The sequence below is a fragment of the Pteronotus mesoamericanus genome, unplaced genomic scaffold (assembly GCF_021234165.1).
Source record: "Pteronotus mesoamericanus isolate MK-2021 breed Mesoamerican mustached bat unplaced genomic scaffold, CSHL_Meso_final contig_20, whole genome shotgun sequence".
Taxonomy (NCBI): Eukaryota; Metazoa; Chordata; class Mammalia; order Chiroptera; family Mormoopidae; genus Pteronotus; species Pteronotus mesoamericanus.
The window spans coordinates 39942326-40014414 of NW_026555085.1; the positions used below are offsets into that span (position 1 = coordinate 39942326).

Here is a 72089-nt window from a genome sequence, read left to right on the forward strand (position 1 = left end):
TTGGTGATTGTAAACAATGCTGCAGTGAACATAGGAGCGCTTATGTTCTTTCGAACTAGTGTTTTGGGTTCCTCTGGATATATTCCCAGAAATGGGATTGCTGGGTCAAAAGGCAGATCCATTTTTAATTTTTTGAGGTATCTCCTTATTGCTTTCTACCGTGGTTGCACCAGTCTGCATTGCCACCAACGCTGCAGAAGGGTTGCTCTTTCTCCACATCCTCACCAGCACATGTTGTTTTTTTATTTATTAATGATAGCCATTCTGACAGGTGTGAGATGGTATCTCATTGTGGTTTTTATTTGCATTTCTCTGATGATTAGTGACGTTGAGCATCTTTTCATATGTCTATTGGTCATCTGTATATCCTCCTTGAAGAAGTGTCTATTCAGGTCCTTTGCCCATTTTTTAAATTGGGTTATTTGTTGGGATTGTTTTTTTTTTGTTTTTTTTTTTGGTGTTGAGTTTTATAAGTTCTTTATAAATTTTGGATATTAACAGCTTATCAGATATATCTGAGAATATGTTCTCCCATTCTGTGGGTTATCTTCTTATTTTGTTGATCTTTTCCTTTGTTGTGCAAAACCTTTTAGTTTGATATAGTCCCATTTGTTTATTTTTTCTTCTGTTTCCCTTGCCTGGGAGATATAGCTCATCAAATATTTCTATGAGCTATGTCCAAGATTTTGCTGCCTATGTTTTCTTGTAGGATTTTTATGGTTTTGAGTCTAACATTTAAGTCTTTAGTCCATTTTGAATTTATTTTTGTGTGTCGTGTAAGAAGGTGGTCTAGTTTCATTTTTCTGCATGTACCTGTCCAATTTTCCCAACACCATTTACTGAATAAACTATCTTTAGCCCATTGTATGTGCTTGCTTCCTCTGTCATATACTAATTTAGTATAAAGGTGTGGATTTACTTCTGGGCTTTCTATTCTGTTCTATTAATCTGTGTGTCAGTTTTTATCCTGGTACCAGGCTGTTTTGATTACTATGGACTTGTGGTATAGTTTGATATTAGGTAGCATGATTCCTCCAACTTTGTTCTTCTTTCTCAGGATCGCTGTTGCTATGAAGGGATCTATATAAATATTTGAAATATTTATTCTAGTTCTGTGAAACACATCATTGGAATCTTGATAGGACCTGAATTTATAGATTGCTTTAGACATTTTATATATTTATAGTGTGGACATTTTAATGGTCTTAATTCTTCCTATCCATCAACATGGTATGTGCTTCCACTTATTTGTATCTTCTTCAATTTCTTTCTTCAATGTCTTATAATTTTCTAAGTACTGGTTTTTTACATTCTTGGTCAGCTTTAGCCTGAGGTTTTATATTCGTTTTGAAGCAATTGCGAATGGGATTGTTTTCTTAATTTCCCTTTCTGTTAGTTCATCTTTGACATATGAAAATGCCACTGATTTATTGATATTAATTTTGTATCCAGCTTTTTTGCTGAATTCATTTATCAGTTCTAGTGGTTTCTTGGTGGAACATTTGGGGGTTCTCTCTGTAGAGTGTCATGCCATCTGCAAATAAAGACAGTTTTACTTCCTTTCAATTTGAATGTCTTTTATTTCCTTTTCTTGTCCAATTGCTCTGCCTAGGACTTCCAGTACTATACTGAATAAGAGAGGTGAAAACAGACATCCCTGTCTTGTTCCTGATCTTAAGGGGAGCACTTGTAGTTTTTGCCCATTGAGTATGGTGTTGTCAGTGGTTTGTAATATATGGCCTTTACTATCTTTAGGTATGTTCCCTCTGTTCCCATTTTGCTGAGAGTTTTTATTATTAATGGGTGCTGGATTTTACCAAAAGCTTTTTCTGCATCTATTGATATAATCATGTGTTTTTTATCCTTCATTTTGTTGATGTGGTGAGTCACATTTATTGATTTGTGAATGTTGTACTATCCTTGAACTCTTGGAATAAATCCCAGCAATCATGGTGTATGATCTTTTTGGTACATTGCTTTGTTCAGTTTGCTAATATTTTGTTGAGGATTTTAGCATTTATGTTCATCAGTGATATTGGCCTATGATTCTCTTTCTTTGTAGTATCTTCATCTAGTTTTGGAATTAGGATAATGCTGGCCTCGTAAAATGAATTTGGGAATCTTCAGTCCTCTTAAATTTTATGAAATAGTTTGAGAAAGAGGGGTGTTAGTTCTTCTCAGAATGTTTGGTAAAACTCACCTGTGAAGCCGTCTGGTCCAGAGCTTTTGTTTGTTGAGAGTTTTCTGATTACTGCTTCAATTTCATTACAGGTTGTAATTTATTCAGATTGTCTGATTCTTCCTGATTTATTTTTGGAAGATTGTATGTTTCTATGAATTTATCCATTTCACTCAGATTGTCCAGTTTGTTGGCATATAACTGTTAATCCTTTGTATTTCTTTGGTGTCAGTTGTTATTTCTCCTCTTTAATTTCTGATTTTATTTATTTGGGTCCTTTCTCTTTTTTTCTTAAAGAGTCTGGTTAAAAGTTTGTCAATCTTGTTTATCTTTTCAAAGACACAGCTCTTGGATTCATTGATCTTTTTTATCAATTTTTAAACTGTTTCATTTATTTCTGCTTTGATCTTTATTATTTCCTTCCTTTTAATCACTTTGGGTTTTGCATATTGTTCCTTTTCAAGTTCCTTTAAGTGTGAGGTTAGATTGTTTATTTGAGCTTTTTCTTTTTTTCTTTTATTTTTCTTCTTTCTTTTCTTTCCCCTTCCTCCCTCCCTCCTGCCCTCCCTCTTTCTTTCTTTCTTTCTTTCTTTCTTTCTTTCTTTCTTTCTTTCTTTCTTTCTTTCTTTCTTTCTTTCTTTCTTTCTTTCTCTCTCTCTTCCTTCCTTCCTTCCTTCCTTCCTTCCTTCCTTCCTTCCTTCCTTCCTTCCTTCCTTCCTTCCTTCCTTCCTTCCTTCCTTCCTTCCTTCCTTCCTTCCTTTCTTTCTTTCTTTCTTTCTTTCTTTCTTTCTTTCTTTCTTTCTTTCTTTCTTTCTTTCTTTCTTTCTTTCTTTCTTTCTTTCTTTCTTTCTTTCTTTCCTTCCTTCTTTCCTTCCTTCTTTCCTTCCTTCTTTCCTTCCTTCTTTCCTTCCTTCTTTCCTTCTTTCCTTCCTTCCTTCCTTCCTTCCTTCCTTCCTTCCTTCCTTCCTTCCTTCCTTCCTTCCTTCTCCTTCCTTCCTTCCTTCCTTCCTTCCTTCCTTCCTTCCTTCCTTCCTTCCTTCCTTCCTTTCTTTCTTTCTTTCTTTCTTTCTTTCTTTCTTTCTTTCTTTCTTTCTTTCTTTCTTTCTTTCTTTCTTCTTTCTTTTCTGATAAGCCTGTAGTGCTATGAATTTCCCTCTTAGGATTGCTTTCCTTGTGTCCCACAGATTTTTGGATTGTTGTGTCCTCATTGTCATTTATTTCAAGGTATCTTTTGATTTCTTCTTTGATCTTGTTGTTGATCCATTCATTGGTTAATAACATGTTATTTAGCTTCCATGTCTTTGTATGTTTTTCAGTGTTCTTCTTGTGATTGATTTCTAGTTTCATAGGATTATGGTCAGAGAAGATACTTGATATGATTTCAATCTTCTTAAATTTATTGAGACTCGTTTTGTGTCCTAGCATGTGGTCTATCCTAGAAAACAGTCCAAGTGCACTTGAAAAGTATGTATATTCTGCTGCTTTGGGGTGAAATGCTCTGAAGATATCAATTAAATACATTTGATCTAGTGTGTTGTTTAAGGTAACTGTCTCCTTGTTGATTTTCTGTCTGGAAGATCTATCCATTGGAGTCAATGGTATGTTAAAATCCCCAATTAAGACTGTGTTTCTGTTGATTACTCCTTTTATGTCTATCAAGATTTGCTTTATGTATTTAGGTCCTTCTATGTTGAGTGCATAAATGTTTACTATGGTTATATCCTCATGTTGGATTGTACCCTTAATCATTATGTAGTGACCTTCTTTGTCTCTTATTATAGTCTTAAAGTCTATTTTATCAGATAAAAGTACTGATACCCCAGCTTTTTTTTTCTTTTCTATTTGCATGAAATATCTTTTTCCAACCCTTTACTTTTAACCTATGTGTATCTTTTGATCTGACATGGGTCTCTTGAAGACAGCACATATATGGGTCTTGTTTTCTTATCCATTCAGCCATCTGCTGTCTTTTGACTGGAGCATTTCAGACATTTACATTGGCGGTGATTATTGATAGATACATATTTAGTGCCATTTTATTGTTAGAACATTTTCCTCTTTTTTTTCTTTCTCTTTTTCTTCTTCTTCTTAAAGCAACTCCTTTAAGATTTGTTGCAGTACTGGTTTGGTGTTAATAATCTCCTTAAGCTTTTTCTTGTCTGGGAAGCTCCTTATTTCTCCTTCAATTTTAGATAATAGCCTTGCTGGGTAAAGTAGCTTTGGTTGTAGGTCCTTGCTTTTCATCACCTTGAATATTTCATGCCACTCCCTTCTGGCCTGAAATGTTTCTGATGAGTAGTCAGATGACAGTCTAACTGATGATCTCTTGTAGGTAACTGCCCACTTTTCTCTTTTGACTATTAAGATTATCTCCTTATCTTTAGGCCTTATTATTTTAATTATGATGCTTCTTGGTGTAGGCCTCTTTGGGTCCAACTTGTTTGGGATTTTCTGAGCTTCCTGATCTTGTGTGCCTTTTTTTTTCTCACAGATTAGGGAAATTTTCAGTAATCATTTCTTCAAATAGGTTTTCAATCCCTTGATCACTCTCTTTTCCTTCTGGTATTCCCATGATGCAGATGTTGTTATACTTCATGTTATCCAAGATGTTTCTTAAGCTCTCCTCATTTTTTAAAATTCTTTTTTCTTTTTGCTGTTCTGTCTGATTGTTTTTTCTATCTTGTCTTCCAAAACACTGATTCGATCCTCTACTTTGTCTAACCTACTATTTATTCCTACCAGTGTATTATTTCTTTCAGATATTGCATTCTTTATTTATGACTGATCCTTTTTTATGGTTTCTATGTCTTTTTTCCATGCTGTTGAGTATCCTTATAATCATTACTCTAAACTCCCTGTCTGATAAATTGCTTACCTCCATTTCATCTAGTTCTTCTGGATAATTCTCTTGGTCTTTCATTTGGGTTCTGCTTCTTTGTCTTCCCATTTTGGCTGCTGCTTTGTATTTTTTGCCTTAGATATTAAACTAATCAGCCATTAACAACTGATCAGTTGCTAATCTAATCAATTTGTAATCAGTAGTCAGGCTTAAGCGCCCCTGCAAGAGTAATCCTTGCATGTAGGGCTATTTCTTCTCCTTAGGCTGATACCATTCAGAGAGGAATGCCTGAAAGAGATGGCTCCTGCTCTAAGGGAAATGACTCAGCACATGGATTCTGGTGGCTGTTCCCTCAGTTCTCTCCCCAGAGCCACCAATCCCAAACTCTCCTTAAGTGTCTCTCGTCCACTCTGCCTCCTCTTTTCCAGCACTCAGGGTAAGTAGCTGCAAGTGAAATTTTGTGCACTGGCCCTTTAAGAGGCTCTCTGTGTCTCCAGCCATCTCTCCCTGGCAGATAGAAACTCTTCTGTTTTTCACAGCTGGATGTTATCTGGATTCCTTTCCAGCTCTGGTGCTATAGGCTAGGGAGCCTGGCTTGGGGTTTAGGCCCCACAACTCTCAGGGGGATCACCCAGTCGCTGAAGTATCCCTCCAGCACTTCAGCTGATACTGTGGGAGCCCAGCAGCTCTCTCATGTCTCCTCCTCACTCTCTACCAGCCACGTTGTGATGAAGTGTTTTATTCTTTCTGTCTGTGGTTATAAGTCCCCTCTCCAGCTAGTGTTCAGTTGCTTATACAAGATGATTTCTCTATAACTTAGTTGTAATTCCAGATTGGTCCTGGGAAGAGGTTAGTGTAGCTTCCACTCACTCCTCCACCATCTTGGATCTTGAGTAAAATTCTTTTTTCTTTTCTCTGTTCACTTGGGTGTTTTCTTCTACATTGTCTACCACATCACTGATTCAAGCCCTACTTCTCTACTCTGCTGTTGATTCCTTCTAATGTGTCCTTCATTTCAGTTCTTGTATTTTTCAATTGTGACTGGTTCTTTTTTACAGTTTCCAGCTATTTGTTGAAGTTCTGAGTTATTTTTTTCCTAAGTTAATTAAAAACATTCTTTTAACCAGTGTTTTGAACTCTGTCTCTAGTAGACTGCTGTCTCCATTTCCTTTAGTCCTTTTTCTTGAGTTTTGTCCTGTTCTTTTATTTGGAGTGTTTGTCTCCTCATTTGGGCTGCCTTCATGTATTTGTTTCTATGTATTAGGTAGAAATGCTACATCTCCCAGATTTGGCAGAGTGGCCTTAAATAGTAGGTGTCCTCTAAGGCTCAGCGGTACAGTCTCTTTGTTGACTTGTTCACTTGAGCTAGGCACTCCAGGAGTATCCATCAGGTGAGTGGTGCTGTGTCCTTCTGCTCTAGTTGAGCCTTGAATGTTGTTGGCATATCAGTGGATGGGACTGACCTTCAGACTGACTGGCTTTGACTACAGTAGACAAGTTGTTGTGTGAGGGCTTACCTCACAGGGCAGGAATTACTTTAGTAGGGCTATGGTGCTAGTGCAGTCTGACCTTTGAATGTTTCATTTGTGGAGTTTTGATCTTAATCCATCTACTCGGTGTCTTGGTTCTGGAAGCTCTTGAGAGGAGCTCTGGTGTAGGCCAAGGTCAGCTGCCATTTGTTCCTGGCTGGAGAATGCCTAGTATGAGCTACAAAATTACCTATGGTTGGCTGCCTCTTGTGCTGGGCTTGAAGGCACTTGCAAGAGGCTATGTTGTGAACTGAAGCCAGCTGCCACTAATGCCATGCATGGGACTGTTGGTGGATACCACAATGTGAACTAAGGCCAGTTGCCTCATGTGCTGGGTTGGTGGCCGCTTAGTTGAAGCTACATACCAGAGCAACACTGGCCGCAGATATTGTTGGGTTTAGGGCCACTTGGAGTTATAATACAAGTTAAGGCTGGTTGCCCCTTGTGCTAGTGTTGGGGCAGTTTAGCAAAAGGTACAGAACACACCATAGTCAACTGCTCTTGTTTCAGGTATGTGAACCTTTGATTTTAACAAAGTCTATAGTGTGATCCAAGGTAAGGCTACTTGTGTGGAAAATCTGGTGGAAGTGATTTGTCAGGGCATGTAAGTTGGGTTGGGTCTCAAAGAATCACCAGGGTGAGGTGGTGTTAGCCAGGTTCATGGAGAGCTCAGAGATGGCACCCACCAGCACCTGCTGGTTGGGTGCAGGGAAGCCTCAAGAAAGAAGCAATGGCCCCTGATAGAGCCTCTGTCCCCCAAGAGAGCTGCTCTGGTCCCTGCCCTTTCAACCCTGAAGCCAGTCAGTTCAGTTCCTCCATGTCCCTGGCACTATTCAAGCTGCCAATGCCACACTGGAGCCCAGAGCGAATAAGGTTGTAACTAAATCTGTATGCAAGCCCTCAAAAGAAATGCCTGGGATTCCAGTAGCGCTTCATCTCACTTGGATGCAATCCCCACAGATTTTCATAGCCAGATGTTACGGGAACTATTCCTGGCACTGATGCTCTGAGCAGGGGAGGTGGGGGAATGGGAACCCTTGCTCCTCAGGCATCCGTTTGCAGCTGAGGTACCCCTCCTGTTTCTTAATCACAACAAGGGTGTGGGACCTGCCTATTCTGTGTCTCTGTCCCTCCTACTAGTCTCCATGTGGCTTCTTTATAACCTTATAGGACTTCAGATACTCTTGAGGTGGTTTTCAATGATGGTTGTATAATTTAGTGCTAAATTTTGATGTGATCATGGGAAGAGGCAAGCACAGCATTTACCTACTTGGACATCATGTCCAGAAGTCGGTCTATGCTCTATTTTTAAAATTATGTTCTAAAAGAAACTTGTAATTAGCTAATACTAAACCAGGCACCCAGCCAAATATTAACTTAAGTTCTTCATTTACTCTTCAGAACCACCTTAAGAAGTATTTTAAAAGACCAGTAACAGCTGAGGAACCCAAAGGCACTCAGAGAAGGTCCGGGGGTGCGTGGGCAGGGGTGGCTCACCTGTGTCCTGCATCCACTCTGTGAGGGTAGGAGACAGATTTGTCTTACTCTCCTGGCATCTAATACAGTGCAGTACACCCAGGAAGCACTCAATTAATGAATACATGCTCTTTACTAAAAGGAGAGCACTTTCAAATGATCTAATAGGTGACTTTCCTGTGAAAGAGGCGTTTATTGCAAAGAAAGGAAAAAGCTTTAAAGGTAGATCCTCTCAATATATGGTATCTTTTTTAATCCTAATAAGTCCATATTATTTCCCTAATACAAACTTCCCATCCCATATTTTCATCAGGCAGATACCCAACTAACACCCAGCAAGAGATACCAGAAGTTTAGTCTATCTGAATATGAGATGGAGGAGGATCAAAAAAACAGCAAGTCAGCCATAAAATAAGTTTATTTTATGAATCAATTTAATTCTCCTCACCCCCGCCTTTTTAAAATATTATGAGCAATATACGCCATTATGATAGCTATTAAGGGTGAAAGGATTAATTAAAACTATAATTATCTGATAAGACTAGCCTACTCTCTAATGAGATTTAGGGCAAATTCATCTACTTCAGCTAAAAATACTGGACAGAATAAAAATAGGTGAATAATGAAATGAAAATTAACCCTGCAGGCCCTTTTCCCACTATATTTTTCCCACTATATTTTTCCTAAGTGAAGTGACCTAAGATATCATTCAAAGAGTCATAGTGTGTTTTTAACTTTTATTAGTAAGATTTCTGAGTACAAATAACAAATTTAACTTGATATTTATGAAAAAAAGTACTCTCTAAGGTTTGTTCATAAAGAAAAACCTATTCTGTACATTTTAATCTCTAATTTTAATGCTTCACACCATAATGCTTCTTTAAGTCTATAACTTAATTTTAGATTTAAATTTAATAATTCTGTCTTGTTGCATCTGGTTAAAGAGCCTAGAAAACATCAGGTAGAGAAAACCAAGAGAGTAATTAAAATGACCTAAATATAAAACCTTACCAAAAAAGCTTTTTTAAAAGCCTGTAAGACAAAACAACCTAAGTATTTAAATATTTTTGGCAGAAAAATTAGCAGCTATGAACAAAATTAACATTACATAATATTTTATTAGTAACTGCATTACAATATTGTGGTTGACATATATTAGATTTACAACATACTAAATGCTTATTTATCTTAGACAAAAAAATCTATTTATTAAAACATTTTAAATATATAGTTTAGCACCTTGGGGAGATTCAATTCCCAATAAATGACAGGAACACAATTTAAAAGATGGCTGGTATATCTTTTAATTAGAGACCTAACCAGGGAAGTCTTGTTAAATAGCTATGAAATCATATTCAATAATAAGCATTTATAAGAATTCAAGATAAACAGTTAACACTTGTATCCCAATCAGTATGTATGCTTGGCATTAGAAATCATACCATGAATGAATGTACAGTAAACTCTTGAAATAAAAAAAGCTCATTTTAGAATAAGTGCCAATCTACATTTTTAAATTCTTCCCCTGACACACTATTTCTACCATTCTTCATTTTAACAATGTTAACAGAAAACTCTCTGTGGTTGGTAATGTATTATCACTTCTTAAAGATCAATCATACCTAGCATAATCCAAGATCATAAAGTCCTTTGCAGATGAAGTAAGCAAAAGACAAATGAAAATGCATTTCAACAGAAAAACATTCACCCTAGACTGTAAGCAGAATTCCCACTTCTAAAACACTTTTGATCCAGTTTGCTTTAAAAATAGTTCTAGAAATACAATAGTATTACACTATCATTTTCTCTTTGGTTTGAGAATAAGCTCAAATCTTAATAGTATATATTAAAATTTCCAAGTTAGATTACTTTGGAAACATAATTGAGTTTAAAATCTTTCTATACTGGAATAAAATTTATTCTATTTCATGTATTTGGTATGAGTCAATCTCAGATACAAATAGTGCAGGAGAACAAAAAGAGGAACTGCTGATTATGTACTACTGGGAGGCATGTCAGAACTGTGTGCAAACAAACATCTTCTAAATTCAACCTAATATGTGTTAACCCAGTTGTCGGTGATTTAATGAGGCTTTTAATTAGGAAGTGAGTAGCCCTTAACTCTGGTTCCTTCCAAAGGAATGAGAAATCCCAATGTTGTGGCTGCTTTCATTTAAAAGTAGCTTAGCCTTGCTATTTAAGTATGGGACCTTCACCCCTACCCACTAAGGACCTGGTTCTGAAGTAGTACTCGTTCTCCACCACCTGGAAGTTACACTTCCCAACACAGAGTCTCTCACACTTAATTTCCATCAGTAATCAGCAGGAAGCTTAGTTTTGGCCATATGCTCACTGGCCTAAATACAAATAAATAAATAGGGATTAAATATAGAAAATGAGTATGAACTCCAATGGAGCGAAACCTCCCATAAGAGCTGATTTAAGAGGTAAAACGTATTTGCAAATAAAGTAAAAACTAAGCAAGTGCTCTCTCTATTTTAGGTTTCATTCAAAAGAGGCTCCTTCATTCTTGGTGAATTAGCTGTGTGATGTGATATGATGTACTTATTTTTATTTGAACTGTATTTACCTACTAAAATCATTCCTTAAATGTTTATAATATATACTATAAAAATATTTTAATATTTACAATTGGAAAAATATATTCTACAGTCAGTCATCTCAGTGCTATGTCTTCTATTTCATCTTCTACAGAACCAACTGCTTTTGCTGCTGGTTTATTGTTTGCATTTCTTAATCTGTGTCTGCTTGGATTAAAACGTCTTCCTTCACTGAAGAAAAAGTCATCTTCATTATGTTCTCTACCCCTGCTGCTTTTGTCCCTAGAGAGAAAATCTAAAGGGTCAAAGTCTCCTTTGCTGGCAGCCAGAGAACTCTGGTCGCTGCTTTTAGAAGAAATGGTGCTGCTGCCACTTGTACCGAATAGCTGTTCCATCAGATTAGCTTTTTTCTCTTTTCTTGTAGTTAAATCTACATTGTCTTTACTAAGTTTCTCTATTCCGTTTCTTTGGAAATCCAAAAGGCCACTTTTTTGGCTAAAATTATTTGACTTCCCTGATGCTTTTGCAAATGAAGGCACATAGCTGCCAAATGCAAGCTCATTTGGAGAGACTGGGCTTCTGATACGTCCTGGGTTCTGATCATCTCCTTTTGAAGTAAAAAGACTGATGTCTTGCAAGTGATGGCCATTGAATAATCTCTCTGAGGATTCAGAGAACATGTATGTTTTGGGGCTTTTCTCTGGGGGGTGCAGTTCAGATTCTAAATCAGGTAGCAATGGCAAAAAAGGACCTTTTAGATTCTGAGAATCTTGGAGTTCTCTGTTGATTTCATTCATTTTAGCAAGTAGCAGTTCTCTTTTCAGTCTTTCTTCTTCCTCTTCTTCTAATTTATCAATATTTTTAATTTGGTACATTTTCACTTGGTATTTTCCAGTTTCCAAAGCTGGCTTAGCTTCTCTTTCCAGCATAGGTGTCTTGTCTTTTTGCTTTTTAGCAAGCTTTTCTCTTTCCCATTCTGTATAAAATGAAATTTTATAGCAGTCATTATTTTTAAACAGGAAACCCCAACTCTTTTACAATACAAGTCTTATTTAGTTTGGGTATTAACGCTACAGTGAAAATGAACACCATAAATTTCATTTCTATACTTGATATTCTGGGATTCAAAAAGAATATACTTAATGTGTATTGCATTTAAAATTCACATTCACATTTAAAGAAAAATTTTGTTCTTCAATTAAAGGGTGGGAAAGAAAGTTCTCTATGTTTTATACCTGCTATAGTGCTACACGCTGAGGGTGGTGGGATAGATGGAGAAAAAATTTTTAACTTAAAAATAAATTGACCCTATGGATGTCATACCCTTCGGAAGACAGATCACTTATGCAGTATTCTGACAGATGCATTATCCTGAATCTAATTATGAGAAAACTTCAGATAAACCTCTATTGAGGAACATTCTATTAAAAATCAAACAAGGTCTGTATTCATCAGTAATGTAAATCTCACAAAATATTTTTTTAAAGGTAAAAAAGCTATTCCAGATAAGAAAATACTATAATGGACAATACTGTGTCAGCTGACAAAACTAGTATAGATAGCCAATTAGAGAAGTGGGTTGTATCAAAGTTAAATTTCCTGAGATCAAAAACCATACTAGAATGACATAAGAGAAAGTCCTTATTTTGGAGAACTACACATGAAAATATTTTACAGTATGGGCATGGGGTATACAGCTTAAATAGTTCTTTGGCTATTATTGCTGCTTTGCTAAAATTTGGCATTATTTCCCAAGAAAAAATTTTAAGTATTAAAATATATAAGAACACCTGAACACCCTATATATTTGGTAATTTTAGTAAATGACATACATTCTTACTGATGTCAGAGATCATTCCATACAGACTCCAGAGTAAAAAAAAAAAAATCAGTCAAAAAGGACAAAGAAAAGTGAGAGTCTATTACTTTATTCCTTTTCCTGGTACCTAGACAGAATTGAACATAACACCTAATTTTCTGTTCTATAGATTAACATGTGAAAGTATCCCTTTGTGCATTAGCTAATAGTGATGTAAACATAGCTTCCATTCAACTGTTACACTGTTTTAAGTACACACACAAATGTACATATACTCATTTAAGTAACAATTAGTCATGACCTATGTTTCATTAACTATAAGAGGGAAAAGAGTGATTTTTCTGTAAGCATCTACTATATAACTAACAGAATACATTCAAGGCTAGGTCTCACCTGTGCCTTAAAGACATTTTATCCAGATGGAAATAAATTGATTCCTGAACTTCATTTCCAGTATCTGAAACTATGTGAGTTGGTTCACTAAACTTCTACAATAATGATTGAACACAGTAAAGATTTACTTTACAAATTAAAAACTAAAGAAAAATTATAGGAATATATTCAGGACCTCATAATTCATTGATTTTAATGCTTGGGCTAGTCTACACACTAGAGAGTTTCAAGGTAAAGCCAATAAAGACAGTTGTACTTCAGTTACATCTTTGTCAAGCTTTAGTTAATACACAAATAATTTTTTTCTTTGTCTGACTCTTCTCTAGGTAACTTTGTCCTTATTCCCTTACCAAAATTGCAATTGAAATACACTTTTCACTTTTTTCTTTCTTTAGTAACTTTATTCAAATGCTTGCAATTCCTGGTAGAACACCTGCTACCACTGTATCAACCTTGTCTTGCTCTGTATATCCAATTCATTCTTCAGCTGGAAGACATTAGGGGATGTTAACCCTCTCTTTCCCAATGGATGCTGACTCATCACATGCTTAAACTAACTCTTACCATCATCCAGTTTCTCAGCCTCTTGTTTTACAACACGGATTCCTTGATCTTTAACAAATTTTTCTTTTCTTTGTACAGCTGGGTTTAGAATCCCTGCTTCTTCATGCTCATTTCTCTCTTCATAGTTCAGGTTCTATTACATGTTTTTTTAAAAAAAATATGCAAGTTCACATGAAGAAAAATTAGAAGCTACTTAAATATTATAGATTTATCTCCCATTAAGCATGATATCAACTAAGTTAGAAATTAAAGCAAATTTTTAATTAATAAGTCAGTAAGTCAGAAGTTACCACCCTTTGAAAAATGCTTCAAAAGCACACAACTTTCTTTAGTTAAAATGTTAAAATTTTAAAGAAGCATTTCTAAGCTATATTAAAACCAATATAATACAAATAAAGTCAATACCCTACATAAAATCATAAAGAGAGAAGTTTCAGAAGTATTATTGCTTTGTGCATTTCACAATAAAATCTGATTAATTCAGTTAATCAGAAAGACTATTTAACCAACGGTAAGGGCCAACTGAGATGGTGCTAACTGTAACACAGGCAGAGACAAGTACATGGAATCTTTCAGTTTATACCAGGATATGAGTCTCAACTATCCCTTTAGGCCAAAAGCCTTCAATTAATAAATTTTGTATTATTTAAATCAAGTAAAAATATGAACTTAAATTCCTTGTTTCATATGGTCTCTTTCACATGTATAATTTTTCTTAATAAAAGTAAAATATCTATTATTAGTAGACTTGTGTAGTAGAGCATTGTCCCTTAGTATCCATCTTCCCCTTCTTCCTTTTAGTTACAAAATACCTTGGACTGCTCAACTGGAGACTATATTGCTAGCCTCCCTTGCAGCTAGATAGGACCAATAAGGTATGAGTAGAAGTGTGCTCACAATTATAAAAGCAAAAACTGCTTGCCCTTCATGTCCTAATCCCTCCTTCTCATAGGGGTTGTTAGGCAGTTCTAACCATAGAGAAGAGGACTACACTCTTTAAGGTGGAAGAGCAATAAGATAGAAGATAACTGCCATGAAATAATACTTTCTGCCTATTATGGACTACCCTTTGACCTTCAGACTATTACAAGAGAAAGAAACTTGTATTTTGCTTGAGCCATTGTATTCTAAGTCTCTTTCCAATAGCAGCTTAGCCTGTACTTTAACTAACACAGCTCCCATTTGTTGAGGCACTTTAAAGTGGCAAGATCAGTCTTAAGAACTTCATAATCTTCGTGATTATGAAGCACAACTCTAAATGATAACACTCCCATTTTATAAATTGGGAAATTGAAGCGCCAAGAAGTCACGCAACTAAAATGTCAGAACCAGAATTTAACAAAAGAGCAATGCTAATTCTAAGGTTATACTCTTTTTACTGTATCAAGCTGCTATTCCTCCTGCTGAAATTTATAAATACCAAATATTTTTATCATCTTAAAATTTACTAACTTTATACCACATCTTACTTTATTATTCCACATTTTACCCTTTCAAACAGACCAATTAACATGATCTCTAGTCTCCATGATGACAGTGCAAATACAGGAAGAAATACAGCAGATACAGTTAACTTGTCTAAATTAAAACAAAATTAAGAAACAAAAAACTAGAGTACACACAGGAACCAAATCAGATTATCCTTTCTCTCTTATACAAGAGATCATCTCAGGATCATGGGGAAACTACAAGGCACAAAAATATAGCATTATATAAGTACAATGGCTCTCTGGTACACATCACTTTGGATTTTAAACTAAACACTAAAGAGAAAAGTCTCAGAGAAAAGTACCCTCCAGTAGTCAGAATATAAATGAAGGTCTAACACAGACCCACTATATGCCACTCTAATTTGAATGGTATAGATTCCACTGCAATTACTTTGCTCAGCATTTAGCTAACTTGTAAAATTTTCCCCCAAAATAAATGTAGTCAAATTCTAAAAAATCATTTGAAAACTGCTATAATTTGCTCTTTAAAGACTATCTCAGCACATGCAAAGTAAGAAACTCAGTCAATTTTTCGTCCCTTCTACCTCCAACCCAGAAGGTACAAAAACCTTTCTGAAGCATCTGAAAGGTGCAATGTGAACTAAGAGTCAATCTAAAGAATTTAACAAATACATACAATGTTATCTCGCTCTTTGAAAGGCTAGTTGCATATTTACAGATACAGCATTAGTGTCACTGCTGAAATTTTAAAATGTTTGAAATTGTATTTTAAGAATAACTTCAAACCTAGAGTTTGGTACCTAATCATATTGCTAAACTCACCAAAGTAAGATGTTTGGGTTCCCATTTGTTTTCATAACACATAACTCTTTGTGGTGTAATAGGAAATTCTTCCAGCTTGAAGTCTTCACTGGTTTGTACTCCTTTTGTACACTGGTATGTAAAATCACATTGGCATGCAGCTACCATGAAAATTATAAAATAATTTTTCTAATTGTAGTAAACATTGCTAAGATATATGGAATTCAGCTGGTATATATATTTGCCATCTAAATGAGCCTAATGCATGTTTTGCTTAGCTCCATGACTACTCACGTTAGTTTTTGTTTCTAGGATTTACTGGCAGTTATGTAATTTGATGACAGTTCTGACCAGTAAATCCTATTAAGCTTTTATGAAGTTTATGTTTTTAAATTTTTGAAATTTACCAAAGAGGAAAATTATACTCTCGTTTAAAAAAATATAAAGATATGCATAACAATACCAAAGTATTTATGAGTGAAATGAAATATCTGGATTTTGCTTTATAATACTCTGAGGAAAAAAGTAAAAAAAAATAAGATTAGTAAAATGTATAACTAACTGTTAGAGCTAGGTGACATGTAAATAAAGGTTCATAATTCTATAATCTCTAGTTTGGAGTGTCCTTATGAAGAAAATTTTTTAGAAATTATGCAAAATATAACTTTTACAAACTTGGGAAAAACTTGAGAAAGCTGAAACGATTTCTGAAAACTAATGTTAAATATTAAACTAGTCAATAGTTTAAAGAAAACTTGAATTTATTTCAATGATGTTCTTTTCCCTTTGCCTTCCTTCTATTTCAGCATTTATTTTGTTGTTAGTAATAGCTACCATGTGTTTTTTAAAAAATAATAGCTACTATACCATTTTTTCTTGATATATTTCCTTTTTCTTTCTTTGGAGAAGACTTTGGTAGACGATTAGAATATATGTTTTTTATATCCAATTCTCTCTCCTTTTCCTGAAAACAAACCCAGTACAATGAAGGACACAAGAGTCTCAGTTTAAAACAAAACAGAAATCCTCACCTTGACAACTGGGATTATACTTACCAAACTGGAATATACCTAGTTCAGCTTCCCTTTGTAACTACCTAACTACAGAAAGGAATATCTCTAGGATATTTAGGTTTAGGTAGAGCAAGGATTTCTCCCTAAAGTCCAATATATACTGGTAATCAAAAAAAAAAAAAAAAAAAAAAAAGAGAGAGAGAGCATAAGGCAACATTCATTTTCTCCCCACTCCTACCTGGTAGCGCTAGCATTGTCCTAAACTGTCTTCCAGTTTAAGCAACAGAGACAAAGAATTTATTTAGCTCTCTCAAATGTGAGTTATAAATTACTGAGTTAAAAATTAAACCTTTTTTTAGAAAACACAAGTGTTCTTGACCATTTTGGGGCTATAGATTTCTCTGAGAATTCGATTAACAAAGTAAAAATTCTATGCAAGATAATGCATAAACACTAAATTTTGCACAAAATTTCAACCCATAAATGATCTCAGGAGAGAATTAAGAAGAGCTGTTTTAACAAAATTAACTAATTTGAATGCTTCCTCTGAGTATAAACACTGTGAAAATTAAGGGCATTATTTGAAATAACTTTAAAATTAATTAATGGAGTTATCTGAGGAAGAACACTGGATTATTCAACTGTACAACCAAAAAACTCTAGTTCCCATATTTTACAGAATTTTTATAACTTCAGTTACATAATACCTCTTAGTGTATTCAATGTTTCATTTTTGACAAATGTTATAGTGATTAAATCAACAAACCTTTTCTTTATAAATACCAAAGATGGTGTTGGAATTTTGTAAATGATACTGTACCACTAACAAATATGAAAAGTAACAGTGTTGTAAAAATATTTAGTTTTTATTTAACATAGAAAGAAATTGTTCGATTTAAAATAAAGTGCTTACCTTTAGTTTTTCATATAGTTGTTGCAGCTTGTTTTGAAGAACTTTATTTTCATCATGAGCGTCGTATGCCTTTTTCCTTTCAGCAAGCAACTGTCGTTGGAAACTGTTACTACTCAGTTCAAGGTTTTTTGTTAGTTCCTATGATATGTGTGAAAACACATAAAAATAGCACTTAAAAATAATTAAAGAGCAAAACATTTCACTTAGCATCAAAGTGATTTTTTTAGTAGTACTGTACAAGACATACAAACCAGGCTGGGATTAGTGTTTCTAAACAAAATAAACTGTGAAATAAACTGACCAAACAATTTAGTACTTAGATATGATTCTTTGTTTTTCTCAATGATTTATAAATAATTTCTTAAGCATTTGTCTGAGGCATACATGGATAGTCATTTAAGTTGGGAGCAAAAGACAACTAAAGGCTGTGATGAAAAACACGGGCTTTTGAGAATCATGGTTTGGGCAAACAGATACAAAGACACCTATGTAAAATTACAAGGCACTGTTCAAGGTGCAAAGATTACTTTGTAAAATATTTCTAAGTAAAAACAATAGGCATCTCAGTGGTCTTCAAAATGTTCCATGAAGTTTATGAGGATTTGTAAAATATTTTCTTTTACGTAATCTCAACATCATGGTAACATGAGTCATTCCTTTTCTTCTCTCCTGTTTGACTTAGAACTAATCAGACCTCCATAATTGAACAAACGTGCTCCTCTGCACAGCGCATCAAGATACTTGAGCAATCCATCCATCTGTACACTCAAAAGTAGGTGGACTGGATCTCAGAGAAGGCTGCAGAGCCAGGAGAGTGGCAATGGCAGCAGAGGTAGTCCAGCATGACTTTTCTGGCAGAGGACATGGAGGGTGAAGGTGGCGAGTGGAATGTCTGCCTTGCTGTGCATGCTGCAGCTGGAGGAACCCATTGCTCTGAGAAGAGACAGCAGTCACTGGGTAGAGGAAAGGAAAAAGAAGGCGGCAGAAAAAGAGATGAAGGAATATGTTCCCTTCTATGTACTGCAAGATATTGGGGAAAAAAATCTACCCAGAGACCTCTGGGACTCCCTCCACTGGAGGACCCCCCTCCCTGCATGAGCAACACCCAAAGCTGCACACACCTCCCCTCACTCTACTGCCACCATCGTTTTTTCCCTCCAGCTTTTTTTTAATGCATGACCTCCCAAACTTAGTGGTGAGTCAGCTTTGGTAAGAGAAACCAAAATATGTGCTATAGAGCCACCTTCTAGAAAACAAAAGAAAGGCTCATAATTATGAATCTGTTGAACTGTTAGAATCAAAGTGAACAAAAGTATTCACTACTTCAAATGCAGCAGGAGAGGAACTTTCCAACAGACACAGTGAAAAAAATATGGTAACATAGTATCACAAAAAGAAAACAACAATTTCCGAACAATCACATCCCAAAATATGGAATATTGTGATCTCACTGATAAAGAATTCAAAATAATTGCTATGAAGATATCTTACGAGCTACAAGAAAACTCAGAAAGGCAATACAGTGACTTCAAAACAAAATTAACAGTTAAATGGAATACTTTACAAAGATAGTGCAATTATAAAAAGCATCGAAGAATGCTTTACAGTGCACTGGAAAGAGGGAAGATCAGTTGAAAGAGATAATAAACAAGCTGGAGGATAGGAATTTAGAATTGAATTTAGGCAGAACAAGAGAGCAAACAAAGATTTTTTTAAAGTGAAGAAACCCTACAACTGCTGTCAGACTGCATTCAGAGAGCCAGCATTAGATGAATGGGTAAACCAAAAGGAGAAAAGAGGGAAAAGGGAGCAGAGACTGAAGACAAAATCGCTGAGAAATTCCCAAACCTGAGAAAGATGCTGTACATTCCAGTCCATGAAGCTATTAAAACAAACACTACATTATCTCAACACAAAAAAAGACCTTATCCAAGTCACATATTAAAATTGTTGAAAGTCAATGACAAAGTGTTTTAAAGGCAACAGAATGGGGGAAAAAAAACACCTCAGTAAGCTACAAATGAACACACATTAAGGTATCAGCAGATTGCTCAGCAGAAACTCTACAGGCTAGGAGAGTATGGAAGAGCATATTCAAAATATTGAAAGATTAAAATTGCCAGCCAAGAATACTCTATCCAGCAAAGTTACCCTTCACATATGAAGGAGCAGTAAGGCTTTCCCAAACAAAAGCTGAGGGGATTCACCACCACTAGACCTGACTTACAAGAAATGTTGAAAGGGACCCTTCAAGTTGAAATGAAAACAAACAAACAAAAAAACAAACAAACAAAAGTACACAAAACTCTGATTAAGGTGATGCAGTCAAAATTAGAAAACTGTTACTCTTTTTTTAGAATAGTATGCTAAACAATTAGGTTAAAGAAAGAGAACATTAAAAATAACTGTAACTACAACTTGGTAACAAAATCACAGCATAAAATGATACTTTGTGACATTAGAAATATAAAAGAGGGAGGATAAACAGATGGAACATTTACAGGTGAATAAAAAATAGAATGCTATCAGCCAAAAAAGAACTATTTCATCTATGGGATTTAAAATATATATATATGTATATTTTATTGATTACGCTATTACAGTTGTCCCATTTCTTTCCTCCTCCTTATTCCCCTCCACCCTGCACCCCACTCCCATCAGCATTCTCCCTCCCTTAGTTCATGTCCGTGGGTCATACATGTAAGTTCTTTGGCTTCTCCATTTCCTATACTATTCTTAACCTCTCCCTGTCTGTTTTGTACCTACTGTTTATGCTTCTTATTCCCTATACCTTTTTCCCCATTCGGGAATTTTTATGTAAACATCATGGTAACTACAAAGCAAAAATGTATACCAGAGATATGAAGCATAAAAAAGGGGGAGACTGAGCAAATCACCATGGAAAACCACCAATTTACAAACGTAGAGAGAAACAGATGGAAAAAGAAACAAGGAAAAGACAAATAACTGGAAGACAAAAGATAAATTGGTAATAAATCCTTACATATCAACATTCAACTTGAATGTAAATGTATTGAGTTTACCAATCAAAAGACAGAGTGGATAGCTGGATAAAAATACAAGTTCCATCTGGACTCAACTATATGCTGCCACCAGGATACTTATTATAGCTCTAAAGACACACATAGACTCAAAGTAAAAGGATGGAATATGATATTCCAGGCAAACAAAAATCAAAAGATGGTGGGCAGAGCCATACTTATATCAGACAAAATAGACTTCAAGCCAAAGAGGATAAGAAGAGGCAAAGATCATTATGTAACGATAAAGGGGTCTAATATCAAGAAGATATAACAATCAATCATAAATACATATGTTCCAAACACCTAAGCACTGAAATACATTAAGCAAATACTAATGAATCTTAATAGAGAAACAAATGATACAATAATATTAGGGGAATTTAATACCCCACTATCAGCAATGGATAAGTTTTCCAGACAGAAAATCAATTAAGTAAATGTTGGAATTAAACCACACTTTAGAACACCTGGACATAAAAGACATAACAGAACATTCCATTCAACAGCAGCAGAATACACATTCTCAAGTGCACATGAAACATTCCACATGATATATCATGTAATTAGACACAAAACAAATCTTAGGAAATTTAGGGTTGAAATCATACCAGCTATCTTTTCTGACCAAAATGGTAGGAAACAAATCAAAATAAAAATGAGAGGATCTACAAAGAAGTGGAAACTAAACAACACACTTCTAAACAACTATTGAGTCAACCCCCTAAAAAGGGAAAAAAACTATTTCTGAACAAATAAAACACACAAAATCTTGTGGCATGCAACCAAAGCAGTTCTGAAAGAAAATTTTATAATAATAAATGCACATATTAAGAAACTAGAAAGACTTCAAATAAACATAACTTTACACCTCAATAGACTAGACAAAGTAGAAATTAATCCCAAAGTTAGAACAAGGAAGGAAAAAATAAAGATCTGCAAAATGTAGCAGAAACAAAGAAAAGTAGCCAAAATGGAGAGATGAAGAAATGAAAGAACAGGACAAAGCTCTAGAAAAAGAACTAAGTAAAGTGAAGAAAACCAATCTACCAGATACAGACTTCAAACCACTGGTTATAAGGATGCTCAATTAACTCAGGGGAAGAATAGATGAACTCAGTAAGAACTTCAACAAAGAGACAGAAACCATAAAAAAGAAACAGTCAGAAATGAAGGATATACCTGACTAGTGTGGCTCAGTTGGTTGGGCACCATCCACAAAGCAAAACGTGGCTTGGTTTGATTCCCATTCAGGGCACATGCCTAGGCTATGGGTTCAATCCCCAGTTGGGGTGTGTATGACAGGAAACTGATTTGATAATTCTCTCTCACATCAATGTTTCCCTCCCTCTCCTCTCTCTCCCTTTCCCTCTCTCTAAAAATAAATAAAATCTTAAAAAAGAAATGAAGAATACAACAACTGGAATGAGGATACATTGGAAGAAATCAACAGCAGATTTCTTGGGGACCACTTTGTGTGGTATCAGGAATTATAGCCCTACACAAGCTAGCCACCCCCTCGCCCCCTGCCTGTAAGCCTCGACTAGAAAGCCAGGAATGATGGAAGGTGCATGGTCCGATACTAAACACCACAGGTCCCCTGGGAGATCTGGCCTAAAGAATGCATTATATTTACTGAAGCTTGCTCTGCTTTGTACTGCCCTGATAAAGAAAAACCAAGTGTGTAGTCTCAAATAGGGGAAAAGATTCCTGAGCCCCTGAACCTTGGCTTAATGACCATCTGGCGTCTGTATGTCTGACAGACCCTATCCCAAGGCTGATTGATATGTTCCTTTTCTTGTTATCTATAGCCCTCTGAAGTACGTCAATTAGCTTTGCATGCATGTACGCTGTATACCCCTATGCATATCGTTCTCAATAGAAGCCATTTCAGAGAAGGGTTCAGGGCATTCTCCACTAGAGGGAATTGCCACCCCCTTTTCCTGGCAGACCGAGTGTATGGAACAACTTAATTTTTCATCTGCAGCAGCTGGGGGGACTTCGGGATGGGGTACCCCCCTCACTGATTAGGTGAAGAAGAGGACTGGACCAGCAATCTGTAACAAGGTAGGAAAAAAAAAAAAACCCACTGGAACAGCAAAAAGAAAAAATATTGAAAAAATTAGGACAATTTAAGGTACCCCTGGGACAACATCAAGTGTACCAACATCTGAATGGTAAGGGGACCAGAAAAAGAAGAGAGAGAGCAGGAATTCCAAACCTATTAGGAGAATAATGACTGAAAATTTCCCTAACCCTGAATAATAAAATAGACATACAAATCCAAGAAGCTCAGAGATTTCCAAGGAAGATGAACCCAAAAAAGTCTACATTAAACATATCATAAGTCAAATGCCAAAGTGAGAATATTAAAAGTAGCAAGAGAAAATCAGTTAGTTACATGCAAGGGAGCTCCCATAAGACTACCAGCCAATTTTTCAACGCAGACTTTTCAGGTCAGAAGGTATCGGCACAGCCAAGATTACTCTACCCAGCAAGACTATGATTTAGAATCAAAAAGGACAGAAGGAATGGGGAAAGAGGACAATGGTGGAAAGAAGGGGAAGGGACTAGACAAAGAACATGTACGAATGACCCATGGACATGGACAACAGAGTGGGAATTGACTGTGGGAGTGGGGGGTGGGGGTGGGATGGGTGAGGGGAGTAAAGGGGTAAAAATTGAGACAACTGTAATAGAATAAACATGATTTATAAATTTAAAAAATAAATTAATTTTAAAAAAACAGTCAAAAAAGAGATCATTTCCCAGAAAAGAAAAAGGTTAGGAGTTCATCACCACTAAACTAGTATTACAAGAAAAGTTAAAGGAACTTCTTTAAGTAGAAAAGAAAGATGAAACATAGGAATAAACTGTAATAAAGAAAAAATTCTCACTGGCAAAGACAAACACTTAATAAGCAGAAGATTAACCGACTATAAAGCTAGTACAAAGGTTAAGAGGCAAAGGAGGAAGAGCATGTGTAATTACAACAATAAATTAAGGAATACAAAAGAAGTAAAACCATGTAAATATGGAGGAGGTGAGTAAAATAAGGTAGTGATTTCAGTAGTGCTTTGGCAGAGAGGATCTGGGCCTGGAACCGGAAGCTGTCAAAAGCTCAGAAGGAGTTTGTGCCCCAAGCCCTGATGCCGGTCCTCTGGCCCCGAGGCTGGACGACCAGCGACCCATCTGATGCAGCCAGAGTTCACTCCATCTCCCCTGGACCAACCTCTACCTCCGACCGTTGTTGCCTCTAAGAGCCTGCCTGTGGTCCCCTTGTCCTCTACCAGTCAGCCTCTAACTATTTATCCTAAGAGCCTACCAATAGTTTCCTTGGCCTCTAGGAGCCAGCCTCCAGTCACTCTTCCCTCTGCAAGCCTGCCTGCTGTCCCCTTGTCCTCTAAAGGGCAGCCTTTGGACACCTTGGTCTCTAAGATCCAGACTGCAGTCCCCGTGGTCTCACAGAGCCACCCCCTGGTGCCTGTGGTCTCTCAGATCCACCCCTTGGTGTCTGCGGCTGCACAGAGCCATCTCCAGGGCCCTGTAGCTTCAGGGAGCAATTTCCAGAATTTTTCTCCGGCCTCTCAAACTCAGCCTTCAGCTGTTCAGGCTGCTCAAGCCCAGGCTCTGGCCACCGAGGTCTCCCTGATCCAGCTTCTGCCAGCCCCATGTTTTTAGAACCAATCCGTGGACCCACAGGTCACTCCAGCTGTCCAGGACACCCTGTATGACACCCAACAGGCCCCCAAAGAGCAGTGCTTTAGTTCAAGAGATTGCTCTCAGCCAGTCTTCACATGCCCAGGAGCCCTACGCAGGCCAGGAGCTAAGTCAAGACACTGTGCCCTGACACTGTGCCCCACCTCCCCACATCCCTGGCTTTAGCTACTGAGGCCCAGAAGCCAATGCCCCATGAAAGTGCGCCTGCCCCCACCGCTGAGAACAGCCACCTTCACTAGTACAAAACTAGATGCTCAGGCCTCTGCCAAAGAACTGCCTTGGGAGGAATCTTCACCTACATTATTTCTTGATCATTTCCAGGTATACATTCTAGCCATTTTCTCAACCCCTTCTATTAAAAAAAATTAAGTTAGTAAAAACAAAACAAAACAGAACAAAAAAAAAAAAACCCCAAAAAACTTACAGAAAGTCCTCAAAATAGGAAAGAAGGGAGCAAGAGAATAAAAAACGAGTAGGGGAGAATTTTTTTAAAAATCAGAAAACAGTTAATAAAGTGGCAGTAACTTTATTTGCCTGTTCCAAAACCAGACAAAGACCCTACAAAAAAGAAAAATATAGGCCCATATCCCTGATAAATATAGATGCAAATATCCTCAAAAGTATATTAACAAACCAAATTCAGCAAAATATTAAAAAGATACACCTAGATTAAGTGAGACTTATTTCTGAGATGCAAGGTTGGTTCAATATCCTCAAATCAATTATTGTGATACATCACATAAACAAAATGAAGTTTAAAAATCATATGATCATATCAGTAGATGTAGAAAAGGCATTTGACAAAATCTCATTTCCATTTATGATAATAGCTTCAAGCCATGTACAGTAGTACCTCGGTACTCGTCGTTAATTCTTTCTGGAACTTGTGACGAATGCCAAAACTGATGAGTACTGAACAATGAAGTATGTTCTCTTGCAAGGCGGTGTTGTGACTCATACAAGTTCTAGCAAGTGCAACAAGTCCCAAGCAAGCGCCGAGTGCCGAAACATTTTTTTTCTCGTCAAAATGCAACAAGTACAGGATTTGACAAATTCTGAAGCCCACGAGAACTGAGGTATGACTGTATTAAAAACACCTAATAAATACATTGCAAAAAGCTAACTTATTTATAGTTCTGATTTTCCTTTGCTCAGAGAGCTCTCTCAGCAAACTTTATTCCTAAACTTTTTCCTTTATGCTTTCCAAACTACATATCAATTATTCTGCTGTATTCACAGACTAATAACTCAACATTGTTCTACCCACCTCTCATAACAGATTTCATTTTGGAGAGTAAGAGCACACCTCTTCCAAAATAGATCTTCTAGAAATGTTCAAAGAAATAAAAACAAAGTATTGTTCCTGTGGCATTTCTTATACAATAGCCCCAAAATGTCAGTTTTAAATACTACAGCTATTATATAGTATTTTCAATTTAGAGAAACAATCAGATAATCAAATAGTGTATTTCCCCAAAATAACTATGATCCACAGAATTAAACATTCATCCACTAATTTGTGGCCCTTTAATGTATACAATCTTTTGCATTTTCCTCTTAAATACAGAATGTTAACTTTTTCCTAACCTCTTACTTAGAAAAACAATGCTAAAAAAATCTTCATTTCCAAGCAAATGATGAACTACAATAAGCAATCTTAATAGAGCACATTAAATACCCGATGATACAAAACAGCACAATTAGAAGCTGTAGAAATTTTACCTTGATTCTTCTTTCAGTGTCGTCTAATTTTAACTCTGCTGCAACTAGTTTCTTTGCCAAGTCATCTCGTTCAGGTAGGTGTCTAGCCTCAGAGATCTTTTTCAGTTTCTTCAAGGAAAATTTCGTCCTATATAGTTCCTCTTCTGCTTCTTTCACCCTTTTCTCAGTTGTGCGTTCTTTCTCTTGAGATTTTCTTAAGCGTTCTTTGAGTGCTGTAATCTCATTGTTATGACGAGCAATAAGTTGTGAGATTTCATTTTCTGTATCTTCAAACTTATTCAGGGCTTTCTCCTGTCTGTACTGAAGCCTTTTCAAAGCCTTATTTTCTTTTAGCAGCTCAGCTAATTTGACCTGGAGTTCAGTTATTTCATTCTGCAATGCATTGATTTTTAGCAGTCTTGCAGAAAGAACCCGTTTTGTAACAAGATCAGTATCTTTCCTTGGTGGCTCCCTACTGAGGCTCTGGGAGCGAAATCTCACTCCCTTTCTATTGGCTGGACCCTTAGGACTTGGTTTCCTAGGGGCTGAAAAGGAAACAATAGTAACAGAAAGTGAAAGCTGTGTCAAATGTAGCATTACTTTTCATCCCAGCAAGTGGATCCATAACATTCTTTAGTTATTTTGCTCCTTAAAATATAATTTTATAATATTTAGTTAAATTATCAGATTTTATTTATATCTCTTAATATGTTTTTATTAAGACAGACCTGGAATCTTTTAAGAAAGTTTGAGAATATTCTTATCCATCAAAATGATATAACAATAGTTTATAGGGAATTATTTTATACCACTTTAAAAGATGGTAGTATCAGGATTTACCATTTTTAATTTTACAGTAAGATGACAAGTAAGAATTCATGCATGGGAAACATTAGCATGAGCATAGTGCCTAATAAACAATGGATAAAACATTGTGATATTCAAGTCATTTGTGCCAATATATTTGGCAAAGATCATTTAAAATGTGGAAATGTAACTTTTCTCTAAATTAATTAGAACTCTTTTTCTGTATTTGGTGAAGTAGGATGACAGCATGTTGTATAATCAGAAGATCTGGGTTTGGGACTCAGATTTACCACTAAATAACTCCTTGGGCAATTCAGCTAAACCTTTCTGGATCTATTTTCCCCACCCATGGAATGAGGATAATACCACCTACGTAATTATGCTGTTTTGAAGATTAAATCAAGTATGCTTATAAAACAAAATTCTCCACAAATATTCTCTGTCAGTAATAAGAACTTAATCCCCTTTATTAGTGATTGAAAATGGAAAATGCTCCAGCAGTACCAATGTGATTCTAAATGCTTTCTCAGGGGCTTTTTTTAGTATGATGTTCCTATCAATAACATCTGACATAATTTGAGAACAAGATAAAAACTAAACACTACATCCTAAAAATGTAGGCATATGAAATATGCCCTGGATGGAGGGCTCAGTGGATTGAGTGCTGGCCTGCAAACCAAAAGGTCACTGGTTCGATTCCCAGTCAGGGTACATGCCTGGGTTGTCAGCCAGGTCCTCAGATGGGGGCATGCAAGAGGCAACCACACATTGATGTTTCTTTCCCTTTCTTTCTCCCTTCCTTATCCTCTCTCTAAAAATAAATAAGTAAATAAATAAATATTCCTTTAGAAATGCTGAAATAAAAAGGAGGAAGAATTGTTATCAAACACACATATCTGCAAATTCAAGTATTCAGGATACTATTTTAATCATATTTGTTCTTTCCTTAGTTTAGTCTACACTGGTGATTGCAACATAAACAAGGGAAATTAACTTAGTGTTTAAGGAAAGGTATCAGTTTGGTCCTGTTGCTTGAAGGAGGGTAGACAAATTACCACAGATTTTAATTCAGAAGGCAATGCAAAGCAGAAAACTGTACAAGTCAGACTGAAGACAATAATTGAAATTTTTAAAGGTGATGTTAGAACTGCTTTTTCACAGCTTTTTCTCAATTACCTTCTCAAATAAGATTAGGCTTAAGAAGTTCTGACTCCTTAATTGTGTGGCCTCTGAAACTGCTCTGGGAAAGGAATGAAAAATCAAAGTATTTTTTACCAATAAGTCCCTAAGTATGTAAATTATTTCTTGGGAATAAATAAGCATTTTCCAATGTTCAATCCTGAAGTCTGTTTGTTTTTAATTATATGGAGCAAATGTTTAATATCAGATTATGCTCTTAACCACAAAATCAAAACAAGAGGCTCATACTGAGACAGACTCAGAGGAAGAGGCCAAAATCCTGCAGCACTGTACTGCAAAAAAAAAAAAAAAAAAAAAAAAGGAAGAGAGGGAAGGACAAATAGACAGACCAGCACCCAATTGTTAAAAGTATGAACATCTCTGAGAAGCAAGATCAGGGGTCCATGAAAGGGTTGTTTTCTATAGAAACATATATTCTTGTTGGTTTTTCAAAAAGCAAATATGTCTCAAAGTAAAAGTTTATATAGGCAATTTTAATTATACTCTTGCTTAAATCTTTTCAATGGCTAACTATTCCCCCACAGCAACAATCATATATTAGCTAGGATTCAAGGTATTTCATGATGTGGCCCATTTTCTTTTTCAGATTCCAATTTCACCACTCCTTGTCTTTCAATGCAAATTCTCACCATTCTAAGGTACTGCTGTTACAGTTGTGCTGCATTTTTTAACTCATACTATAATTACCTCATTTAACTTATCTCATTTTCTCTATGGTGTACCTGTAATCCTTACAAGTTTCATTACTAAGTACAGGTTGGGTTTTTCTTGACCAGGAATTTAAGATGAAGAGATTTCTAGAATATTACCTAGTCAAATGTGTATTAGTACCAGTTCCAGACTAGTAATACTTAAACAAGAAAAATTACTTCTTATTAATCTTGTATCCATTATAATACAGTTTAACTGAAAATAGACTGATGATCTCAAATCCCAAATTCTATTTCTAGGTTTTATTTGAACTTTTGCAGTAAATACTGCAATACCTAGGGGAAATAATTTTACTCAATCTAAAAAAAAATGCCTCTTAACCACTTTATATCAATGCTTTTCTACAAGGACTACTTTTTAGAAATGAAGACAAATTAAGGTACAAACATTTTGATATTTTTTGCCTTTACAGTACCCCCAAAACTCCAAAACAAGCATTTATTTAGGAAGAAAACAAAATGAGCAGCCTTAATTATGGCTCTTTCTTTTGTATATAGAATGACTTTCAATATAACAAAGGCTAATGTACAGTGCCATGAATAACATTTATATAAATTTATAAAAATATATTCTACTCAAAATCTAAATCAGCCTATTTCTATGCATATATTAAAGTACATGCTAACAGAAAAGTTTCCTTCATGCAAGCTTTCCTAAGTACCGAAAATAGGTCTTTAGAGTCTACTGGACACTCTTAAAGAACGTTTACCTTGGTGATGCACTTGGCTATCTGAAATGTGTCTTTTAGGATGTTTTCCCTTGATAATCATAGGTGAGGAAGGATTGACCAGCGATGACTGGCCAGAAGACTGTGGTGTGGTTCCAAAATCAGACGAACAATAATAGTAATGGTGTTTGCCTGCCTCACTTTCTTGGTCAGTATCTGGACTTCTTTCTCTTTCCCCCATGGTATGAAAATAAGTCTCTATTCACATACTTTCACAGATTCTTTCTTCCAGAAAAATCCGTAAGAAGCCTGAAGAATATTTTTAAAGTCTTTAGATCATGGTGAAAATATTTATATCTGTGCAATTTGTTTTTTCTATGTATCTGTAGTCCACAATTCACATTAGCAACCAGAAGAAACACTTTTTTCCTCTACAATTAAGGAAGGGAGAAAGGAAACTCATCATATTTCGTGATATAGATTTCGACAGTTAATTACAATGAAAGATACTAAAAGCAAAATAATATACTACTTACAATTTTAAAAAGAGGCTATAATTTAATTCGTCCATATTTTCACACAGAGTTATTTACAGTATTTGGAAAAAGCCTATCATAGTCAAGAAAGAGGACATGTAAAGTACCTGGCATATAATTGCTTCTGAATAAATGTTAACTGTATTTGAGCTCCTTGAATAGTAAGATTTATAATAAATACAAAAGCTGATTTTTAACAGGTGCATAATGATCAAATAACCAGTGTTTTTCTTTTTTGGGGAGTGGGGTGGGGTGGTAAAGAACCAGCTCGCTAATAACAAGGAAAAATATCTATGATTGACTACATAAAAATGTAAAACTAAAGTATGTAAATGTTAATCAAATTAAAACACTTGAAGAAAAACATTTGCAACATGACAGGAAAATGGTTACCATCCTTAACACATAAATAAATAAAACATACCACCCATAAGAAAAATAGGAGGTCAAAAGTTAAATGGGCAAATATTTACATTAAGACCCACAGCAGGCAGTACAAATAATAGGCACATAAAAATACTCAACCTCAAATGCCAACTTTAAACCTATCAAGTTACCAAAGATTTCAAAATAACACTCCATGCTGCCAGAATGACTATCAAGAGCCACAGAATTTTTGGAAAAATCACTGGCGAGATAAATTAAAATTCTAATTATGCTTTTAACCTTTAATCCAATAATTCTATTACTGGATACCAAGGCAATAATCCTAAAAATAGGGGAAAAGTTATATGCAAGTATTTAATGCAGTACCTTAAAAAAGAAAGCAACATAAATGTCTAACCACTGTGTAATAATTAAAAACAATATTGTAAAAATCAGTACAGTATAATATCACGCAGCTGTTAAGTTTACAAAAAGTCTGTGTTAAGAAAATCTTTATACTATTACAGTAAATTAAAAATTCAAATGAGTACATAAAATATCTCAACACATTCATTAAAAAAATACTGAGTATTTGATCTGAACTCAGGATCTGAAAATAATTTGTAAAGCAAATGGTGTATACACGCCAAAATGTTGTCTGTCTGGGCAACATGAATTTTACATTATTTTCTCTCTCGCTTAATAATTTTTATTTTTAATAAAATAAAATTAGATAATTTCTATAATTAAAATATTTTAATAACTTTAGAAGAAACAAAAATCCCACTAATAAAATTAAGTGTTAAAAGTATAGTGGTGCTAGTAATATATGAAAAAAGACGTACACAAGACAACACTACTACTATTCATTGCAGCACTACTGTAGCAGTTAAGGACTAAAACAATCAAAATGACCATCAATAAGGAACTGGCTACATATACACCTAAATATCCACACAATGAAGTACAGTATTATGAAGCTATTGAAGGAATAAGAACAATCTGTGCATATTCTCTGTAGTCAGGAGTGATCTGCAGGATATACCACACAAAAAAAAGATGGAGAAAAGCATGTATAATATACTACCATTTATCAAAAGAGTTATATATATATACAACTAATTTTTTATATTTTTAACAAGTAAAATAATAAACACCTAAATTTAAAAAGGGAGAGGTCTCTAGGGTAGGGCTGTCCAACAGAACTTCAGCAAGAAAGGAAATGTCCTATAGTCTGTGCTGTCCAATATAGCAGCTGGCCACATTTAGCTACTGAGCACTTAAAACGTGGCAAGTGAGGCTGAGGAACTAATTTTTAATTTAGTTGAATTTTAATTAACTTAAAATTTAAGAGCCACATGTACTGCTGGTTAGCTGACTGAAAAAACACCTGCAGGGGAAGAGAGGAAGCAGAGCTTAAGGGGTAGGGATAGGAGCTAGACTTTGTTGTCTGTAACTTTTGTGGACCTGAATATGGAAATTATAATTTTTAGAAATTAGATTTTTAAAAAGCAATTCCTATAAAATAAACAAATCAATCTAACCAGATATACAGTTTGTGGCAACACCACACAGATTGGCCAGCTAAAATGACTTCAAAACACAATGATTTGACTTGATATCGTCAGTGAGATACAGCCTACCAACAAAAAAAAGTGCAATATCGTCAACATACGAGGGAACAAATATAAGCTAATATGGGTTTTTAAATTCTGTAATTGAAATTTGAACTAGGAGTTTTAAGTATGAATTTACAATGGATTTTATATTAGGAAAAACTATTTCCTAGCTCTGTCCACTGAAAAATCCTAAAACAAGGAACAAATAAATTGCAAACAACATTCCTAACACCCAGATGTAGAATCTAAATACTATTTCCCCTTAAAAGAAACTAATGCTCCAAATGAAATATCTTATTCCACATCTGAGGGAGGACACATACGAGATGAATCTATCAATCTAGAAATTTGGTTATACTAGAAAGCAAAGTAGGTATCAGACACTAGATCAAGTGTCAAAAGGGCTCAGAAGCCAACTTGAAGGAGCTCATACTAGTAGTAAGATGGAACAATTTCACCATCAGAAAAGGATTAAAACATATCAGATACATTTAAATCCATGATGTCATGTAATACTTTTAAAAAACTAATTAGTCACCTTTGGAAGATGCTAGGGAACCAACTTATTCACCTGACAATTGACATTATAATGAAGAGAAAAAAATTCAAGCACGTATCTCGCCTATATTGTTACAAGTTATATTACAAATAACAAAACAGAAGTAACTCAATGGGAAGTGTTTTTTTTACAAAATTATTCTAGCTAATAAATGAAAAACAACATTTTAAATAACAAAATTAGAATCCTGCCATTTTGTACCCTCTAATGAAATAATGAAGCTAGCCAGTGATCACTAATAACTGCTAACACCACAGAATAGAAACAAGCAGACACTGTGTGCTTCCCAGACAGGGTACAATGATACCTCTGAAGTAATGTGCTCCCCCTACAAGAAAAACTAAATCTGATTCTGATCAAATCTATAAATGCACATGACAATTTACAGAGACTACAAGAGACATATGTAGAAGGAAGCAAAAATCAGGCTGTGGCAAATTCTATTAGGAAAAACGGGTTTCTTTAACACAAGCAGCAAAAGAAGAGGTGGGGAAGGTTATCTATATATTAAGAAAGTCCTAAGGGAAATAAGCAATTACAATCTATGAACCTCATTTCAATCTTGATGCAAACAAAATATGGAAAAGAAAATCATAAAATAATAGAGAAAATTTAAACAATGAATTGACATTTAATGATATTAAGGAATGATATTAAGGAATTACTTTAGGTGAGATAATGATATTGTGCTTATTTTTTAAAATGAACTCTTATCTTTTAGGGGTATATATTGAGATATTTATAGATAAAATTAAATAATGTCTGGGGTTTGCTTCAAAATAACCCAAGGGGAGGTAGGAATGTTTCACAGGCCTCTTACCCCTGGCCTCTACCCGCTAGAAGCCAACAGCGGGAGAGAGCTGACATACTCAGAATATCCAAATCACTAAAGCTATTGGTGAAAATGAAAAATGTCTTTTATTTTATGGAAAAACTAAATAGACTTTTGGGCCAACCCAATACATGAGAACACTTTCTTAATAATAATAAATTCAAGAAAAGCACCAGGAACATCAGAGAAAACTTTTGTACCTTTGCCAAGCGTCTGTTTATTTAGGATCAATTATCAAATAAGGCAGATATTTCTAACCTACATATGCTTGGTAACATCCTGTACGCTGTTAGAACTCTTCATGACAACAGAAGTGTTTTCTAAGTGTCCCTTAGAAAATACAGCTACCCAAAGATTTAAGCTTTCCTACAGTACAGAAACTTAGACACAGGTGAAAAATCACATTAGTCCTCATAAAAGCATTGTCGTCTGGCTGACGGTGCTGTCAGAAAAAGTTTAAACAAGCAGATAGTCAAACAAAAGTTAACAAGTTAAAGAAAAAAAAGATATGAAATGTTAGAACAAAAGAAGAAAGAAATAGATGAAAATGAAGTAAGGCACCTATTAGGATTATTACTATTAATTTTCCCTATGAAGTATAAACAAAAACAAAGTACAAAAGCTTAATAAGATTACATAACAATTTAGCACTGGAAGAAACCCTGGGGGATCACTCCTTTTTTTACATAGATTAAGGAAACTAAGGACCACAAAAACAAAACAACTTACCCAAGATCACAATTTATCTAAGATCTCAGAGCTAAATTAGTAAAACTTGAAATAGACTACAAGTTTTCCAAATCCTAATGAGCAACCTATTCAATATTTCATTATCAACAATAAGATGAGAAATTACCCCATCTTTGAAACCACGATCAGCTGCATCTATCCCATACCGCTGCCCTCTTCTTGCTATAACTGAAGTATTTCTACTTTTTATTTTAGAGCTAAACCTTTCACATGTCCCGTCTTCTGCCCCACACCTTCTCTCCATCTCAAAAAATTCCTGCAGTTGTGTCCTCTCTACAGGATCATTCTTATGAATAAAGAGGCTCTAATAAAGCTATCACTTGGCTGCATGTCCTACTACATTTACAACCCATTTTTTCTCTACTCCAATTTTCAAATAAAAATTTTTAAGAATAATCTATAATCTAGAATATCTCTACTTCTTTTCCAACCATTTTCTTCTGAATCCACACTAGTCAGATTTTCATCCCCACTGAAATAGCTTTTATCAAAACAGACAATGATGTTCACCTTGACTAAATCTAATAGCCAATTTTCTGTCCTATTCATCCCTGACCTCAGAGCCTCATTTGATACAACTAATCATCATTCCTCCCTTTCTAAAACACTCTCTTTTCTTACTTAGCTTCCATAACCGTCTATTTCCCTACTGTTGTTGTTGTTTTTGTTCTGTTTTGTTTTGTTTACTACCTACTGGCTGTCTCCTTTCAGTCTCCTTTGTTAAATCTGCCTCCTATTCCTGATCTCCAAATGTTGGAATATGCAAGGCATCACATATTGCTACACTATACCTATACTCTCTCCTTAGGTGTTATTGTCTAGGCTTCTTTTACCTTGACTTCCAGATTCTTAGATCCATCTTCCTGACAACTCCATCTAAAAATCATGTCACACATGTCCAAAACCAAAATCATAATCTGTCTCCCTTCTACCCCGACTCTTTCCTATTTTCCTGATCTCATTAGGTGACACCTCCATCTGCTAAATTACTTGTGTTGAATTCTAAGGATCATTCTGGATTCCAAGCTACATCCAAACCATTTGTAAAACCAGGTGGTTTTATCTCCAAATATATTCCAAATATGATTATGTCTTACCATCCCCACTGCTACTAACCTAAACCAAGCCACCATCTTTTTTCTCACTTGAACTTCTGCAACAGTATCCTAATTGATATTCTACTTTCACCCATGTTTCCCCAGTCAGAAAAAGCTACTTGACACAAAGATCAATTGGCACTGCTCTCCTGTGTAAATACTCTTCATTGGCTTCCTACAGCCATCATATTCCTTAACCAAACCTGAAAACTTCTGCAAGATCTAGCCCTTCCTGTATACTACTTCATCCTTATCTCATGCAACTCTTCCCATCATCTGCTTTTTCAAGCAAAATGGCTTTCTTTTGTGCACCAATCATGCCAATCTTGTTGCCAACTCATAGACTTTGTACTTGTTGCACTTTTTACCTAAAAGGCCTTTGCCTTAAAACCTCACAAAGAGGGGTTCTTCTCTTTATCTTGTTCATTAATTCATAAAATTCAATGTGAAACTACAATTTGCAAAAAATAAAGATTAAAGTAACACCCCTGCTAAATAAATAAAGACTCTTTGGGCGCTTGCTGGTGTGGCTCAGTGGATAAAGCGCCCACCTGCGAACCAAAGGGTCGCCAGTTTGATTCCCAGTCAGGGCACATGCCTGGGCTGCAGACCAGGTCCCCAGTAGGGGGTGCACAAGAGGCAACCACACATTGATGTTTCCCTTTCTCCCTCTCTTCCCTTCTCCATAAAATAAAATATTTTCTTTAAAAAAAAAAGATTTTTTAACCACATCTTTTTTCAGTTTTACTGCTTTCCAAATACATGTAAGTCCACCCCACAAATCATTTAAATGATAAATTTTGATTCCAAAGATATCTTATCCGTTTTTAACCTGAATCTGAAGGTAAAGGATAGCTGTAAACATGTATGTGCCCAACTGTATTTTCCTAGATAATAACCAAAACTTTCTTCAGACTTTCAGGGGGAGGGAGGGGTTCAAGATGAAAAAGATTAAGAAAATGGACAGTCAGTGCAGTCCCATCAAAGAGCGCACACAAACCAAATTCCAGCAACAAATCCACTTTAACAACACCACTCTTTTTTTTTCTTTGCCCAAGTACAGGTACGAACATCTCGATAAAATGAATCTTCACAACAATATCTACTACTTCCATTCCCAAATGGGGAAAAATATATGATGCTACCAATTTGTTACTACCCAGTAACTTGTTACTAACTGATGTTAGTAATTTGCCCAAGGCTACAAAGTGAATTAACGGTTTAAACGCAGGTGAATTGGCGCTTACCCGAGCTTTTCACGATTCTTAAAACATTGACCAGTGGTCCTGCCAACGTAAAACAACATCTAAGCTACCATGCCAACTCATCTACGCCAAGAAGGCACACTTCATGCCAATTCTCTTTCCTCCTCTCACCTCATCCCTGAAAGATACGTAAAATTTTATTTTCCACTCTTAAGAACCTTTCTACTCTAACCATACTCAATCTCTTATTTCCTATCCCATACCAAAAGCCTCACTGCCTCCTTCCCTTTCTCGGTCTTGTCTCCACAGGCCTCTAGGGTTTTAAAATATCATCTCACCCCTTCACTACAGCCTCCCGCAATGCGTTCCCTTCTCTCTCTTCTACATCCTAACCAATAAAACCACCCTTCCCCAGCTCCTCCCCCTCCTAATTTCCCAATCCCGCACCTGTACGTCAACCTACCCGCCTCCCGGCCCCTTTCCCAGCTGTGGGCGCTTCATTTGTTTTCCTAGACTTTCTTCTCCCCGTGTCCCCAGATTCTCCTGCATCCCTAATTCTTTCACTCTTCCCACTTCAAGAACTCCACTTGCAAGCTCCCATTCCCACACGGCGTAGAGCTCCATGGTAGCTCATGGTAGAGCTCGTGGTACTCAACTTCCTACTGTCTCCACGCCCACCCTCAAACCTGCCTGGCCCCTCCGCGAAGCAGACCAGGTGTCCCACCTCCTTGCCTCCTTTCTGTGGACCAAACTCTCCGCCAGGCCTCCGTGGTCTGGCGACCAAAGACTAGCCTCCTGGCTCCTGAGGAAGTTGCGGAGGCTGCGGGGTGGGAGCAGAGGTTGCCGGGGTGCGGGAAGTTTGAATACAGGGTTGGTGCAGGGGCGGGGACCACTGTTTCAGTGCGATAGCGGCGTGGCGACTTCGGCTCCAAGGTAACGGAGGCGGAGGCCCAGATTCCACTGCGGGAGGACCGCAGCCAATGAGGCACGCCATGATCTCCCATTGGCCTCTGTCGCCACGTGGCCCCTTCTATTGGTTTGAATGGAACTGTAAGGCGGGAAGATGAATACAGAAGAAGGCGGTCATTGGTTAACCGTTGTAGCTGTAGCAGCTACCGAGAAGAGGGAAGTCTTTACCGTCAAAGCTTAACGAAGCGCGCCTGCGTTCCTTCAAACTGTACGGAAGGAGGCACTACCGTTGAGCGTCCTAGGCCTCGGTTGGTGACGGCGCGCAGAGAGGGCAGGGGATTCGTGAATTGCAGAAATTGGAGACTGCGCAACTGAAAACACTGACAATGGTCTCGAATCCCTTTTGGAAAACAGTTGGTTTTAAATTAGGAAGAAATCCGTAGCTCGCTGCTTATCGGTCTTAGCCCTAAAATCGCTGATTTTCAGGAGGATGTAGAGTTAATGCACAAATGCTGCTGCATCGAGATCTTGGCCTTTGTAAATCACAAACGCGCCCTGAATTTGGCTTGAAAGTAATTTTTAGTTTTGGAACGGGTAAGAGGCAGAATGACATTCGAAACGTTTGCCCACAAATTTTTAAAAGGAAACGTATGTTGTGCATGACAGTAACCCATTTGAGAGCTGTTGTATGGCACATTTTCCTTTTTAAAAAATGGCAGTGCATTCATTAAACAGCATTAATTGGTTACAGGACGTAGGAAAGGTGAAGAACGCATCATATCATTAGTGAGGTTATGTTAAACCTTTCTGAACCTTCTGATTATCAAGATGGCTTAACACAGTATTCCGGTATTCCCCTTTCTGGCCATTGTTAAATTTCTCGAGAAATGGATTTTACCTATATCTGCAGAGAATCTAATTTATCAAAGTAAATGTATTCTAATCAGTCTTCTGACCATGAATTATGGTAATTCTGTTTCTTGCTTGACCTCGTTTTCCCAACTTTGCACGATTTCAGAGCTTTTATTTTATCCTGTCAATGTATTTTATTTCAAGTTTCAGACTAACCCACCTAAACAATACCATAATTAAATGTAATTTTCAGTAGAAGATAGCAATTATCTGTCAGTGAAAAATAAATGAGTCATCCCTAAAACCGCACTGAAATAACTTTTTATCTGCTTACTTAAATCTGCTAATGCTCTTCGTCAAAGTAGCTCACTGGTCACCGACTCCATTAGAAGTGGTTGAATAAACGCATCAGTGGATTACTTTTAAAGAAGTTGCTACAGAGTCAAGAAACATGCTGTATTTAGGTGAAAAAACAAACATCTCTCCTTAGAGTCCAATGGGGGTTGTTTCCACTCAAGGACAACTGAGAATGAAGAGAATTTATCCACTGACAATGTGCCAGTGTAATCTCATTCCATCTTCAATCATGATAGTAGACAGATATTGTTACTCATCATTATATCTGAGAAAAACAGATTCAGAGAGGTTAAAGATTCTACCACAAGATACTAAAGTAGTAAGTGGTAAGGTCAAGATTCAAGCCTACCTCTGCTCAATTCCAGGTTTCAAATTTAATGCCTCTAATGTGTTTCACCTACAGGTTAATAGAGTTGCTGGAAAGTAAGAAAGTCTCCAAAACATTGTCTAATTGTATGTAACACGTTTTCAAGATCTTTTCAATGTGCAGTTGTTTTCACTCCATCATATTTGGAATAACAGTGATTATCAACTTATTTGATGTTAAAAGAAGACAAAAAGAATTATACAGAAGTAAAACAAAACAGTTTATCGAACTACTTGTAAAAGGTTATGCAAAATATGTTTCAAGTTTTTTATATGATTTTACACGGTTTTGATATAACCATATGCACAGAATTAAAATTTCCATGAAAGAAGGAAACTGCAAAATATTTCACTCAGTTAGTTGTTACAAAATTAACATCTTAAAGATCACAAGTTTGAAATTGCATGGCTGTTCTGAGCAGTGCGATGCAATCTCTCACCACCCCGGCTTGGTCTTGCTCAGGATGTGAACCACCCATTGTCCAGTATACCTGTGTTGGGTGTGTGGAGCAGTAAGATATTTTGAAAGACAGAGACCGCATTCTCATAACTTGTATTTTAGTTTATTGTTACAATTGTTTTATTTTATTATTTATTGTTATTAGCTTACTGCACCTAATTTATAAATTAAACTTTATCATAGGCATGTATGTATAAGAAAAATCATAGTATATACAGAGTTCAGTACTATAGCTGTCTCAGGCATCCACTGAGGACCTTGGAAAGTATCCCCCACTGATAAAGGATGGCAGTACTGTAAACCAGTTAGCTATTTAAACTAACAGTAAAGGTAAATTCTTCCTCTACATTAAAAAAATTTTTTTTTAATTTTTCAAATACATTTGTCTCCATTTACCCACCACCACTTTCCCTTGCCCCACCCACCCCCACCTCCCCCACTGAATCCTTCCCCACCTTGGCTTTGTCCATGTGTCCTTCACACCTGTTCCTTGATCTGACTCTTCCCCTTCCGCTCCCCATTACCCCCCTCCCTCTCTCCCTCCCTCCCTCTCATCCCTGTTGGTTTCTTCTTTCTTTCAATGTTGCTGGTCATATTTTCCTTGCCTGCTTGCTTTGCTGATTAGGTTCCACTTAAAGGTGAGGTGGTATGGTATTCGTCTTTACTGCCTGGCTTATTTCACTTAGCATAGAGCTCTCCAGTTCCATCCATGCTGTCGCAAAGAGTAGTAGCTCACTCTTTTTTCCCTTCCCTTCCCCTTCCCCTTCCCCTTCCCCTTCCCCTTCCCCTTCCCCTTCCCCTTTCCCTTTCCCTTTCCCCTTCCCTTCCCTTCCCTTCCCTTCCTTTCCTTCCTTCTTTCTGCTGCATACTATTCCATTCCAGCTAAATTAAACTTTGAAAGGAAAACAATGAAATCAGCTGTGGCCAGGTGCCTCAGCTGGTTGGAGGATCTTCTTGTACACCAAAAGCTTGTGGGTTCAATCCCCAGGCAGGGCACATCCCTAGGTTGCGGGTCCCATCCCCAACCACAGCATGAGTGCAAGGCCGATTGATGTTTCCCTCTCCTATTAATGTTTCTCTCCCTTCTTCTCTCTCTTCTTAGAATTCTCTGCTGCTGTGAATGACAGAAGAAATCCTCTTGCCAAGTGCAGTCATTTCAGAGGCTTTCTTTTCACACAGGCCTGTTGGTGACAAATTCCTTTCAACTTTTGTCTGTCTGAATGTTAGGCAGGATAAGTAGTAAACTAAAGCAGAGAGGCAGAGGGGACAGGTCTCACCCATTGATTCAGCAGTCCTGAGCCTGGTCTGACCACATTTTTTTAATGGATATAGAGTAGAACAGAAAATATCATAGTACATTGTATACAGAAAGGATAAGTATCATTCTATGAAACTTTTGTGGTAGTTATCTTTATATACATGTAACATATTTTTTTACTCTGTCTCAAAGTGAAAAACAGTATACTATGTTATACTGCAATCATAGTGAGGAGAGAAAAAATATGGATATGTACTACCTGTGTTACAAGACTGGTGGCTGACTGTAAGTGGATTGTATGTTGGGGAGTAATAGGGAGAAGAATGAGCCTAGGTTGACCCCAAATTCCTGGCTAAGACACCTGACACCCTTCATCAAGACGGTAAGTACAGAAGTGCCAAGTGTGCACTAAAGGTCAGAAATAAGTTGTTTGGTGAATATGTTTCAGAAACCTATGGGACGTCCAGGTGAAAATGCAGATGGCATCCCTAAGGAAGTAAAATATACATTTCTAACATGACCTAGTAATTTTTTAAAAAAGATTTTATTTATTTACTTTTAGAGAGCGAGGAAGAGAGGAATATTGATGTACAAGAGAAGCACCAATTGGTTGCCTCTTGCACACCCCCAACTGGGGCCCTGGCCCACAACCCAGGCATGTACCCTGACTGGGAATCGAACTGGTGACCCTTCGGCCTACAGCATGATGCCCAATCCAATGAGTCACACCAGTCAGGGCACGACCTAGTATTTTCACACAAAGGTATTTACACAGGAGAAATTAAAGCATGTATTTTAAAAATACTTTATTGACAGTATTTATAGCAGCTTTATTCATATTAGGCACGGCAGAAAACAACCCAAATATCCATAACCATGAAAATAAATTTTTAAAACTATAGTAGTTTCCTCTTATCTGCAATTTTGCTGTCCACAATCTGAAGATATTAAACAAAAAATCCCCGAAATAAACAATTCATAAGTTTTAAATTGTGTTCTGTTCTGAGCAGCATGATGAAATCTCAGACCATCGCATCCTGGACGTGAATCATCCCTCTGTCCAGTATGTCAACACTGTATATTCTACCCACACATTAAGCCACTTAGTAGCCATCTAGGTCATCAGATCAGCTGTTGCCCTATCACAGTGCTTATGTTCAAGTAACCCTTCTAGTAGCCGAATGCTATGTCATAATGCCCACATCATTCACTGCACCTCATCTCATTGGGGAGGCATTGTATCATCTCACATCATCACAAGGGGAGGGGTGATTACAGTAAGATATTTTGAGAGAGAGACTTCATTCACATTTTCATTACAGTACATTGTTATAATTGTTCTACATTATTATTAAAAGTTAATTAACAGTAAGTTAATCTCTTACCGTTTCAAATTTATAAATTAAACTTTGTCATAGTATATATAGGAAAAAACAGTATATATAGGGTGTTATACTATCCATCATTGAGGTTGGGGTCTTAGAATGTATCCCCTAGGAATAAGGAGGGACTACTGCATATATTTAACTTGTAATGCTGGTCATCAATAAAATTAACTACTGAGCAACATAGATAAATTTCAAAGACATTATGTTGAGCAAAAAGAAGTTAGTCATGAAAGAATATATTCTGTATGTTTCCCTTAATAATCAGTTTTAAAACAGGCAAACTTAATCTATACTGGTAAAAATCAGAACTGTCTAATATGAAGAAAGGAGAAGGGAGTGACTAGAAGAGAATCAAAGGGATTTTTGGAGTAATATAAATTTACTATATTTGACTGAGCTGGTAGTCAAAAGAGTGTTTCCTTTATCAAATCTAATCAAGATTTATCCTTGATGGGCATTTTTCTCTGTTTGTGAACTTTACCTCAATTTTTTAAAATGGCTAGTTTATTTTTTTTAATGCATTGTCTTATGTAGTAGAAAAATCTAGAAGGAGACCTGGTTCCAAATGTGGTTGGATCCAAGTGTTCAACATTATTAAAATTTTGGGTTTTCCTTATATCTTGCATGCATTTTCCTGTGTGTGGGTTTTATTTTATATCAGGCAGACTTTTTCTACCAGGTATGACCACCACAGCTCCACTTATATTCTATTCACCTAGCAACTCCAGTAGAAGAACAACCCCTCTTTTATGATTAGTCCAGCAGAAATCCTGGTATTAACTCTGACTTCTCATAACTGAACATGAACTAATTACTGTGGCCAAGTGCTTGCCTGGGGTGGGGGAGGGAGGAAGGATATGAACAAATCACCTGAATTTTCATGTTCTTCTAGAAGAGCTGAGAGGTGGTTCTCCAAAAGAAAACTGGAATGATGTTACTAGAAGAAATACTGGACAAAATCAATAGAAGATAATGGCAATTTTATTCAAATAAGGTTCATAGACCGGTCTGGTATACTTATATTTTTAAAATTCATTTAAGAAGAATGCATGTAATTCTAAGTTTCCCAGTCTGTAAATACAGATAAGGTCAACCAAATTCGGTTGTTATCGGAAAATTTTGTTGTTGACTCCCTCTACTTTACAGTACCTCTACCATCAAAAGACGTCCCCACCAATAATTCCTGGGATTTCCCAGAGAATGTATGGGACATTCCTGCTGGGAAACCCTGCTGTTTGTTCACACAACACTCTGTCCCATGTTTCTCAGCAGTTCCCCTTGGTGGCTGTCACCAATTCACTTAGTACCACCACTTACATCAGTGCCAAAGTTGAACTGGAATAGGGCCAATTATATGCCTACTGCTTCTCAGATCCTAGTCTGTTTTTCTATATTCTATTATGTGATATTGGGGCCAGTACTTGGCAAATTATATTTTCCAAACTCTCTTGATGGTTGGCTCACTGTTTGATTCTGCCAAAAGGAGGCAGTACTAGGGGAAGGTTGGAAGGTGGGGGTTGGGAAGAAAAAAGTTCCTTCTGTGTCCCTGTTCTATCAGTCTTACTCCAGCAGCACCAGTTGGCTCTACTTTAACATATCTTTTGCGGCTCGTAGGAGTAGATTCCAAACACTGTCCCCTGAGAGTGTAGACACCAGCCCTGTGGGGCCTTTTCTCTGAGTTCCTAGGTTCCTGTGACCCCAGCTTGATTCTTTTATTCCCTTAACCATGCAGGTCAATTGCTTGCTCCAGTTACAAATATCTGGGTTATCTCAGTGTTCCCTTTGTGATCTTTCAGGCTTTCAAGACCAATTCTCTGTATTTAATACCCTCTGCTTAAACCTAGTGGTGTTTTTGCTTTCCCAACAGTATCTTGACTGAACTAAAGTCTTAGAGCCAAATTGTGGAGGTGAAGGTGAAATATCCCCTTCCCTGTACAGGATGGGGCAAAAGTAGGTTTACAGTTATTCATAAGAAAAGCAATACAATACTTAATAATAACACAAGAATAAACTCTGTGTTTCACATACTCACAACTCTAAACCCACTTTTGCTCCATCCTGTATATTACTCTTAGATGGATGCCAGTGAATTGCTACTTGCTGTTATAGACTAAATGTCTGTGTCCCCCAAAACTCATATTTTGAAATCTAATCCCTAATGTGATGGTATTAGGAGGTGGGGCCTTTGGGAGGTAATTAGGTCATGGGGTTAAGTGTCCTCATCAGAAGAGGCCTGGGCCCTAGCCGGGTGGCTCAGTTGGCTGGAGCGCTGTCCTGCACGCGCGCACATGCACACACGCGCGCGCACATGCGCGCGCACACACACACACAAAGTTTGCAGGCTTGATCCCCAGTCAGGGCACATACCTAGTTTGTGGATTCAATCTCTGGTTGGACTGCGTACAGCAGGCAGATGATCGATGTTTCTCTTTCCCCACCACCCCGCAACCGTCCACCTCTCTCAAATCAATGACCATATCCTTGGGTGAGGATAAAAACAAAAATAAACAAAAAGAAAAGGCCAAAAAGCTATCTCTTGGCTCTCTGCTCTCTGCTATTGAGGATACAATAAGAAGAGAGCCATTTACAAACTTAAAGTGGGTCCTCTTACAAGACACCAGATCTGCCAGCATCTTGATCTTGGACTTGTCAGCCTCCAGAGCTCTGAGAAATAAGTTTCTGTTGTTTAAGCCACCCAGTCGATAGCATTTTTGTTACAGCAGCCTGAACTGATGAAGACACTTGTTATGACAAAGGCACTGTTTTATATAATTCAGTAAAACAGTGCCTTCGGTTCCCTTGCCTTATAATACAAACACAGGAAGGAGCTGGGATGGATTTGAATAATGATCACCGTGCTATAACCCGACACTATGTTCTCTGACAGCTTTTGATTGAGATAGCTGTGCTTGAAGCCTTTTCCCTTGGAGAAGTTCTTTCCCAGGAGGATCCTGAGGTCTATGATCCAAGCTGAGATTCTCACTGTATGTAAGTAGTATCTACAATCTATATGGCTCAGTACTGAGGCTAATGAATTGATGGACTCAGGGCATACAGAGAATATAAATGAGAAGACTGAATAAATATGCTCACTATTAGGTTTGTAGCCTATATTATTACTTTACATCCTCCCCACCCCCACACACAAACACACAAACCATATAAACATCAGCAAAAGAAAAAAAACAACAGTTTTAGAATCTTCCAGGGAGCAAGTAGCACAATAGGTGACCAAACAAGTATTAAAATTCCTTGGAGCATGATCTTATATTTGTGTAACACTTTCCGGAGCACTTTCACAAAGAGTAACTCATTTAATTTCAAAACAACCCTGAGAAATAGGAAAGGCAGACGTTTGCCACTTTTAGTAGGAGAGGAAACTGACCTGAGATTAAATCAGATTTGCCTAACGGGAATAGAATAGCAACCACATATTTAATTTTAAATTGTCTCGTAGTCACATTAAAAAAGGCTTAAAAAGTAAAATTTTTATAATATACTTTAACATGATATATCTGAAGTACTATCATTTCAACATGTAATCAATATTTAAACATCAATGAGATATTTCATGTTTTTTTTGTACTAAGACTTTGAGCTTGGTGTATATTTTATAACTGCAACACATCTCAGTTCAGACCAGCCACATTCAAGTACTGCATAGTCACATGTGGGTTGTGGCTACCCTATATGATAATATAGGGTTAGATTATTTATCCAGAGGCATATAATAGGAAGCAGTCTTCCCAGATAGCCAAGGTTCTGAAAAGGGAACTAATGGTCTAGAAACCTAGAGACCTGCACACCAGGTATGGCTCTGCCTCTTACTGGTTGTAAGACAAGGCATTCTACTTGGTTAAAGCTTGGTTTCTGGTTTGTTAAACAAAGCAAATGGTACTTCCCCATCCCACCCCACCCCAGTGAACCCTTTTCACAAATGAATCTTATAGGTGTTAATTCTTCCTATCCATGAAGACAGTGTGTGCTTCCATGTATTTGTATCTTCAATTTATTTTACACCCTTGGTTAGATTTATTCCTAGGTGTTTTATTCTTTTTGAAGCAATTGTGAATGGCATTGTTTTCTTAGTTTCCCTATCTGATAGTTCATCACTGGCAATAAAAATACAACTGATTTCTGGATATTAATTTGGGATCCTGCTACTTTGCTAAATTTTTTTTTTACACTGTTGGTGGGAATGCAGACTGGTGCAGACATGATGGAAAGCAGTATGGAGATGCCTCAAAAAAATTAAAAATGGAATCTGCCTTTTGACCCAGCGATTCTGCTTCTGGGAATGTATCTGAAGAAACTTAAAACACTAATTCCAAAGAACATAAGCACCCCTATGTTCATTGCAGCGTTATTTATGATCACCAACATATGGAAGAAGCCTGAGTGCTCATCAGTATATGAGTGGATAAAACAACTATGGGACATTTATACAATGGAATACTACTCATCCATAAAAATAGAAGAAACTTTTACCCTCTGCAACAGCATGGATGGACCTGGAGAACATTATGCTAAGTGAAATAAGCCAGTCAGAGAAAGACAAATACCATATGACTTCACTCATACGTGGAATCTAATGAGCAGATTGGACTAACTGAGCAAAACAGAAACAGACTCATAGAGAGGAGGATGACAGCTATGTGCGGGGGAGGGGGAGTGGTTAAGGGATGAAGGGATTGAGCAAAAAGAAAAAAGGACCCATGGACATGGACAGGAGTGTGGCAATTGTGGCAGGGGGAGGTATAAGGGTAATAAATGGTAATGGAAAAAAATACAGTAAAAGAAATCTTATAGGGAAGCTCAATGTTTAAAACATAGGAAGCATATTTAAAACATAAGAGCTGTTTCTTTGTTGAAGAGAGAATGGTAGTGGGAACGTAGGGGACACAAGTGGATCACAATGAGTTGAGTGTACACACGTGTTTACACACACACACACACACACACACACACACAGAGGCATATTCTGAGGGGGCTCTGATGAGCCCTTTGGGCATATCTAAAAAGACTTGAAGGAAAATGGCTCTAAAATCCTTTTCACTTTAAAAATGTCTCTGATTTGGCTACAATCCCACACAGGTATGGTTGTCTCTCTCAGCCAGTATTTAGTTTAAACTTTAAACAAGAAAGAGAAAGTACTGTTGTTAAGTCCACTACTGTCCACAGACATCACTATATTGGTGTCCAACTCACATTTTTAGTTTTATAGATCATCCATTTTTATAAATGAAAGGGGAACTTAAAGATCAATTATTCAAGTGGTTTTCTGATTTTTTTCCCCCTTCATCACAGAAGCTTCTCTCCAAACAGTACCTTACACAGAAATCTAAAATACTCCTTGAAAGAGTCAGGATGGCGCTGCAAAGTTGAAATGGATGTGAGGAGGCAGAGTTGAGAATCTCCCTAACACCCCCTCCCAGAGTATTTCCCCTCAAGAATCCTCTCTCAAACCACCAAGACAAACCAAGGCACAATTTTAACAACCAAAGTTTCAGTCTAGCTCCAACCCTTTAATCCAATGAGGAAACTGAGGCCCAGTGATGTGCTCAAGGTCCCACCATTAGTTGGCATTGGAGCTGGCACAGGACCCAGTCACTGATACTAAAAGGCCTGCTGGTACTGCCGCACAAGGGCCAACTGTTACACGTTGGAAAGTTCTGCAGGGCAGTTGATGCCATGTTGGTAGCTGGAAGTCAGCATGGTAAAACTATTTACACCACAGAAACCAGCAAATGCTACATACAAATCAGGGCTTTCCTTTGAGAGTTGGTTATTAATCCTTAACCAGGCCACCTCTGCACCCAGGGTTCCTGAGTCTGGGTCTTCATACACTACATGGCAGCCTGAGAATAAATGCACTGCCCTTTGACAGGAAACAAAATTTTAAGGTAATACGAAATTTAAAATAAACTAAGGCAAAAATTGTGTGTGTTCAAGAAGAAGAACTTAATACATAAAATAGTAGTTTTTGTCAATATCTACCATTTTCTACTGTCCTGTGGGTACTGGTTCCTTTGATTATTTCAAGCTATTTCTTGGAGATTTTAGTTATTTTGGTGATTGCTTTTTAATGTTAGGTCGAAGCTGTATGACATTAGTTAAAATTAAAACCTAGCCCTGGCTGGTGTGGCTCAGTGGATTGAGTGCCAGCCTGTAATCAAAAGGTTGCTGGTTCAATTCCCAGTCAGGGCACATGCCTGGGTTGGGGTCAGGTCCTCAGTTGGGAGTGTGCAAGAGGCAACCAATTGATGTCTCTCTCACACATTGATGTTTCTCTCCCTCTCTTTCTCCCTCCCTTCCCCTCCCCCAAAAAACGAAAACAAAAACAAACAAACAAAAAAAAACCTAACCATAAAATATGGAGAACATAAAAGAAACGATAAAAATTGCTGTTTGAGTAGCTAATGATCTGATGATATACCTTCTCTCTCAGTCTCCCTCTGGTTCTATTTCTGTCTAGAAGGTATTAAAGGTCGATGTAAACAACTGCCGGTCTCCAAGCTTCTCAGCTGGCCTCCTGCCTCCTCCTATTTAAACCTCCCAACTGAACTTCTGATTCATCGTCTTAACAAAAACCCTTTCCCTCCGCCTCTCCCTCCCCTCTCCTTACTGCTTTTCTTCTTGTCCTCTGTGGTGCTGCTGTGCTCTCTCCCAGGCCTGCTTGGGCATGCTTGTGATGTCAGATGCTTGCACTTCAGCTGTCCTTTTGTATCCATGGTGATGGATGAAAAATAAGCTGCTTTGCAGTGATTTGAACTTTAATCCATTCAAATGATGCATGCTTTATTACTCAGGTGACTTTTCCCCAATTCTTCCAGTTCAGTGAAATCTTGAATTATTAAAAAGGAAGTAAAATGCTTTTCCTTTCTTTCCCTTTAAGAAAAAAAAAGTATTTCATGCCTTGGTGAATTCAAATAATCTTTGATTTCAGCATCTGAAATATTTTTCTTGATAGTTAATAAGAAACTAATTTCAGAAACATAATTCCAAAGAAAAAGAAATTATACAAGATATTTAAATTTCCTCCTCAGTACAGCTGTATGAGTAACTTAGGCTAGTAAAGCACGGGGGCGGGGGGCGCATGACACACACTACACAAGGGAAAACATGCCAAAAACTACGAAAGTCGTGCTGCCGACTTAACACTGGTGGTACTTGATTAGTGATCTATAGACATAGTGTTAAATAACTGACTTCTAATCTCTCTAAATTCAGGAAGGAGAAAAATCTCAGCCTGGTGGTCATCTTTAGCACCTTGCTAATGCTTGCTAAGCTAATCATTAAAAACAAACAAACAAGCAAAAGAAAACTAAGAACAGACTTTTTAATATAAAAACTTTGCGTGCAATAATTTCTAGCAAAAATGTAATAACTGTGTTTAAATTCTATCAACTTTCACAATTTCTTTTCACTTATAAACAGCACCGACTTTCCCGTGATGTGAAGTTTCCTTATATTAATACTATTAGTGATACAAAGAAATAGCAGGGCTCATGAAGGCCGTGGTCATGGGAAATTCGGTGCTCCACAGTCGTGCTACAGTCATTAGCTAAGACCCTGCATCACTTTTGGGGGTTGGCGGTGGTGTGAGAGACACATGTTTACACACTTTTCTTAACTATTATCTCTATTTTTCTGCTTCAAAGACCTGGACACTAAATTATTAGTGATTAGTAAACCTTGGGGGAAAATACTATATGAAATATGTAGAGCAGGCAAACTCATAGAGACAAAGAGTAGAATAAAGGTAACTAAGGGACTGAAGAGGGGAAAATGGGAGTTACTGTCTAACGGATACAGAATTTTCATTTGGGATGATGAAATATTCTAGAAATGGACAGTGATGATGGTTATACAACATTCTGAATGTACTTAATGACATTGAATTTCAACTTAAAAATGGTTAAAATGGACAATTGTATGTATACTTACATATATTTTATCATAATTTTAAAAAATATTATTATTTATGGCTGTTGTTACCCTTGGTGAAAGAAGTTTTAGTACATTGACATAGGCAGAAGCTAGTGATGGGTCAGAATCTAGCATTAGAGTTTAGTGAAGCTGATTAGCAGCTGAAAATTCAGAGGCAAAGCAGGACCTGTGGCAAGTTTGGGCTTTAGCTGAGTATCAGGAACCATGCAACTCATGGCTGGATCCTGAGAGAGGAAGGAGGGATCTGGCTGTGAGGATCAGGTAAGAAATCCAACTGCAGGGAGCATGAACTCTCTTCTTATCAAGGGCATGGTGGCCAATTACCTCCTAGTGACAAAACAAGAGTGAACCTGAGGTCATGGCATCTGGACCAGGTAGCAGGGTAGGGAGAACAGGGTAGTCATTTCATGTGTCTTGGTCCAGTCTATAACAGCAAAATTATAATTGGGAACAAAAGCCAGGTAGATGCTAACACTATGACATTGTGCAAGACATTTAGAAAAACCATAATAGTTGGATGACTTAGGAAGACTTTTTTCAGATAATACAAATTAAACACTACAAACAGTGAGGTGAAAAAATAATTATACTTGAAAATGTCTTTAACCCGTTCCCCCTTTTCTACTTTTGTTAAGTGGAATGTGCTGTGGGATTACTCCTGTTGCCCCAGAACTGTGGCCAGGGCCCAAAGTTGAGATCATTCTCTCAAGAGCCATAAATAATTAGTACTCAAAACCTTCTACCAGGGCTTATTAAAAAGTATACAACCAACCTTACCACCATCCACCATGCCCTAGGAAACTTCCCTTTTTACTGTCACTTCACCAAAGGAAAGGCTTCGTGGGAGTGAGGGGAGAAGAGCCAGGAGAATATAATTCTTAGAGGTTCTGAAGCTGCCTTGAAGAAGGGGAGACTGACATCTCATTCCCTGGCTGATGCCTGCTAAGTTGCAGCCCCTTTGTAAATTTGCTGCCATTGGAATAAAGCATTTCAAGCAGTTCTTGGGAGAGTTTTCCACTGTACATGGGGCATCCATAGAGAATAATGTCCACTTCTAGTCTTAAACTTCTGAAAATGGGAATAGAAAAACGACTGCCTACCAGGTTTAAAGATCTATCTAGAAGAAGATGAGAGCTCCTGCCCCCCAGTCTGGTTCACCGTAACCTTAAGAGGATATGGCAAGGACATCTAGGTGTTATGATTCGGAGGAAAGGAGTGGGGAGATAGAGGAGAAGTGAGCATGGGGCTGTCCAGGGGGTTGCTGGTGGTAGATGCACAACCCAAAGAAAAAACTGGCAGGGTGAACTGTTAGTCAACCTGAGGGAAATCTGCTCTCTTCCTTACAGCAACAGCGGGGCCTGGGTAAATCTGAGCATTGTTCCAAGGGGGCCACACTCCACCTGCTTGGAGACCATCTCCTCCTCTGGGGCACTGGCCCCGGACATGAACATGTTAAACCAGAGTGCGGCCTCCTCACCTCTGACCCCTCTACCACGCCAGCTGCACTGCCTCCCTTGCGTTAACTGCAGGGGGAAGGAAAAGCAATGGAATCATAAATGAGACTAAAGTTTTAAAAATAGACTATACTTCAAAAATTGAAAGTAACCAGAATGTTAGGGAATCTGTCCAAGATGTTAATCTGGGCTTCAAGAGAGCACAGTTGAAAAAACAATTGACAAAAAATAATACTATTTTTATTAATATTACATACACTGAGATGAAACAGTTCAATTATCACACAGAGTCAAACTATATACATAATTTTATAGTGTGAGTTTTCACTTAATAACAATTTTTTTCTTAAAAAGTCATATCATTTATATTAGTCTCATATTTCCATTTTACAGATATGTCATAATTTATTTAACCTTTATTCTATTGTAGGACATTGATGTTCTCACATTTTAAAAACTGAATTATAACATTTATTTGTTCCTTTAATATGATTATTAGTATTAGTAGTATTTAAATAGCCACTGATGTATAGACAAGGAGATTCTAACTTTCCAGTGATTCATCAGGAGACAATCTGGGGTGTTGATAGGCCAGCCAAGAGTTCTAATGATGTGTTTACTAAGCTGCATTACCCATTTTATCCTTCTAGTGTTTGCCAGTTGTGTGGAGCTGAAAACTATAGTCCTAAAGGATGCAATATATCCCTGCCTCCTAGAATATAAGCACCACAAGGATGGGAGCTTGTTTCTGTTCATTTTTGGCTATATGTCTAGCCCCTGAAACAAACCCAGCTCAGGGCTGGCACTAAAAAAAAATTACTTACAAAAATAAATGAATATGATTTTAAGTAGGAGCGAGGCATAGTTACTCCTCAGTTTCCCTTCGGTTTTTGTATAGGAAATTTATGAGAACCATATAAGTAGGTGGTTAGGGCAAGAATGGATCTAACAAAAGAAACAAAAGAATGCAGGGCCTATAGCAAAAGACAGAGACAAGGAGAAGAAGGAGCTTCATGTCCCTGGAATCTGAATAAATATTGATGTGATCTTATAGTTTTGTTTTTATTAAGATCTAAGTTAATTAATGCAATCAGTAAGATATCAGGCTCATAATAAGATGGTTAAAACAAAACAGTGGCTATATGAGGGAAATTATTCCTAGTGTTGCCATGTGGTGAACTGAATATACATGTTTAACCCCCTGCCTCCCAAGGTCCAAGTAAAATAACAGAAAAGCTGTAAAATAAATAAAAAATATGTTTAAGCATTAGAAACATAACATTAAGGAATAAGGGTATGGAATGAAGATAGCATTTGAGGAAATCTTTGAGGAAATTCTGGAAGATAGAAACTTAAATAGTATAAGACTGAAGGAGCAAATAGAGGAATAAAAAATTACAGCCTAAAACTGCATAGGAAAGAAGACTCCTTTCTAAAGGATGCCCAGTGATATTTCAAGTTGAGACAATATTAGCAGAAATCAGTTCTGGATAGGGATATCATCAGTGCAATGAACTAAAGAAGTGCTTTCAGTGCAAAGAGGTATTTGGGTCCTACTCACTTCCCTTTCCTTCTCTTTCCCCTGGGTTTACATATCCAGACTTAGTCTGTAAACACAGCACACATAGCTATTTAAAGCCACAAGACAATATCAACATTATGAACTTCAAAAATTAAAAAATATAACAAAAGTCAGAAGGGAGGAATGTCAAAAAATATGTGTCCTAATTTCCTTATCTTTCATAACAAGTTGATGAATACTATCTAAAATTAACATGTCAAGAAATAGTAGTAAAATGTATTATTGGAGGCTAGAGAGTAACCACCACAAACAAACAAAAATCCCTTCAAAACATTCAGTGGCTACTGATGAAAATTTGTATCTCTGGGGAGTGAGACTTAGCATAGGAGGGCAGGAAGGGGGCAAGGAGTCTTAGACATATTTGTATAATTTAAAGGTTTTCTGAGTTTTGATATTGATTTAATAAAAACAAATAATTTTAAGTGTTTAGTAAGAAGAAAATGTAAAAAAAATACATTAAAGTGTTAATAGTTGTTGTTTTTGAATAAGAAATTCAGGCAATTTTTGTTTCAGTTTTCTCCAAGTCTACATTTCCCAAGTTTCCTATCTTCATTATAATTTCTACAGTGGAAAAAAGTCATTATTAAGAAAATGTCATGACCATGGATTTTCTGTAAAGTATTTCACATATAATAATACTTAGTTGAAAAGAGGAGAATCAGAAAGGCCAACAAGGAAGGCTAGACTTTGTATGTCGCTACTGGTAACAGGGAGGGGAGAAGTTGAAACTGAACAGAGGAAGTTGGCACCAATTTCAAAAAAGAATAAATTTTGAATATACATGGAATGGAAAGTTTGACCAGCCATGGAGTTTACTGAGCCACTCCTGGATTTTTCCCCACTGTGATCCTCTGCTTATCTAGATTTTTCTTTATGATGAAACATTCCCCTCCCCCATATTTATCACAACCAGATAAAAATCTGATCACCCCATAGATCACAAGTGAGGCCTTCCCTATTAGGACAAATTGTACCTGGAGCTGCTTGCTTCCTGGTTTAGTACTCGCTTGTCATGTCCTCCACAGGTCAGACATGACCTCACAGAGTTAGCTTGGCGATCTCGTGACTGTTCTTCCTACTTGGTCAAGGAGTCAGGGCCACACAGGCTGTTGAGTCCTTCTACACGATGGTCACTACGTATGGTGTGGTTAGTGCAGAATATTATCAGAAAGTAGCTGATTACTCTAAGAGGTGCCTCTGCATGGCAGCCTCGACTATTAGTGCCTCCAGAAAACCTGTCTTACTTGTATTTCAATGTCATGATCATGGCATCTATCTCTGTATTTCTTTTAATACTTTTTTGCCCTATGTCCCTGAAGAGCATATTCTGTCATGCAATATTCAGCAAAGATTTTCTACAAAAGCCAGTGGTCATGGATGCAGTGTTAATTGGCTATCAAAAGGGTACCATGCCAGCCTACTACAAACAAAGGTCCCCTTTAGAAATATCCACCATTTCAACGGACCTGACGAAGGCCATTTGAGAATTTTCAATGCAGTGTTTCCAAAATTTGAAGAACTATTATTTTTTAAAGGAACTTTATGACTAATCCCTGTGGTGGGTTTTTTCTACTTTACACAATAAAGACATCTTAAACTATGCACAAGTTCTTTGGAATTACAAAGTCTCATCCCCAAATTCTTTAATATATAATGGAGCAGTAGAAGACTGCTAAAACATGCTAAACATGCTAAAAGAGCTGTGGCTGCCTTCACTGTAGGCTAAATAAAAGTCAGCTGGCATCTTTTTCTGGTCAAGACCTTGCTTCTCAAACTGGGATCCACAAACAAGCAGTGTCAACATTGCCATGAATTACTCAGAATCTGAGGCCCACCTGAGACCTACAGAATACAAATCTTCACAGGTGATTTGTATGCACAGTAAAGTCTGAAAAGGACTCGCTTAGGAGAATCCAAGGTTGCTTTGGGAAAGTTCTCAGCTGTCAAACAGTCACTACATCTTATGAATTTCATAACTAATTTCTGGGCAGGCTGTACTCGTTATCTGATATTCAAAGAAGGTTAGATACTTCTCATAATGATAGCTGTATTTCACATTGCAGTGATTCTAAGCATGGACATTATGGTTCATTGACTTGGTGATTCAGACCCTTTTAATTGTGATTGCAGATCAGAGAGGATTCCGTCTCCCAAAATGTGTGTGTGTGTGTGTGTGTGTGTGTATTTTCATCATCTAAATGAAAATAATCCAAGCTTATGGCCACAGTGAAGAGAAGGGACTCAAAAATTTGTTGTGTTTTGAATTTGGCCTGTTTCTTTTATTTTTTTATCACTTTAATGGAACAGGAAGACATCATTTATCAAAACAAGAAGGGTGACTCTTGCAGCTATGATGGACAGAACCCCAAAGACCTTGAGGGACTTAATCCTTTAAGTTTGAGCCATTTTCATTCCTCTTCCATTAAGTATCTTCCATGATGTACAGTTTTGTGAAAATTATATGGGTTGGTCCCATTTTATAAGGACTCTTCTTCATTCTCAAGAAATATTACAGTGGTTCATAAGATATTTTTTTAAAGATTTTATTTATTTATTTATTTATAGAGAGAGGGGAAAGGAGGGAGAAAGAAAGGGAGAGAAACATTGATGTGCGAGAGAAGCTTTTGATTGATCGATGTTTGAAACATCGATCTGTTGCCTCTCACACTCTCCCCACTGGGGACCTGGCCAGCAATCCAAGCACGTGCTCTGAGCAGGAATCAAACTAGCAACCTTTGGTTTGCAGGATGATGCCAATCCGCTGAGCCACACCAGTCAGGGCCGTAAGTTATTATTTGATATGTCATCATCCATTTCTTAATGGTCATTTAAAATTCTGTGGTCAGTTGAGCTGTGTGAGAAATTGCAGTTCATGAGTACAATTCTCAAAAGCCTTTGGAGAGTCAAATGACCTGGCTTCATCTATTTTTCCTGTTGTGACCACAGTAGGTGTATTAATACCATGTCATTATGATGGTTGTCTAATGTATAAAAAAATTAAGTAGGAATATCTGAAGTGTCTAATTTTTTTATGTAAGATATTCCAAAGGGGGTAGAAGAGGACATACTTTTTAAATCACAAAGTTTGTGCTAAGGACAAAATGTATGCATAAATATTAATAGAGCCTTTCTAATCTTCTTTTGACAAATTCTCCTGACAGTCAATTGAGAGTTTTTGTTTTAGGAGTATTCTTTGAAATTCAATAGAGGATTTATTGAGGAGTCCGCAAGAGGGAATAAAGGATGTTGACTTGAAATTTGTAATTCAAATGTACTTTTCTCTAAATCCTAAAATCCAGTCAATAAGGAATGAAAGTTAAAAATATAAGATGTAATAGCTTTCATATTGCAGAGTAGTGCAATTAAGAGCACAGACTCTAAAGTCAGAGGTCAGACAGACGTGGGTCTACCACTCAAAAATTACAAATTGAACATGTTACTCAAACTCTCTAAGTTTTAGGTTTTTTTCTGGAAAATAGAAACCATCATATCCACTTCCTCATATTATTTTGAAAATTAAGTAAGATAATTGCTTAGTAAACTCCAAGGCAAATGAATGTAGGTATTATAATATTATTATTATGAGTAGAGAAAAGTAGGTTTACAGTTGTATGGAAAGTTATACAATAATTAATAAATAATGATACAAGAATAATTTGTGTTTCACATACTCATAACTGTAAACCTACTTTTGTCCAACTGTGTATACCTGGCAATATCTAGCTAGAAATTAAAGAGATAAATATTATTATATAGATATTGTTATTACAGATATTGTTATTATATATCTACCAATATCTCTCTTGATAATGGAAAAGACAAGCTATTTCACTCACAATAGTCACATTCCATGACCTACATTAAAAAAAAAAAACTCTAAATATATACCATGTCTCTGGAAAGAAAAACTGAATAATTTAAAGATGTTAATTCATTCCAAATTGATTTATCTGTTCACCATTTCTTTAAATTTTTCAAGATAATCTCAAAATATATTTAGATAAATACTCAAAGTAAGTAATTATTATTATGGGGAGAGTTATAATATGTCCAAATATTAAAATATTACAATGTTACAACTATTAAACTACATGATATAGTTCTTAAGTTAACAAAAGAAAAAAAGATTATTCATTAAATGATTCTAGGACAAATGATGAGTGCAGGGATTTTTTTAAATAACCTTTACTCATACCATTTTATTAACTACATATCAAATAAATTTAGGAATTAAGTGTACAAATTCAAAATACAAAAAGCAAGCATAAAATTAAAGTACTGAATTTCCGCACAAAGGATACTTCCTAAAATCACAAATGATGAAACAAGCCTCCACTAAACACATGAACAGAGGATATAACCAGATAATTGGCTAAAAATAATTTAATACGTGTTCACAAATGTAGAAAAGTCTAATATCATTAGAAGTCTTTTTTTTTAATTCCAAAATAAAATTATTAGACCTAAGTAGAAAAATCTACTTTTATCTCTCCACTTATTTCCTATTTCAAGAATAAAAATACAGAATGCTGGTAAGGAGCTAGTAAGAATAAGCACTCATACTCTTGGAAAGTGATAAATTGGTTCCAGGGGTGTCCAACCCACAGACTGCATGTGGCCCAGGGTGGCCATGAATGCGACCCAACACAAATTTGTAAATTTACGTGTAGCAGTGTATTCAATCTGTGGTCCAAGACAACCCTTCTTCCAGTGTGGTCCAAAGACGCCAAAAGGTTGGACACACCTGGAAACCTCTCTGTTAGAAATGTGTCAGAAGTCTTAAAGCGACTATATTCCTTAACCAAATAATATGAATTAGAATTATTCTCCTCGAAGGAATTCCTAAATACAAAAGTTGTCTATTGCAAATATACCCTTATAGTATCACAAAATTATTTTTGAAAGAAAACTGAAGATACAGTAAATTGTAATGTGTTAAATATATTATGGTTTATGGTTAAATTTTGAAAAACATTAAAAATGTTCATAAGATTTATATTGATGAGGAAGTAAATATAATACTTTTTTAAAAAAGAAATAAACAAATATAAAAGTATAATAAATGTGCAAAGATATTAACTCTTTGTCTTTGGATGGCAGAACTAAGGAAATTTTTGTATTTATTTTTAAAATATATGCTCTGATTTCTCTATCATGGACATATTTAATGGTTATGATTACAAAAAAAATCATATGAGTTTTGAAAACTCCAAAGTAACATACTTATTTTTACAACAATGCCTTTTTGGTTATGTGAGAAATATACAAAATAATAATTGTCAATTTATATTTTTTCTCTGACCACATGCATAATTACAGACTCCTAGGTGTCCATGTAGAATGATATTACATATATGTCAACAAACTTTGATTAGAAACATGAAAACTTTTTAGTATTAATCTGCAGATATAAAGAGTATTTGTAATTTATGTTTTTTATATTTTACAGACCATTTCAAAACTAATGATAAATAAGGTGACTGAGAAAAGAAGAAAAAATACAGAATTATAACTAAGTCAAATTTTGATTTCTATTAAAATTAATACTTATCTATAATGTTTTTGCCTTTTTAAGTTATGATCATTTTAGTGGTTTATGACAAAAAAATTAAAATTTATGACTAGACAGGAGATATTGAATTTTCCAAATTATTATTCAAACATGAAAGATTGAAATTCTTACTGAGCAGCAAAAAGCATCGAGCATGTGCTTTCAGAACATCTGCAACATGGAAAAAAATGTGAGAAACTATTAATAGAAAAATGAGAGAACTAGAGCATTCCACTGGGAATGTTCCCAGACTGTAGCCTTCCAAGGGTAATTATGTTTGGAATATTTACATTTGGACTAAATGCACACTAGAGGAAAGTGCTTTGTAATTAGTAGTGGATAAGTTTGCTAAGATACAGCTTTGCTTCAGCCAGAAAACATCAGATGTCCAAAGAACGTCTTGTTTTAAAGTAAACTTTAATATTTTATGAGACAATTATTCATTTATATGTCTCATTTGGCATGCAAAAATTTTTCCAGAGTGCTTCCAGGAGAAAAGTTACCCTGATTGCAGGGAGTTTGGAATTAATCAGTCTGGAATGTACAGACTATTATGTACATGACAGCTTATTATTTTGAACCTCATTGATTTATGACTTATGATTATTCAAATCTGACTGGGCTCTTGTTTTCCTTGGAATCATCAAGGAAGAAAATGTTTACAATGCAAATTAATATCCTTTTTAAAATTATATTTATTTATTTATTAGAGAGAGGGGATGTGATACAGAAAGAGAAGGAGAGAAACATTGACGTGAAAAAGATGATCCTTTGCCTCTCGTATGCACCCCAACCCAGACCAAATCCGCATCCTAGGCATATGCCCTGACCACAAATTGAACCTGTGACCTTTCCCTTTGCAGGATGATGCCAAACCAACTTGAGCCACACCAGTCAGGGTGCAAATTAATATTTTAAATAAGAATCTCCTGAAAGAGAAAACTGATTTAAACATGTCAGCACCTTGTTTTGTTAGGAGAGTCAAATGAGTTTCACTTGCAAGAGCAATACATGCAAGGAAGGAGGTGACAGAGCCAGGGGAAATAGGCAACAGAGGAGAGGACGTGTGCAGTCTGCTGCTGTGACTCCTTGAGATAGTTCACCTCGGCAGATGGTGGACTGTAGAATCAACACCAGTCCCGTGCAAGTCATCCTTACATAGGAGGGTCAACTGCTATCAAATAAATAGGCAATGGCTTAGGGTGTTGCATACATTAGGCTAGCACTAAATCCTGGCCCCAATACTAGCATTCCATGGTTGTGTAAACACATAATACAAATGTAATTTTTAGAATCATTTTTGAAAGAATTTTATTTAAGGATAAAGCACAGAATCCATTTATTAAATAGAGTCATTAATTTACTTTAAAAAATGAAAACTCTAAGTAAGTTCTCTATAAAAAAGATCTCACCAATGGTGAAATAGTTGTTGCTCAGCTAAAGTTTCTACTAACAAACTAACATGAATCTCTAGGATGCATTCTTGGCACTTTGGGTGTTTTCTTGATTTAACTTTACATTATGTAAATGTTCAAATATATGCAAAAATAGAGTTACTAGTATAATGAATCTCCACCTATCTACGTCCTAGTGAAAACAACTATCAATGCGAGGTTGGCAAAAAAAGGATTACAGCTGTGAGTGACAGTCTTTTGAGTTAATAAAGCTATTGTAATAATCATAACCTGCATGTCTTTTTCCATATGAAGAACTGTAAATCTACTTTTGCCAACCCTTGTATGCGCGCCATCTCACATATGTGATTCCTTGTAGACCCAGTTTGATTCCTCTCCAATTCCTCTACTTGGAGTTGTACCTGATTTTATTACCAGTTTTCACTTAAATCCATTGGGGAATGGACTGATTCTGCTTTTGTTTCCTGGCCAGGAACCTCTTGATCCTGAAAGTTTTGTGAGAAGACATGGCGAAGAAGAATCAACCGAATGCACCGCAATGGCGGAGAAAGAGAACCTGTGGTACTTTGGAAGATAGAAAGTATGCCTAATAAACTTGTGGAAGTGACTAAAGAGATATCCTGTGCCAACTAGTTTCTGCTAGCTGTGTATTAGAAAGCGCTGAAAGAGAGAGATGAACTAAAGACGGAACTGTTAGGTTTGTAGATAGAATTTAGAAGACAATGGCCTTTATGCGTGGCAGGAGAAACTTTAGGAACATGAAGTACTATATTTTATCACATTTTTAGTTTTTTAAATTCAACATTAATTTGTACTTACCCTGAATTTGCAAATTTTGCATCTTTTACTAATTCTGCCGTGAAATTTTCTTAGGAAATGATAATCTCTGGGGTTACAGATGAGGCAAACAAGGCTATTTGCCCAATTACACAGTAAGTAGTAAAGCCAGGATTTGATCTCAAACTATCTGAATTCAGAATTAGTACTCATTCCTTCTTCCTTGTTTCCCAAATTCTCTCAACATGGAGAGTCTTTCAATTTATGAGTTACTTTACTGAAAATAAAATGTATACTATATTTTCATTTATAACTGATTCTCAAGAAATACACAAGAGTTCCACAGACCTGAATCCTTTTAATATTCAAGATGGGTGACAGAATGATACATTATGTATGAAGGGCTAGAATATGCTTTCCCACTTTTGTAATTATAATAGAGAGGAAATTATTGTGCCCCAGCAGTTTGAGCTGCTGAAGGTGAACTTTCTTTGATATCTGACCCGTAATGCTCTCCTGGTGTATCTCCTGCTGCTTCTGACTTAGTATATTCCATTTTTTCCGGGTAAGCTTTCTCTCTCTTTTTATTCAGAAAATTCCCATTTAGATTAATGAAATGAAATTTTCCCTGGCAGGAGAACAAGAAATGGATTTTCAACAACAGGAGGATATAATATTTAAACCTGCTTAAGAAGAGAGGAATACATTCAGCTAAGATAATTGCTCTTTTTTTCCCTTCACAAAAGAAAGAAAACTCTATTCTTAAAATGATTTATATGTTATTTTTCCTGGAATCATAGAACACAGATGATAAATTTCTTTAAGTCCTTTATTCTGTGAATTTCCTCAATCTCTATTCTTTTGGGATTTGGAAAAGAGAACATTCTCTACCTCTTTAAAACATGAATAATAATTAGGCTTCCCACAAAGGCCTTTCCGTGTGGCAGTAGAAATTTTAAGAATATAAAATTGCATTATATTTATTTGATTTTTAGTTTTTTAAAGATCAGCACTAGTTTGTACTTTCGTTGAGTTTATAAATTATGTATTTTACTACTTCTGCCATGATATTTGATTTAAAAATTAATGCTCCTTAACTGCAGTTGTTTTGTCATTTACCAAATATCTTAAATATTATAGAAGAAAGAGAAATAGAACACACCTCATAGTTTATCATATTGTTTGGCACCATAATAATGCAGTTTCTCAATAGAAGCTCTATTTATTAGCATTTTGGCAGAAAAACAATTCCTTGTGTGAGATTGTCCAGAGCATTGTATTAGCTCATCATTCCTGGTCCCAACACACTAAATGTCTATAGGACGGAGGAGTCATTGTGTTAAGTAAAAATGCCTATACACATTTACAGTTACCCTTTTGGGGCATGGTATTGTCTCTAACTGATGAGATTCATTGGTATAATGCAAATTTGAGAAGTCCACAATTCTCTCATTCTCCCCTCCAAATTTCTCCCAACAATTATGGGAGTCTCTATGGAGCATCTCACATGTGCTCATGAAATAGTCTTTTCCTCTCCCATATGTCAAAAACAAATTTCCTTCTTCTTGCTTCAACTTTCTGCAATGATGTCCAGCTCATCATTGCTGGTGCTTTTTTCTGTTACACTTTTTGAGTGAACACTGGTACAACTTATTTCTCAGAACTTGAATGTGTCCTTTACATCCCTATGGTTAGTATTAAGTGAGATGAGTGGTACATCACAGCTAGTTTTGGAGGGAGGAGGATGGATAGTAGAGGAATGAAGGAGCTGAGCGCTCTCTCCATCCATCTCAGAACCTGGGCCACACTCATGTCCCTTACAATGAGTTACTTCCCAAGAGCATCGAAGTGCCTACCAGATTCTGGATTCCATGTGAACAGACTGCTGAGGAATAGTAACTGGCTTATTGCTGGTGTCAAACATTTGAGGGTGGAATTACATTGAATTCATACATTAAATCTCCTGAATTAAGCAACTGCCTCTAGCAGACCTCTGTATACACTCATTGTCCCATCCAAAAACAGCCTTATTTAAATTCTCAGGCTGAGAGACCCCACTATAATTTTAGCTTTTTAAAAACAGAACAGACATCTCAACTATGTTTTCATCTCATGTGTCCAATTGCTTATATTTTTCTATTGTCCCAAACTCAGTATGTCCAGAATAGAAGTATTTTCTTTCCCATCAAACCTGTTAGAAGGTCCTTCCATTAGGTTCTTAATTAGTGGAGGAGGGAGAGGAATCTGCAGTAAAATCATACTTCATGAATCCAAGGTGAGAAAATTTGAGGTATCTTTGACTCTTCCCTTTCTTATTTCTTATTAGATACTAATTATTATGTAAATAATTCCTAATTAGTGACCAAATATGTCCTTACTTTCTTTTATTCTTTTATAAATATCTTAATTCACCAAATTACCTTATTTTCATATTGCCATGACATTTTTTTCAGAACTTTATTACCTTAAAACTAAATTAATCAGCTACCTGTGGCTCAGCTTTTCCTTGATTCTTTCTGCCCCCTAACCTATCAGATCAATTTTCCATTGGACCATCTTATATGTCTTCTCTACTTATTTGAGCAAATATTCCTTAATGTCACTAACTGTATGAATATTTATTTGATGTCAATTATGTAGCAGATGTTGTTCTTGTTTTTAAAAAATCGTACTTCTTTAATATGAAATGAATCCTGATTATTTCAATCCACACTGTTATCTCCTTTCTCTGAACTCATTTCATAGTAACTCATGATCAGAACTACAAAGGATGGAATTTTATTGATAATCAACTGTTTCCACAATAAATGATAAATACTTAGAAGATATAAATCATATTTTATGCCATTTTTATATTTTTTGTATTATCTGGAACGTGGCTGAGTGCATTATAATTGTTATGAAAAATACTTGCTGATTTTATTGAAACCTTAGATTCTCTCAAGATAGACTTGATTTAAAAAAATGAGCTAAGTGGGATTGGATATATAAAATCTCTATTCATTGATCTTGGCTGGTTTCCTATTGGCTGTGATGTTTCATTTTGTAAACAAAATAAAATCTCACTAATTAAATTTTTAGAATTGATGTTACTGAGTTAATTCATTCCTTAATCACTCAGCACTCCTTTAAATAATTTACCCCTTATCTGTGCAAGCTTAGTTATATTATAGAAAGTACACCAGCGTTACATGTTTATTAAATTGTTTTTGTGCAATCTGATAAGCTAATTGTAAAATTATACAAAATAGCAAAAGAACAAGAATAGTCAAAGAGAAAAAATAGCCAATACACTTCTGAACAAAATGTGCATATGGGGATGAAAAGAATAACCCTATTTCCAGGATTATTTCAAGTTTCACTAATATGTTATAGGTGCAGAGATAGACAAATATACCAGTGAGACAAAAATAGAAACTTCAGATACAGACCCCCACATATATGAAAGAAGTCAGAGCTGCAATTTTAGAGTAGTGTGAAAGGAATGGGCAACTTAATAAATAATGCCTGGACAATTTGTTTTCTATTTGGACCCAGAACACAACCAAAAAATAAATTCCTGATGAATTAAATACATATAAATGTCCAAACTTTCTGAAGATAATATAGGAAACGATCTTTGTAATTTTGTGTTACAAAAAGGATTTCTTAAGACGAAAAAGGAGTGGAATCCATAAAATAAGAGAGATAAATACAAGTCTATTAACATAAGAACTTGTTTATTAAAAGACACTCATTTAAAAGTGTGAAAAGATAAAACACAAGCTGGGGTGGGATAAGGTGGGAGGCTTATGTATTCCAATTTCTGACATATAGTAGGACAAAATATTAGTATTATATGTATATATAAAGAAATACACTAGTATTATATATAATATTCCAGTGTGTGTGTGCGTAAGTGTGTGTGCGTATCCTGTGGGGGAAAAACATGCAAACCAATAAAAAAGTGGGCAAAAAGCATAGATGCCCATTTCACAGAAGAGGAAAAACAAATGATTAGTAAATGCATACAATGTATACAAATATGTCCAACTTCACTCATAATCAGGAAGACTGAAATACCATTTTATATCAAAATATTGGCAAAAATTGTAAAGCCTGACAGATCAACTGTGCTTGACAACAGGAACTCTTGTATAGTGCTAGTGAGAGGGTAAATGTGTCCAACCTCCCTGTGGGAATAATTTGACATTATCTAGTAAAGTTGAAGATGCACCCACCTAACAGTAAGCAATTCCAATTCTAGATAAATACTCTAGGCTAGGGAAAATCTCCCCTACCTGAACAGAACACAGGTACTAAAATGTTCATTGTGGCACTGTTTTTAATATTAAAAAAACTGGAATCAACCCAAAGGACCATTGCAGGAGACTAGTGACACAGGTTGTGGTAGATACATATAATGGGATACTTTAAAGAATAGCAGTGAAAACAAATGGACCACAGTTTCATGCATCCATATGAATGAAACACAATGCTGGTGAAAAAGAAAGCGACACAGGATACAGTTTGCAGTTCCAATTATATAAAATTCAAACATACACCCAGCAAACAGTATTTAGGGACACATAAGTTTTTTAAAAAATACCCCCAACATAATAAGCCATAATTCAAGATAAGGGTTACCTCGGAAGCCAGGAGTGGAGTGCGCCGAGAGGGCGGTGATGCTAGGTGAGGTACCCAGAAAGGACTTCCGAATGTCAGTTTTCATTCTTAAGCTGAGTGTGGATAAGAATGTTTAGTTTATTTTTCTTATTTATACTGTACATATATATTATATGGCTTACATATATGAAATAATTAAAAATAATTTTTTTGTTAGCACATAGTAATAAACATTTCGCTAACTAGTTGTCCTTCCGGTTTGTGACCTGATTCTAAAGTGGGTTTGTTTGCCCGAATTGTCTCCATATGTACCTACAGTTGTCACTTTAAGCACAATTTCTGCTTAGTGCGCATGCTTTTCAATGACTATATGTAAAAACAATTAGTGCTTTACAACCCTGTATTCCTTTGCAGATAATTTACTCTTAAACTCTAGAGTAAGACTATCAATGGGAATGCAGGTCAGAGTAGTTTGCTGAAATTGAAGGCTGGGATTATTTTTATTAACTCTCTATATAAATAAACTGGGAGATTTTCACTTTGCTCTGTCCTGAGTGGTAATGGTCTACATGTCTACAGTTTTAAAATAACATTTTCAAAAATAATCCCCTCCCCCCTCCTCTTTTACAACTTTCCCCACACTAAGTATCTTTGGGAACATATGGCAGTTCCCAGAAAAAGCCAAGTGAAGATCTAAAACATTAATGCGCTGTGCTGCTACCATCACAAGAATAAAGAAAACTGGGAATACAACAATCTCCTCACACAACCACTGTTGCCTGCCAGTTCTTATATCAAATAAAAATCATCGGTTAGGGGAAAGATGGTTGCACAGTGACTAAGCAGACAGATGGCAGGTGTGAGTCAAAACACTCTGGGGTGCTAGCTCAAATCATTCTGAATTACTCACTGCTGGAGAGAGAGGGCATCAAAAAAACAAATCACCCAGTGCACCAGGAGTAAAATGCTGAAAATCCAACTAATAGAAATATAAAAGATAGAGGAGGCAACCAAGGTTTTAAGAGCTGTGTTGCCCCTTCTAAACCAAATTCTTCAGGCCTGCCCTTTGACCTTTCTCTGCCTTCATCTGAGGTAAGCCTCTCCCATTTTTTTCGAGTTGGCTTTCCCTGTGATGCACAAGGAGGTTATTGTTTCTCCACTTACCTCCCTGCCTGGGCTGGGACCACCTGTTAAAAAAGTTAGCTGGCTGCATTCCTGTAGGGCAATGTTCCAAGGCCAGAGATAAGACTTTAACCTCATCCCTGCCTGACCAGCAGCACCCATGGCGGTTCACTGCCTTAGCGTTCAGTTCCTGGTAGTGACCATATCTAATCTGTATGTGTTATACACATGCTTGGAGCAAAACAAAGACTCAATCATTCTCTCGTATTTGCCTAACTGTTTTCCACATTGCCATCATAATGGTTAACTTTAATGAATATGGATGTAATTACAGAAAAGGGCCCTAGGTGGAGCTTCAGTACTGGTGGCAACAAATGGAAGAACAAATTGAAAATAAAATCCAGGTCCTGCAAAAATTCATAAGGAACTATAACATTTTGTTGAAAAACTTGTTTTGCTATTGTTGTTCTTCCTGCATAGGAAACAGCTGAATATAGAAATATGTCTTTTGTTGAAGAATAACTCTCAAAAGAGCACGGTTCTGTAATAAACAGTGAAAGCACATTAAAGCCCGTATTCTGTCCCTGATGGCGTTTTTACCAGGAAGCTTATGGGCGAGAAGCGTCCCTAACCCATTAGCATGCTCTCCTAAACATTTATCCTTGCTCCTTATAGGGACATCAGCACTAAAATTTATTTTAATATGCCAAAATTAGTTTCTCATTTTTTTTTTAAATTTTTGTCAACAATGCCAAAGAACTGAGAAAGAATTATTGGATTCTGACATTTTATTTTATTATAAAGAATTTATGTACCACATAAACAGAGGAACCTGTTTGTATTCCTAGTTATAAATAAAGATTACTAAGATTTGGAAGATTTTGATGGTTCTGCCCAAACAATATGAAATAAGTCATGGAAAAGGAAAAAGTGAGACCACATGCCTATATAATGCAGGAATTCCTAAGCTGGGAAGGGGATTCATGGGTAGAATTCTTTGAGTCTATGGTTAAAATTCAAGACATCTATACTGATCCCCTCTTTAAAAATTGTGACATTTTATTCATCATGATTTTTTTTGCCTTAATTTTAATTTTTAAAGTATTGCACTAAAAATATTTTGGTAACTGAGTTTTTTAGTGCTCCTCACATTTTCTGACTGAGTGTGATTGCTTCACTCATTTCATACTAATCCTGGTCTAATCTATGGACTATTATTATCTTCACAAACTTCTAACTGAAAAGAATTTTCTTTAGCTATGAATGTAGGCAAAAATCGCAATAGTATAAGCATTACCTATGACTTGGAGACCAGTAGAAATTAAAGATTTCATGTGACATTATGGTTGTTGCAAATATCACCAAGTATCATCTACATTCATCACTGCTTTCAAATTATGATAGTTATTATATCTGCAGTACGCATATATCTTGTTATTTGATGCCTTAATAAAAAAGCCTACAATATATCACAAATTTGTTTACTTTAATAATTTGTAACTCTGTTTCAATAGTTTGTTTTATATTTTATACAATTTATTTTATTCATGTTAATGCACTATTCTGAAAAGGTATCTAAAACTTCACTATACAGGTCCATTAAAGAACTCTCTATGGGATGGCTACCTAGCTAGCGAATATCTTGGTCAAATGATCTTTGATCTTGGACCACTCACTCATTCAGGCAACCCATAACTCATATATACATACATTCACATACAATTAAAGTAGGTATGTAAATAAATCAGAAATTTTTGAATATCAATTTATGGCTAAAATAAACCAAATCAGTTTACCTATACAGCCATACCCTGACACAAGAACACACAGAGAGTTTGATAAATGTTCCTGTTCTTGGGTCCTGCTTAAACTCAAATCTCTTGGTGTCTTGGGCTTAGGAATCAAACTTTGATTCGCGCTTCTTTGAGATTCTGATTCAATGGCTGTTGTCCTGAATGTTCCTTTTCTGGAAGATTACTACAAGAGGTTGTTAAGGTAGTTCTCAGTAAACTTTCAAGTCATTTTTAAAAAAGTATTTTCCAGACTTTCTGTATTTCATACTGAAATTCTCTTTCTTCCCCTCATTCCTCTTCTTCCTTCTCCCTTCTCTTCTCTCCTCCCTCCCTCCCTTCCTCCCTGCATCCCTCCCTTTCTTCCTCCTTGAGAAACTGACTTTTTAAAATTATCAAATATTTCAGGTAACTTAAAGGGAGACATTTATAACAAAATTTGTCCCTGTACATACCACCCAATTTAAGAAGTTAAACAGTGCAAATAATCCAAGTCCTGTCATCAGCCTTCTTGATCATATGCCAGCCTCTCACGTTGAAGAAGGGCTATTCAGAATTTGCTGTGTATCATTCACATATATATGTTTAAATTTATACTACATATGTACGCACCATTAAATAAAACATAACATTAGAAGGGGAAACCGAGAAAACCTGGAATTTATTTATAAAAAGTTGTGTATTTATTGTACATATTTAAACTTCAGTCACCTTCAATGTACTCTCCATTTGACATGATATTCCTCCTGAGATTTTTTTCCACTGCTCAAAACAGTTTTCCAACTTGTCCATTTTAATGCCTGTACATGTTTCTGCTGTTTTTTGTTACAGCTCTTCCACATCAGCAAAACTGTTCCCTTTTGAGGACTTTTTTCATATGGGGAAACATAAGTCACTTGGAGAGAGAGCAGGTGAATAGGGAAGGTAGGGTATGGGGGTCATTCCAATTTTGGTTAACAACTGCTGAACACTCAGTGTGCTGTGGTCAGGTGCACTTGTAAACCGCCAGTCCTGAAATGGGCAAATGAGGTAAAAGACTTCAAAAAAAAAATTCACTGAAGCCAAAAGCAGCCTCTAGCAACACCAGCTGGTACACAGGTACAGATGGGCTCCTAGAACAAGCATATAAAGGGGGAAGCCTGTACTACAAGGGGCTCGCCCTCCAGAAGATAATTCTATTTTGTTTTGTTTTTTAGGGGGCTCCCCTCATACATCAAATGCTTTTAAAGTTGGTTACATAATATGTGTGCATTCTGAAATTTTCTATTTTCTCACCATTGTGAGATTTATCCATGATACAAGTAGCTGTAATCACTTTTTTTTAAATAAACTTTTTATTTTGAAATAATTTTAGACTTACAGAAAAGTTGCAGAGTACAGGGAGCTCCCATACACAGTTTCCCCAACTTTTCCCAATATTAACATGTCACACTACAATGATAATTTTGTCCAAATGAAGACATCAACATTTGTACATTACAAAGAACCAAATTACATATTTTATTGGATATCACCAGTTTTCCCATTAATAGCCTTTTTTCTATTCCAGAATCTAACCTAGATTATTGCATTGCACTTAGTATTTACTTTTTTCTACTGTATGATTATACTAAAATTTTTTTCTGTATCTTTATGTTGACAGATGTTTAAATGGTTTCCAGCTTTTCATTAACATACCTGATGATATCTTTGCATACACATAGGGTGTCATTGTGCATCCATACGTAACACATATTCTTCAAAGTGCTTACACCAACATACGCTCTCACATGAATTCTTACTGCTCCAAATTCATTCCAGCTTTTGGTATCCTCAGACTACATTTTTACCAAATTTAAGGGTATGAAATAGCACCTGTTTTAATTTTCATTTGTTTCCTTTATTATTAGTGAGATTCAGCATTTTTTAAAAAGATTTTATTATTTATTTTTAGAGATGGGGGAAGGAAGGAAGTGAGGGAGAGAGACACATAAATGTGTGGTTGCCTCTCATGGCCCCCACTGGGGACCTGGCCCGCAACCCAGGCATGTGCCCTGACTGGGAATCCAACCAGTGACCCCATGGTTCGCAGGCCAGAGCTCGGCCCACTGATCCATACCAGCCAGGGTGAGATTCAGCATTTTTCACATGTTTCCTATTTTGTGAAATTATTGTTTATATCCATTATATTTCATTTTCATATTGATTTGTAGATGTGTATCTCACATTAAATCGTAGCTGACAATATGCACTGAAAATATCTTCTCTAGTTGGTGGCTTGATTTCTCTCCCTTTTTAAAACAGCATTGTGGTCAGATGCACTGACCTTTTAAAATGTTAATGTGGTCTAATTGATTCAGTCTTTTCTTAAAGGTTTATTTTTTTTTCCTGGAAAATACAATATTTCCCAACCCTAAAAGCATAAACATTTTTCTATATTTTATTCTAAAAGTTTAAAAGTTTTGTCTTTACTCCACTTAATGTAGATTTTTGTGTTGAGCATGAAGTAGAAATTGAGTTTCACTTCCCTCCTATTGCAATATATAGAGATATCCATTATCCCAGCAGCGTTTATGGACAGGCTTGTCTTTCCCCTTTATCCACACTATCACTGACATTGAAGACCAAGTTTCCATATATGTTTGGCTCTGCTTCTGGACCTTCTATTGTTTCCATTTCTTTTTTTTTATTCTTTTGCTAACATCACGTGATCCTTAATTATCATACCTTTGTAAGTCTTATAACTGGAAGAGGCTCCATTTTGTATAATCTTTAATTTTAGGATCATCTTGTTAAGGTCAATAAAACAAAATAAAATGAGAACAGATAACCTGGTAGAATTTGGAATTGTGTTGAATTTGAAGTAAACTTGATATCTTTATATTTGAGTCTTTGTATTCACATACATGCATATTAGTAGGTCTCTTTGAAAGTATATCAATAAAGATTTGTAATTTTTTTCAAGAATGAGATTGAAATGAGGCATTATTCAGGTGATCATGAACTGGAAGAGTCAGCACCAATTAGTCCCTCACTATAAAAAAAAATCTAGCGTTCTGGTCAAGATGGTAGCATAGGAAGCACAGTTCACCTCCTTGTACAACCACATCAAAATTATAAATAAAATATAGAACAACCATCACTCAGAACTGTCAGATATTGAGCTGAATGGAAGTCTGACAACTACGGAAATAAAGAAACCATATCCATCCAGACTGGTAGGAGTGGCATAGCCATGGAACAGGCTGGTCCCACATCCATGTGTGGTAGATAAAAATTCAGGAGGAATATCCCAGGAGAGAGGAGTCCCAGCCTCACACTAGGCCCTGCAGCCCAGGGTTCCAGTGCCAGGAAAATAGGTTTCCATAACTTTTGGCTGCAAAACCAGCAGTGACTGAATTGGTGGAAAAAACTACCGGAGTTCCAAGCAGTTCCCCTTAGAGTACTCACACACAACTTACTCAGATTCACTCTCTCTAGGACCCAGCACCAGCGTAGCAGCTTGAAAGGAGGAGGAACTGAAGTATTTAGCATCAAGGCGACAGCTGGAGGACAGTTTTCTCCCATACAAAAAGACAGGCAGAGGCCATTGTCCCGTTTTTAGCCTTCCCATCACAGAGTCACAGATATAGCAGGCTGGTGCCCTATCTGAGACTTCATCAACCAGGCTACACAGTTTGCCCCACCCTGGAGATCCCTTGAGACTGTCCCACCCAACTTATAGGCCTACCCAAACTGTTTACCATGACTTTTCCATATGAATGGCAGGTCTTGGCTCATGCTTCATAACTTCCTAAAACCTATCGCACAAGAAACAGATGGCTTCAGTGAGCCCCCAGCCGCCACACCTCTTGCTAAGTGGTCCCAGGCTTGGCACTAGTAGCAGCCGGCCAAGATTTACAGCTTGGTTTTGCCTGGGAATCTC

The 72089-nt window shown here is 36.4% G+C and overlaps 1 protein-coding gene across 1 annotated transcript; it reads right to left on the minus strand.

Annotated features, from left to right (window-relative positions):
* Positions 1-10700: 10700 nt before the first annotated feature.
* LCA5 (lebercilin LCA5) lies at positions 10701-29671 on the minus strand. Its single transcript, XM_054569651.1, has 7 exons — positions 29428-29671; positions 26022-26545; positions 17539-17676; positions 16480-16576; positions 15634-15773; positions 13361-13493; positions 10701-11560 (listed from the first exon to the last, which is right to left on the minus strand). Exons 1-7 carry the CDS (start codon positions 29624-29626, stop codon positions 10701-10703), a joined length of 2091 nt encoding a protein of 696 aa, XP_054425626.1. The 5' UTR covers positions 29627-29671.
* Positions 29672-72089: the final 42418 nt, after the last annotated feature.

Bases quoted from the DNA above. Each gene is read 5' to 3' on its own strand.
- LCA5 (XM_054569651.1), bottom strand. From the start codon at position 29,626: ATGGGGGAAAGAGAAAGAAGTCCAGATACTGACCAAGAAAGTGAGGCA. The intron at 13,494-15,633 runs GTGAGTTTAGCA...AACATGTAATAG, and splicing joins AACCCAAACATCTTACTTTG to AACCTGAACTATGAAGAGAG. The intron at 11,561-13,360 runs GTAAGAGTTAGT...CATTTTATACAG, and splicing joins GGCTGAGAAACTGGATGATG to AATGGGAAAGAGAAAAGCTT.